Below are 72,089 nucleotides of genomic sequence, written 5' to 3'. Positions count from 1 at the left end.
TTCACGAGTTAATTCCATTTTATTGTTGTCGCGCAATCTCCAAGGCAACATAAACAACACAAATGAAGCTATTGACAAAACATTTGAAGTACGTTATGGTCAATAATGCCAGACGATTCCGTGCAAACGTCAAATCGCGCCTAACTTCAATCAGTGTTGCCAAGGTTCAAAATATAAATAGTGACCCTCGTAGATTCATCATCCTTTCATCCAAGACTCTGGGTGCGAGTCCATAACTGGACGTGTTCTTTCCTTCATAAAATTGGTGGGAGACGCTGAATTTGTTCGACAACCTAAGTGAAATCACAATATTTCAGTACTTAAGTAATTGCAATGTTATCGGTATGCAAATTAATTGAAATCCACAATACCCCAGTACAGTAATGGTGTCAGTGTATTAAAGTGTTGATTGAGCTGTGTAATGTAAAAGGTATTATCGGCTCGGTAACTTTGAAACCCCATATTTTTGTATAGTCAAAACCTTATTTGCCAAATTTTGTACTATTTTTGTACTGCTCAAAAATACTATAAAATAACAATTCTGGGGTTACAGAGTATATTTTTGTACTGCTCAAAAATAAAAATATATACTGTACTAGTAAAAATATCGCCAATTCCTTTGAAATTAAGGTTTCAGGGTAACCTCTGACCCTAGTCACTGGTATCAGCTAGGTTATTCACATCATATTAATGTACTATATCAGAATTTGACACGCACCTACCCTGGTCCTCTAAGGTATTGGAATGGTCACAACTAAGTTACGCAAATCGGACTTCTCAGTTAGCTAATAGGGTAAACAGATGACAGGCCCTGATGTTCACTGGTGTCGGATTTATAACTTTCTTTTAGTTAGAAATGAAAGGTTATGGATCTCTCTTCCAATAAAGTTTGATTTATTATCTTTTTATGCACAATATACAATAAAACTTATCCACTGGCAATCCTGGATGGAGTTGACAGATGCAGATCTGCGTACAAATCTGTAAAGGACAACCCTTCCAAGATTATTCACGGTTTGATGGTATCGCAAGAAGCCAGAGCATAGCAGCAGGTTATGAGAAACTCACATGGGGCACAGGCAGTTCTCCCTATGAGGCTTTGTGATACCAGCCTAACGGAAACCGGGTAAGAAGGCCGAAATATACAGAAATCTGGTTCTCTTTTATACTGAATGGTTGTTTACAAAATACCAAGGAAACTTAGTCGATATTTACACGTATCTATGGATTTCCATAATTACATCATGCGAAATAGACTTTTACAATATTTACATAAAGTTACACAACTTCCTAAAATATTTTCTCAATGCCTAAAAAGATCACATACGGTGAGTCACATAATTATTCGGACAGATAAGATTTCTGAATATTTACTGACGTAGTCGTGATATAATACGATGATAAATGTTTAATATTTATTTAACAAACAAAACACAATATTCTTGACATATAAAGAAGAAGACAGCCTTGACTTGCAGGCAGACGTAAATAGATTACTACAATGGAGCGAAAATAATAGACTTTCTTTTAATCTTGATAAATGTCAGTTATTGTTTATAACAAAGGCTTAAACAATAAGAAACTTCCAGTATCAGGTGGGAGGAAAACAAATACCTAGGGTCACTAATTTCACGGATCTTGATGTCACATATGACGCAAATCTATGTTTTAAAGAGCATATCCATCATATCGTTAACCAAGCGTATAAGAAATTAGGATTCATAAAAAGATGTAGGAAAAATCTGAAAAGTACATCAATATTAATAACTTTGTATGTCTCCCGAGTACGCTCACTCGTAGAATGTGCATCGGTAATATGGCAGCCTTTGGACAAAATACTTAAAGTATTTTGAACATTTCCGCTACAAGGAAGTTCTTTGGGATCAAGGGACAAGTATTCCTGATTTTATCAAAGCTGTCTTGCAATACTATTGAAAAAATGAGATAAGTTATCTCGGATATTGGTTTGTGTTTCATTCATCTTGTCGAAAGTTTTTGTCACTTTTCGATAAGGACCATAGGTCCAGACGCCAGAGCCTCGCTAGTCTGCAGAATGCAGTCCAGAGTGTACTATGTGGAGGTGAAGTTGATGTGTGGGTGTCTTGAGGAAGGGCCACTCTTACACCCCTGAAGTTGCCCCTGTATGCTCATTGTAGCACTCTCAACCTAGACATTAGGGGAGCATTGTCGATGTGCAAGAGCATCCTAAATATTTAGTGCATTTGCAACATGTTATGCTCAGTAATTCATTGGGAAATATAAGAGTTGCCGTGATCGGCATATATAATTTTTTATCTTAAAGTTTCCATATTGTGTAGTAGTTGTGGTGTGTTTGTGTTTATATTGTGTTATAGTTGTGATATGTTTGTGTGTGTCTTGTGTAGTAGTTGTGCTGTCTAATGTGTTTGTGTTCGTCTTGTGTAGTAATTGTGCTGTCTAATGTATTTGGGTTTGTCTTGTGTAGTAGTTCCTCCATTCATATTGGGGGTTAGGCGTAGAGCTGACAACTCTGCACTGTAAAAAAAAAAAAAATGTCAAGAAACAGCAATATAAGGCCATGGATGTTCCCAAGGTAAAATATTCCGGAGGTAAAATAGTCCCCCGTTCGGATCTCCGGGTGGGGACTACTTTGGGAGGTCCCTGGACTAAGGATAAGATCTACATTAGGAATAAGGATATTAAATTAGGCACGTGGAATGTTCTGAGCCTTTACCGGCCTGGGGCATTTCAGTGTACAGTTAATGAGATAGTTAAGTATAAATTAGATGTAGTAGCTGTCCAGGAAGTTAGGTGGCCAGGAGAAGGGAATTGTAAAACTAAAAATTATACTTTTTCTATGGTGGTACTGAAAATCATAATTTTGGAACAGGCTTTTTCATAAATAATATAATTATCTCGGCTCTTAAAACAGTAGAATTTATTAATGATAGGATATCATATGCAGTTTTACAGGGTAGGTGGTGTAAAATTATTTTAATAAACATACATGCACCAAAAAAAAAAGGTAAATTGTTCTTCTGTGCTTAGCACCACGCCATGAAAGCGCATAGGGGGTGTGAGGGTAACGCCCCACACTTTCTTGATCCGGTCGTGAGTGGGGTTGATGTGATTAGCACCACGCCCCTGACCGCATTTACCCCCAGGGTTTCCCCCGGGTACCCATGTTATTCGACGCTGGGTGGACGCCGGGGCCGCTTCCAACGTTAGAAAAGTTCCCGAATTTGAACCGGCCGGGGATCGAACCCGGGACCTTTAGCATGGTAGTTAGACGCGGCACCGACTCTTTTTTTATTTTTTAAAGGAATACCCCTACGCGGTGGTCTCATTCACACTTTTTCAACTTTTACACTTTTCAATTTTTACAGTATTCTCAGTTTTTCAGGTTTGGACAAACACAAATATCCATGCCTTACCCGGGACTCGAACCCGGAACCCCTGGCGTTGCAGTGCGCTGTGCTAATCACTCCGTCACGGAGGTCGACAAACGACTGAGCCACCGCGGCCACCCAACATACATGCACCAACGGAAGATAAAGATGATAATACTAAAGATGATTCTTATACAGAGTTAGAACAGGTCTTTGATAAATTTTCACAGTATGATATGAAAATTCTGTTAGGTGACTGTAATGCACACATTGGCAAAGAAGAGACATTTAAACCCACGATTGGTAAAGAAAGTCTTCATGAATTAAGTAATGATAATGGTATAAGATTGATTACTTTTGCAGCCTCAAAGAATTTAATTGTGAAAAGTACCACTTTTAAACATAGAGATATCCATAAATATACCTGGTCTTCTCCAGATGGTAAAACTCATAATCAATTAGATCATATTCTCATTAATAAGAGAAGGCATACTAGTATAATTGACGTTCGTACACATAGAGGTGCTGACTGTGCCAGTGACCATTATTTAGTAATTGCTAAATTAAGAGAAAGACTCTCAGTGATAAAGCATAAGCAACAAAATCTAAAAGTTCTAAAATTTGATACAGGAAAGTTTACTGATGAAAGAATTAAGAAAGATTACCAAATTAAACTGTGATATAGATTTGATGTTTTGCAGGATTTAAATGATGATGAAAATATAAATGAAACAGACGTAAATAAGAATTGGGAGCACATACGTAATGCAATAGAATCAGCAGCTAAAGAAAGTATAGGATACCATAAACCGAGAAAAAGTAAGCCATGGTTTGATAATGAATGTCATAATCTAATAGAAATAAGAAATCAGGCTAGACTTAGGTGGTTAAATAACTCTGATGATACAAATCTAAACAATTATAATATAATAAAGCGAGAAGTTAACCGCACGTTTAGAAGTAAAAAAAAGAGGTTACTTGAAAAGCAAAATTAACGAAATTGAAACAAACAGCAAAAATAAAAGTTATCAGAGATTTATATAAAGGTGTAAATGAGTTTAGAAAGGGGTGGCAACCTAAAGTAAGCTTGATAAAAGATAAAGACGGTGATTTTCTAGCTGACCCAAGCGATATTCTAAATAGATGGAAGAACTACTTTAATGACCTTTTAAATGTCCATGTAGGAGATAAATCAGAAGTAAATGAAGTACACACAGCAGAACCTTTAGTTCCAGAACCTAACTTGACTGAAGTTAAAGATGCTATTAAAAGGCTAAAGAATAACAAAGCACCTGGCATTGATTTAATACCAGCTGAGTTAATTAAATATGGTGGAAATTCATTAATATGTCAAATTCATAAATTAATTTGTTTAATATGGAATAAAGAAGAAATCGCTCAACAGTGGAAAGAATCCATAATTGTTCCTGTGTTTAAAAAAGGTGATAAAATGAACTGCAATAATTACCGTGGAATTTCTCTACTCTCAATAACATACAAAATATTATCTAACATTCTTTTAACAAGACTAACCCCATATGCTAATGAAATTATAGGTGATTATCAATGTGGATTTAAACGTAACAGATCAACTGCAGATCAAATTTTTCACATCAGACAGACACTTGAAAAAAAGTGGGAATATAATCAAAATGTCCATCAGCTATTCATTGATTTCAAAAAAGCATATGATTCGGTCAAAAGAGATAAATTATATAATATATTAGTAGAGTTTGGAATACCTAAGAAGCTTGTTAGTATGATAAAAATATGCACCAGTGAAACAGAAAGTAAAATTCGTGTGGATATTAATATGTCTGACAAATTTACAATTCATGATGGGTTAAAAGAAGGAGATGCATTATCTCCATTGCTCTTTAATTTTGCCTTAGAATATGCTGTTAGGAAGGTAAAAGAAACTAAAGAAGGACTAAAATTAAATGGTGTGACTCAGTTGTTAGCATATGCAGATGATGTAGACTTACTGGGGGATGATGCGAATACAATTAAGAATAATGCTAAAATATTTTTCAAAACTGCTCAAGAGATAGGTTTGGAAGTTAACAAAGAGAAAACTAAATATATGCTTACAGGCCGAAACCAAGTGTTACGTAATAATCCAAATCTAATTATTGATAACAACTCGTTTGAACCAGTTTCCAAATTCAAATACTTAGGAGTAATATTAACAAATGAAAATTATATTAAAGAGGAAATAAAAAGTAGGCTTAATTCAGGAAATGCATGTTACTTCTCTCTTCATAAACTTTTGTCTTCTCGTTTAATATCTAAGAAACTAAAAGTTAAAATATACAAAACAGTAATTTTGCCTGTAGTATGGATGTGAAACTTGGTCCCTTACATTGAAAGAGGAACATAAATTGAGAGTATTTGAAAATAAGATCCTTAGGAAAATCTTTGGACCTAAAAGGGATGAGGAGGCAGGTGAGTGGAGAAGGTTACATAATTTAGAACTACATAATTTGTATTCATGTCCAGATATTATCAGAATAATTAAATCAAGAAGACTTAGGTGGGCAGGCCATGTGGCACGAATGGGAGAGGAAAGAGGAATTTACAGGATTCTTGTTGGGAAACCTGATGGTAAGAGACCTGTAGGAAGACCAAGACGAAGATGGAGGGACAACGTTGAGATGGACCTAAGGGAAATCGGTAGGGATGGAAAAGAGTATATAGAACTTGCTCAAGATAGGGAAAGATGGAAGGCCTGTGTTGCTGCAGCCATGAACCTTCGGGTTTAAGAAGGCTAGGGAGTAAGTAAGTAAGTAACACAATATGAGCGCACTGTTAATTATCTTCAATTATGTTTAATATAATATATTAGTAAAATATTTTCATTAAACAAAACAAACAATTTTTGTGGGTTAAACAAAATTATTCGAACACATGGAAGGAGAAACAGGATTGATTGAATTGTTGTTTTAAGTCCACTTTATGCACAGAAAGGCTAATCGGGACTGGACCTACAGTTTAAAGTGGGATCCGAACCACTGTGCCATGTGCCTCCACCGGGTATCGAACCGGGGACCCCTTGGTTACAAGGCGACGACGCTACCACTGCGCCATCGGGGAGGCCCTGGAGGAGGAGAAACAGGAAAACACGCTTGAAAAGCAACGAACAGAAATGTAAGTATCTGGTAGGCTTCCCTTTCATTTTTAACACCTCGGATAAACGATTTGGCATACTTTCTAACTGGCGATATGTTGGCCCATTCATGTTGAAGTCTCTCCTTGAGGTCTGCCTTCGAGGTTATAGGTGTTTTCCTCACTTCTTTTTCCAACTTACGCCAGAGGTGCTCAATGACGTTCAAGTCTGGAGACTGCGGTGGAGGATGGAGTACTTTTGGGCAGTTGTACAATAACCATTCTTGTACTACGCGGGAAGTGTGCTTCGGGTCATTATCTTCATAAAACATAAAGTTACAAAGAATGCCCATCATTTCAGCACTAGTCTTTAGATTTGACTTCAGAATGTCAAGGTAACGGTACCTGCCCATTGTCTGTTCGATGAAAGCCAATTTACCAACGCCTTGGGCCGACATGCATCCCCTAACCATTACGTGACCACCCCCGTGCTTCACTGTTGCTTGCAAAGTTTTCCCTCGGAGCTCCTCATTTGGTTTACGCCACACTGTTACCCTCCCATCTGACTCACAAATATTGAATTTATTCTCGTCAGTGACTAACATATTTTTTCTGTGATTTACAGGACGTAAGTTACAGAAACTATTATTATTATTATTATTATTTGCAGTAGGGTTACATTTAAACTAAGTCTATTTTACACTGATTTTCTAACAATAAAAAACAGCTTCTTGTCCTACACGAATTAATATGTTACGCATACAGTTATGCAAATCGTATATAATATATACAGAATACAAATTGAAAATGTATTCTAAAATAACATAAGATGTAGTAGCAGCAGAAGTAGTAGTAGTAGTATCAATAATAATAATAATAATAATAATACTGTTTCAATGACTCTTCCCTCCCTGAGGAAAAGTCCTGCGATCTTCCTTGGTATATTTCTTTTTTAACACGGAATTAGCACTACCCTCAGACTATATGAGTGTTTCCAAAGATCTGCTGCTTATACCCTCTCCCTTGTAACAAACTTCAACTAAAATTTAAAACACAAATGTTTATCTTCTCTTAATCAATTTCTATTCTGTGTTTGTGTGTGTCTTGCGTAGTAGTTGGGCTGTCTAATGTGTTTGTGTTCGTCTTGTGTAGTAATTGTGCTGTCAATTGTGTTTGTGTTTGTCTTGTGTAGTAGTTCCTCCATTCATATTGGGGGTTAGGCGTAGAGCTGACAACTCTGCACTATAAAAAAAATGTCAAGAAACAGCAATATAAGGCCATGGATGTTCCCAAGGTAAAATATTCCGGAGGTAAAATAGTCCCCCGTTCGGATCTCCGGGTGGAGACAAGAAGCTGTTTTTTATTGTTAGAAAATCAGTGTAAAATAGACTTAGTTTAAATGTAAGTAGGAATAAGGATATTAAATTAGGCACGTGGAATGTTCTGAGCCTTTACCGGCCTGGGACATTTCAGTGTACAGTTAATGAGATAGTTAAGTATAAATTAGATGTAGTAGCTGTCCAGGAAGTTAGGTGACCAGGAGAAGGGAATTGTAAAACTAAAAATTATACTTTTTTCTACGGTGGTACTGAAAATCATAATTTTGGAACAGGCTTTTTCATAAATAATAGAATTATCTCGGCTCTTAAAACAGTAGAATTTATTAATGATAGGATATCATATGCAGTTTTACAGGGTAGGTGGTGTAAAATTATTTTAATAAACATACATGCACCAACGGAAGATAAAGATGATAATACTAAAGATGATTTTTATACAGAGTTAGAACAGGTCTTTGATAAATTTTCTCAGTATGATATGAAAATTCTGTTAGGTGACTGTAATGCACAGATTGGCAAAGAAGAGACATTTAAACCCACGATTGGTAAAGAAAGTCTTCATGAATTAAGTAATGATAATGGTATAAGATTGATTACTTTTGCAGCCTCAAAGAATTTAATTGTGAAAAGTACCACTTTTAAACATAGAGATATCCATAAATATACCTGGTCTTCTCCAGATGGTAAAACTCATAATCAATTAGATCATATTCTCATTAATAAGAGAAGGCATACTAGTATAATTGACGTTCGTACACATAGAGGTGCTGACTGTGCCAGTGACCATTATTTAGTAATTGCTAAATTAAGAGAAAGACTCTCAGTGATAAAGCATAAGCAACAAAATCTAAAAGTTCTAAAATTTGATACAGGAAAGTTTACTGATGAAAGAATTAAGAAAGATTACCAAATTAAACTGTGATATAGATTTGATGTTTTGCAGGATTTAAATGATGATGAAAATATAAATGAAACAGACGTAAATAAGAATTGGGAGCACATACGTAATGCAATAGAATCAGCAGCTAAAGAAAGTATAGGATACCATAAACCGAGAAAAAGTAAGCCATGGTTTGATAATGAATGTCATAATCTAATAGAAATAAGAAATCAGGCTAGACTTAGGTGGTTAAATAACTCTGATGATACAAATCTAAACAATTATAATATAATAAAGCGAGAAGTTAACCGCACGTTTAGAAGTAAAAAAAAGAGGTTACTTGAAAAGCAAAATTAACAAAATTGAAACAAACAGCAAAAATAAAAATTATCAGAGATTTATATAAAGGTGTAAATGAGTTTAGAAAGGGGTGGCAACCTAAAGTAAGCTTGATAAAAGATAAAGACGGTGATTTTCTAGCTGACCCAAGCGATATTCTAAATAGATGGAAGAACTACTTTAATGACCTTTTAAATGTCCATGTAGGAGATAAATCAGAAGTAAATGAAGTACACACAGCAGAACCTTTAGTTCCAGAACCTAACTTGACTGAAGTTAAAGATGCTATTAAAAGGCTAAAGAATAACAAAGCACCTGGCATTGATTTAATACCAGCTGAGTTAATTAAATATGGTGGAAATTCATTAATATGTCAAATTCATAAATTAATTTGTTTAATATGGAATAAAGAAGAAATCCCTCAACAGTGGAAAGAATCCATAATTGTTCCTGTGTTTAAAAAAGGTGATAAAATGAACTGCAATAATTACCGTGGAATTTCTCTACTCTCAATAACATACAAAATATTATCTAACATTCTTTTAACAAGACTAACCCCATATGCTAATGAAATTATAGGTGATTATCAATGTGGATTTAAACGTAACAGATCAACTACAGATCAAATTTTTCACATCAGACAGACACTTGAAAAAAAGTGGGAATATAATCAAAATGTCCATCAGCTATTCATTGATTTCAAAAAAGCATATGATTCGGTCAAAAGAGATAAATTATATAATATATTAGTAGAGTTTGGAATACCTAAGAAGCTTGTTAGTATGATAAAAATATGCACCAGTGAAACAGAAAGTAAAATTCGTGTGGATATTAATATGTCTGACAAATTTACAATTCATGATGGGTTAAAAGAAGGAGATGCATTATCTCCATTGCTCTTTAATTTTGCCTTAGAATATGCTGTTAGGAAGGTAAAAGAAACTAAAGAAGGACTAAAATTAAATGGTGTGACTCAGTTGTTAGCATATGCAGATGATGTAGACTTACTGGGGGATGATGCGAATACAATTAAGAATAATGCTAAAATATTTTTCAAAACTGCTCAAGAGATAGGTTTGGAAGTTAACAAAGAGAAAACTAAATATATGCTTACAGGCCGAAACCAAGTGTTGCGTAATAATCCAAATCTAATTATTGATAACAACTCGTTTGAACCAGTTTCCAAATTCAAATACTTAGGAGTAATATTAACAAATGAAAATTATATTAAAGAGGAAATAAAAAGTAGGCTTAATTCAGGAAATGCATGTTACTTCTCTCTTCATAAACTTTTGTCTTCTCGTTTAATATCTAAGAAACTAAAAGTTAAAATATACAAAACAGTAATTTTGCCTGTAGTATTATATGGATGTGAAACTTGGTCCCTTACATTGAAAGAGGAACATAAATTGAGAGTATTTGAAAATAAGATCCTTAGGAAAATCTTTGGACCTAAAAGGGATGAGGAGGCAGGTGAGTGGAGAAGGTTACATAATTTAGAACTACATAATTTGTATTCATGTCCAGATATTATCAGAATAATTAAATCAAGGAGACTTAGGTGGGCAGGCCATGTGGCACGAATGGGAGAGGAAAGAGGAATTTACAGGATTCTTGTTGGGAAACCTGATGGTAAGAGACCTGTAGGAAGGCCAAGACGAAGATGGAGGGACAACGTTGAGATGGACCTAAGGGAAATCGGTAGGGATGGAAAAGAGTATATAGAACTTGCTCAAGATAGGGAAAGATGGAAGGCCTGTGTTGCTGCAGCCATGAACCTTCGGGTTTAAGAAGGCTAGGGAGTTAGTTAGTTAGTTAGTTATTCTTGTCAGTGAAAATTACCCGATTCCACCATGTCTGATCCTTTCCTAAGTGTTCCTTTGCGAACACCAGTCTTTTTGTCCTGTTTGGCTTACTTACGAATGGCTTTCTCCTGGCTACACGGCCATGATAGTTTGCCCTTCTGAGCACTCTTCGTATAGTTTCAGGATGACTATGCTCTCCACACTCCTCAGCTACCTCAGCACACACCATCGGATGTAAAAGGTTCTTGCACACTAATAATGCTCTGCCATGCGTTCCTATGCCTCTGTAAAGTTCATATTGCCTTGTGATTAACCAATCCACATGCTATAGAGCCTAAGCTTTAAGCTTTAGTCAGTGCAATTTAGTCCTGACTGTAGTAAAAATAAGACTCGCATGATATAACACCCACAAATAATCCCTGGTATTACTAAACACTCAAAAAAGTCAATAGTTCTTGAAAAAAGGCCTATAAGGCTAAATAACAACATAGAAAACAATTATTTTTTCACAAATCTTTTATTATTTGCTCTAAAATACATTACATATTGGTAATTTTAGTATTGTACCAAGATACAAGTCTTTGTACATTTCTGAATGCACAACCTTGTTCTGATGGAGGCGAAGTATCAGAATGATACTTGCACAATCCTCCTTGAAACATATACAAATTTCTAAGCGAAGGACAGTTTGCACTTTGCAAATCTACAATATTATAAATATTGAACAAATCTTTGAGAAGTTTGGATTTTTCTTCTCCCTTGCAATAGAAAGTTGAACCTTGACAGTTCAAATTTCTAATTACACTACGAACATAGTACACTTCACATCCCAGAGGAGTATCGTACGATAAAGCATGAATATTTTCTTTCACCCATTGGGATTCATTATTGTCTTTGAAATATTCTGGCACTTTTACAAGAGCATAATACACAGTATCCAAATTTGTAGAACTAACACACATCTCACGCAATATAAATTTATTATTGTACATAAAACCTTGCGCATCAATAATATATTGCGCCATTTTCACTTTAGATATTAACAAATATTGTTTCTTAACCACGAGCAAGCTCCGCTTCTCGTATAGGCGCTATAAGAGTTTTTACTAGTTCGAAATCATTTGAAATTTCACACAACACACTGTAAAAGTCTCTGTATCCTGTCGATTCCTCCTGTGCCTTCAAACCATCACCTACATCTTCATGATTAGCAAGATAAAAATAAAAAATATGACTTGTATTGTCCGGATCCTGCAGATAACGCTGGATTCTCTCGCACATCCACTCTACACAATTCTGGCATTCATTCTCTCCGTATTCCTCTTGGAAAATTATAAAACAATCGGAGAGTTGAACTTCGTCTTTACCGCGCACATCCTCGCACTCGTAAAAATGTTTAATAACGCAATCGTGGGCTAGTTGGTTGCCTTCATTTGAATAACAGCCCCAGCATGTAATGTACTTGTAAGGGGTATACTTTTTCAAAGCCTCCAGCACACAATCCTTATCGATATAATCGAAGAAACATGGACATATAAGCACCAAATCACTCATGTTCCTGGGGTCCTGCTCAGCAACGTCAGTTTTCACTATTCGTTTCTTCCAATCGGGCTTTCAGTTCTTTGCAGAGTACTTCACATCTGCTTCTCAGAAAGAACCTGCAACAATAACAATTCACATTGTTAGTGATATTTTCTAATATTTTTGTATAATATTTTTTAAAAAACATCGCAGTGACAAAAGAATGGGTGGAATTCAGAAAGAGAGAAAGTGACAGAACCTGGAACAATAACAATACATATTGTTAGTGTTATTTTCGAGTATTCTTTGTATAATATTTTCAAAAATAATGCAAAACGCTTAAACTTTGTTTGCATGGCAGTTAAAAAGCAACTTGAAATAAAGAATAGTACACAAAAAAAGATACTTACCAAGTTAAAAAGCCTTTAGTTGCACTGCAACAACTCAGTCACGCTAAAAAATCAGTACGTCTTTCAAGCCAAACACTTGAGAACTCTCTTGGACCGCTTCGTCTTCCGCTCGATATTTATAGATTCTTAGACAAAAGGCCCGTCAATATGAATATTATTTTCATTGCTCTTCTCTGATTGGTTGAATCATTTATTAAAAACCTTCACTCATTGGTTAATATTTTCTAGCCTCTACCCAGGACCGTTCGAGCTCCTCAATTATACCAAATATGACTCACCACCGACGCCAAAATGGCCGGACGTGACGCCTTAGAATAGGCCGAAAGTGTCTTTTGTACCTTAATGGAAAAACCATTAATTCCAAACTCCAACGTGTGCATAAAGCACCCATGACTCATATCCGCCAGAAACGCACATATAAAATACAACAATAGGTTAGCTTAGGCCGAAAACGGAATACATAATAGTATCTTTTGTGCACTAATGGAAAACCATTAATTTCAAACTCACACGTGTGCATGAGTCATCGATGACTCATCTCCTCCTCCACCCATGACACGTGGCGCTAGATTAATTAACAATAGCGTCACCCCTCGAAAATGAATAAAAAAGCCATTAATGTCAATTAAAAATGACAGAATAACAATAGCCGAGCGTCGTTATGAATAAATTAATATCCGGAAAGTATAGTCGTATCTACTTGCGAGGAAGATTGAAGCTCTTGCCTGTACGAATAACAATGTTGCGAGAAACAGAGTGTTTTTCTCTTTTCACACAAATTATATGCTATGTTTATAGACTTTGAACATACATTTTTATTGACATTTGTTGGTGAAACCTTCGTTAACATTAATTTCCAGGTACATATGAAAATGATTATATTTACTAGTAGATATGACATTTTTTCCTCGGAAATTCTATGTGTACGAATAACAATGTTACATACTGTATGAACAGAGTATACATACATCAATCGATCCGTAAATCGAAATTGACACTGTATCGCAAACTTAAGTTAACATTTACTATGTGTCCGAATAATTTTGTGGCACATTTTTTGCAACGGTAGGGATTCATCCTTCGTTATATTGTTGCTGATGTTCGTTTTTTTTAACTTTCTATCGTCCAATTTTGTGCTAAACATGACATTTTTTAAAGAAAATAAACTTCAACGCTGTACACACATATCACTCCCTTCCCGCTCTTAAACGTTAGAAATTTTTTTTTTTTTTTTTATAAAATATTTATTGGTTGTGGACAAAATCCATGCACCAGTTAACAATTTATCAATTGGTATTATATACATGTATTCACATAATATTTACTCACAATTATTCCTTTCATAATAAATAGTTTCCAAATTTCATTACACTTTTACAGAATTATATTAGACTTATTAAGATATTTTGTAAGAATATAGATTACCGAGGATGAAGGTGAAGTCAGTAAACAAGGCAGTGTCAGTGGCGCTTGATGTCCACTCCTGTACAATTCCTGTAAAAATGGTTCTCTATAAGTTTCATAAAGTTTGCATTGAAATATAATGTGGTTTGGAGTTGCAGTATATTCATTGCACAAACAAACTGGTGAAGTCACTAAATTCTTCTTGTACAGATGAGCTGCGGCGATAGTGTGATTTAACCTGCAGCGCATTATAGTTGTGAGGGAACTCCGGGAGAGTTGAATCTGTTTAAACCAACATTCCTTTGGAATTCTTTCTTGTATAGAATAGTAGGCCTTACCGCATTGAGTGCCAGTATTTGTCCACAAGTTTTGCCAGTCAGTAAATAGTATTTTTCTAGTGTGTGATTCCAAAACTACGGACGGAATCTTTATTGAAAGCGGCCGTTGGATTGTTTGATTCGCTGCATATTTTGCCAAAGTATCTGCTATATTGTTCCCTTCTATTAAAGAATGTCCAGGTGTCCAAATAAAGTTGATATCATATCCCAATCTCGTTAATTTCTGTGTGAGTATTCTTATGTTAACAATGTACCATTCCGTATGACATGACCATGATGCAAACTGTAAAGAATTTAGCACAGAGGCTGAATCGGTTGCAATTAGAACTGAATTTAACTTCTTCTTTTGTACATAAAGCAATGCCTGTCGTATTGCAAAAGCTTCTGCAGTGTATATTGACAGATACGATGGCAAAGGAAAAATTTTGAATTCTGCAGAATTATCACAGTAAAATGCTGCTCCTGTTTTTCCAGACGTTGATTTTGAAGCATCTGTATATATGTGATATTCACATTGTAATTTTGAATGTATGTAGTCTTGATATATATTATTTGAAATTGTAGGGATTGTCTTCCTGAAGACTCTACTTGGGTAGGCAGGAAAATGAATCCTCATGGGAGATATCATATTAAAGTAGTCTGTCATGAAGCATGGTGCATTAGGTAAACGAATAATATTAGCTTGAAATTTATTAATGTCCTTATAAGCATAATATAGTATAGGTAATCTGGATTTATATTTTGCTGTACGTCTGTTGAGCATCAAAGAGTCTAACAATTGAAGTTTTGGTATGATCGGAGATGTCGTGTTCGCAATTTTCTTAAGTAAAAATTTGCTCGCAAGATATTTAACTCTAAGTTTGTATGGTGGATCTCCCACTTCTACGAAAGTTGCTTGTTTTGGAGTTCCTTTCCAAAGGCCATAAATCCTGGATAAACTGCTATATTGGATAGAAGATAGCGTGTTAAAAGCCCAACTTAAATTATCATTGTACATAAAGGAACCATACTCTAGTCTTGAGTTTAGCATCTGTTTATGGATCTGATGTAATAATTTAGGATCAGCACCCCACTTTTTCTTAACTGTCAACATTTTTATTATGTTAAACACTTGAGATCCCTTACATTGTGCCAGTTCTACTTGTGACTTCCATTTAAGTTTTTCATCTAATATAAGTCCCAAAAATTTATGACTTCTTTGTTGACTAATAGTTTTTCCTTTTATATTTATTGATATGCATGAATGAGATCTCTTCTTATTAAAAACTACCACCGAAGACTTATCTGGATTTACTTCAATTCCATTGATATCACACCATGATGATAATTCATCCAGAGATTTTTGAATTTTTTGAGCCCCTTCTTGAATATTTTTACTACTAGCGTATATAACAATATCATCTGCATATTGTAATAGACGAGTGTGTTGAAGAATTTTTGAGCCTAAATCTGCCGTGTACATATTAAATAGCATGGGACTCAGCACTGCGCCTTGTGGTAGACCTTTATGTGTATAACGTGCGGTGGATAACTGTCCTCCATATCGAATGTACAACTTACGTGCCAATAATAATCCAAGAATACTTTTTATAAAATTACGTGGAACGTTCATTTTCTCCAATTTTTGTAACAGTATATTTGGAAGGACAGAATCATAGGCGCTACTTAGATCGAGAAAAACTACGATACAAAATTCACGCCGTATGAAAGATAGCCATATATCTAAAATTAGTGTCGCTAATACATCTACTGTTCCAGTTCCTTTCCTAAATCCCATCTGATGTTTCGGTAATTTCTGATTATATTCGACCCACCATGTGAGTCTGTTCAGTATTAAATGTTCATATAATTTAGCAAGGCATGATGACATTGCAATAGGTCTATAGTTCGTATGTATTCCTGATTGTTTACCTGGTTTTAATATGGGTATTATCACCACTTCTTTCCACTGTGATGGAATTTCTCCACTATTCCATATTGAATTGTATGTATTTAGTAAAATTTCATATCCATTCAAAGGCCAGTGTTGAATACATTCGTATGTAATACCATCTAAACCCGGAGACGTTTTCTTTCGTTTATGAACAACATATTCTAATTCATCCATAGTGAATAGCGATTCTAACGTGGATGTTTCTGGATATTTCATAGAGTTTAACAATTGACAAAGATTAGTTTCAACCGTATCTGGTGTCAACTTGCGGTGAAATTCTTTTATCCAGGCTGAATTGATATCTCCTCCAAAATAATGACAAGTATTATTATTGGACATACTTCTTATTATTTTCCAAGTCACTGAAATAGAAGAATCTTTAGTTAATGTAGAGCAAAATGACTTCCAAAAGTATGATTTTGATTTCTTTAGGAACCTCTGAGTTTTTGCTGCAATTTCTTTATATCTAATAAAATGATTGATGGTAGGATTCTCCTTATAATTTATGTATGCTTTTTGTCGTTCGTTTACCCATTTCTGGCAATCCGTTGTCCACCACGGAGTCACTTTTCTTCTAGATCCAAAATTAGATACTGTTGCATTTATTTGTTCTTGTCGAATGAGAGACACCAATGTATCATACGATACTTCTTGTTTCAACAATTCATTCTTTATTGCATTGTTTACATTTCCGGAGAATTTCTGCCATTCAACCCTTCTTGATATATATTGACTATTGTTTTGTTCAGAGCGCATAGTAAACCACGTTATATTTTTATTATGTTGAAAGGTTATCATAATTGGCATGTGATTACTGTTGTAACACTTCTCTAATACACTCCAATGGATTTTTGAAGCTATATCATTTGAGGTAATAGTTATGTCTGGAGCACTCGGCTGTTCATTAGGTCTTGAGATTATTGTAGGTGTTCCGTCGTTGAGTAATACAGCTGAGGAATCTTGCAAGTAATTATACAAATCTTTACCTGATCGATCAGTTAGGGAACAGCCCCACATAGGGTGGTGTGCATTAATGTCCCCTGCCAGCACAAATGAAGTGTTTGGTGGAAGCTGCCCAACGATATTCTGCCACACTGTAACAGGGAGGTGCACTGTGGGAGGGCAGTAAATTGATACATAAGACGTATCAGCAATCCGAACACCTGTAATCTGAATTTGACTGTTTATATTTTGAAACAAAATAATGTCATACTGTATATTTCTTTTAACACCTATAGCTGAACCACCGTATCCATCTAAACGATCATCTCTTATCCAATTGTAACCTTTAAACTTCAATGTTGAGTCAGTTTTCAACCACGTTTCTTGTATAAGAAGGACATCTGCAGAAAAATAAGATAAAATATGTTGTAAATTATGTCTATTAGGAATTAAACTTCGTATATTCCATTGTAATATTTTCAAGACTTTGTCTGGCATGCTGGTTGTTGAAATAAGTATTGCAAAATACTTGTAGCAATGCAAGTCCAGTCCTGGTTAACGTTCAATGTCGAAGTCCCTGCTAGGCTACATAATTGTTCTATAAATAATGAAAAATTATTTAGGAATTTTGTAGAATTTTGTTCTTGTGCCCGATTTGGCTGGATAGCTTGAGCCGCCTCTGCAAGAACAAATAAATTATTTTGTTGGCATGTTGTCGACAAATCCGGAGCATTGTCTTTTCGAGATCCTGACAAAGAATAATCAGGGCTTGTCATTCTCTTTTTATATTCATTTTGTCCAAATGGTTTCAATGTTTGAGATTTCTGGCGTTTTCCTTGAGACGACTCAGTCTCTTCCAAATATTTTCCAGCTTTCTTTGAACTGTACAATGGCCTTTTATTAGATACACTGTATTGATCTTGTATTATATTATTATGATATGAGGTGCTACTCGAATTGTTAGATATCGAAGCATATGTAAATGGCATTACTGTCTTTTCTATTTCCTGAACATGGCCAGTAGATATCTGTTCATATCCATACATATAATTAATTTTTGGGACTTTCTTCATAGCTTCGTTAAACGTAACATTCTGAACTGTCATAATTTTGATTATTTCCTTTTGGCGTTGTTTTTCAGGACAGTTTTTGTCAATTGCAGTGTGCTCCTGATTACAATGGAAACACTTGATCTTATTTGTGCAAGAGGACGATTCGTGATTCTCACCACAGCGTTTGCATTTTAATTTACTTTTGCAATTAGCCCTGAAGTGCCCATAATAAAAACAATTAGTGCACTGTTTAATCAAGGGAATGTACCTATCAATATCAAACTTTTTGTAAAACAGTGTGACATATTGTGGTAAGGATTGCGAGTCGAATGTTACAATTACCGTTCGAGTTGGAACAGCAACGCGAGTACCCTCCTCGTACTTATACTTCACAATGCGTTTTACCTTGATTATTTTGGCTGTTGATGAATTTATATTTTGCAAAATTTCATCTTCACTTATTGACTGATGTACATCTTTCATAATTCCCATTCTTCGTACTCGGTGTGATGGAACAAAACCTTCCCAATTATTCTGTAACAGTAATGGATTCGAAAGGAAATCATTTGCATAATTAGATGTCGTAAATGTAAGTCTAGCTAGATTTTTCCCAAGGCTATCTATCTCTTTCAAACCTCTAATATTTTCTTTGCTGACTATTTGGCCTAATTTTAAAATGTGAAGTTGACCAATGTTTCCTTTGCCATTTCCACCTGAGGCATCCTGATGTTTAGATTTCACAAATATTTCATACGGACCTAAATGATTACTTCTGTACTTCAATACCTGTTGCTCATAAACTTTTCTGGAACTTGATTTAGTAATTTGTTGGGTGTAATCTATATTATTACACTGAGAATTCAACTTATTAACTTCTTCTACAGAAGTTATGATTTCCACGTTGCTGGAAAGTTCCATGGCACTAATGTCCGTGTCCATGTTGGATTCAGCTGGTTTTGTACCAGCAAATTTGGCTTTACGGCCTTTAGATTTTTTCATGAATTAATGTTCACATTGTCGCACATATATTTAGAACGACACTAATATTCAAACAGTAAACTATAAAGTCTCAAATTCTAACTTAGAACACAAAATTATCTTTGCAACAAATCACTTACACAATCACATCTGTAACCACAGACTCAATCCTCTTTAGAAATTTACTGTGTGTCCGAATAATTATGTGACTCACTGTAAGTAATTTTGTTTTCTTAGGAACTGCAGATTAATTCCAGAACTTTCGAATCTCGTGCAAGTCACAGATAATGTATATTCTAGCACGTGCAGATGTTGAGCTCCTGCTTTACAAATAGAAGCATGACCAGATTCGACTGGGGCGACACGAACTACTAAAAGTGTTTTTTTTTTAAATACATAACTCAATTTACCATAGAAAAAGAAAAAAGAAAAAGATTTGATCAAGTCCCTTACTGATATTTGTGCCAATACGTAAAATCTCGAAAATATTTCTTGAAAACCTTAATACATAAAAAACAGGCAGCAATTAATACAAAAATATAGACAAAATATTATCAAATGCCTACGGTGTATGTGTGGAAAATTTTCTTAATAAAACTTTCTCCATGAGCATGTTCCATTAAGCCTGAATATACATACCTTAATTAAAAATAAAAATCGGCGATATTTTGAATATTACAATATATTTTGTATATTTGAGTAGTACAAAAAATACACACTATGTTGAGAAAAAAACTTGAGATGGTTCAAAAAAATGGGGTTCCAAGGTACAACTGTTCCCGCCTTCTTTCTTATGTTCTGATGTGTTCAAAAGTTTTAAATAGTAGTACAAAATGGTACAACACTAGTACAATATTTTGATGTGGATATTAGTAGTGGTATCAGGCCGCTCGGTGGTTTTTAATGTTCAGTCACCAAGCCCGTGGTAGCCATTCTAGCATCTTAGAAAGCTAGTTGAGTCGATATTTCACTGGAAATAATGTGTTTTCAATTGTTGGGGGGAAAGCAAGCTTCCAGTTTGTATGAAAAAGCTATTTCGTCCACTCCTGTTGGCCCACCCAGCAAAAAGTTGAAAATAAAAAAAAAAAACTTCCTTGAAGAGTAAAAATAAAAAAAACAATTTTTCTTGTCACATTGCTACCAAGCGTACGTACATGAAGAATATGCATGAGTTGATTTATTTATTTCTTCTTCTCTCTTTCTGAAGGCATACGCGCTTCTTATTCAAGAACCGGAATGATTGTGCCTTTCGAATCGAATTTAAGGAGGGGTAGAGAGAGGGAGTACCATGACAAATATCTACTGAAGTTTTAAGATGAGCCCCGCAGAGTTTTGTATGTCCTCTCCTAAGTTAGTGTCTCGTACTTGTGTTTTTCGGTTTCCAATATGGGCAGGTTAGAAACGAGTGTAGTAAATAAAATAGTGAAATAAGAATCCCTTGGGGGATTCTTAATATATATATATATATATATATATATATATATATATATATATATATATATATAATATTGTTATTATTATCCTGCTGAAAATGATGTTATGATGATAGCCTAGGTGTTCTTCGTCGCAAATGTTTAACTCTATTAATAACATTAATTGTTGAATTTTATTTTAGGCTAGAGAGAACTGTTCTGCATATTCAACAAATTCATTTGATTAAAATGCAACAATTTTTTTTACATTTCAACGTTTTCGTAGTCGTCTAAACGTTTGGGAAAACCTTTTTTGGTTAGAGATGATAGAAGGAGAAGAGAGAGAGTGATTGAATAATTTCGAGGAGAACATCTTAATAGGGGACAGTGTAACCACTATGTTATCGATGGGAACGAGGCAAGAACAACATTACCACTATGCTATCGGGGTGAACGGCATTTTTCCATTATCATTTGTGTCCACACACAAAAACTTCGTGTCTGTCTGCATCCATACCTAGATCGAGAAATTCGAACCATACCTCAGGCCCTTGTGACTTATTTAATTCTTTACACTCATCAAAATATGTGCTTAATAAAATGCCTCAATCGCACGAGCTATGGCATCCTTGGGTACCTTGTCATCCTCTGTAAGCATCCAAGCAACCACATGTATAAATTATAGTCTCCCACACATAATGCTCTTTCATGTCCAAATATATTCGCTTCCTCCTCCATCAGGAGGATGGGCAGTGGGAGCTCGTATACCATGTGGGGTTGAATGGACCTAAAAGCAAAATCGGTTGGGATGGAAAAAGAGTGAGTAGACACAGATCAGGATGGGTTTGTATTTGTCCTCTTCGGGATTAAGAAGCTTAGAGAGTTAGTTACTTGGTTGTTTCTCACTGCACTATTTGAATTTTGAATAATCACATGTTAGTTATGAACGCATCGTTGACATCCTGTCTGATCATATATGTGTTTGGGTTGAGGCTCCGTATCTGCCTGCAATATTTCCTTTTCTTCTTTTTCTTGTCATCTGATTTCTATATTGAACATTAGAAACGACACATTTCCATTAACAGTATTTCATGTTATGCAAACATTTAAGTCTATACACCATCGGCGGTGGGATTGCAACAACGTCATCCGACAAAGGTCTAGATCAGTATTGTTACATTTTATTGCTCGGGGTCATTTTTGTTTTCTATATGTACAGCTATAGGTAAACGTTGTAACTTAAGCCCTCAGAATCGTAGACCGACAAAAGTACACCTGTGTTAACCGCCTCGTGTGGGGAGGGGGGACAATTGTAGTTGTTGGTGTAATGAACTTCGAAGCAGACGTGCCTCACTTCCTCAATTTCATCAAAATAGCCATTATTCATCCTCATTGTTGGCATTAACCAAAATAGCTTCGTTTCTTCGTTTTTTTATCTCCATTTGCTTGACAACAGAAGTTAACTATATTTTGCATACATACAGGTACGACTCGAGGTGTGCTCTTGGAAGACTATACGGCGCCTCATTCTTTTCAATAATAAAAATATTGAACAAGTGAGCAGTGGAGTAAAATTCTTTCTTTTATTTTGATGTGAACAAAAGTTTTAGTCCATTCATTGATCTGAACCCCCTTGTCCAAAAAAAAAAAAAAAAAAAAAAGCTCCGGTCCCATCTGGAGACTGCAACACTGATATGTATGTCTATTCAGAAAAACCCAAAAATTTTAACATCCATGGACAATACCGTTGCGCCCTCCATGTGTAATGTTTTATTTCCCTTGTTGGCTGAACGCGAAGATGCTGGAGACTGCTTTCGAAATTGTTTTCAGCCTCGCATCACGAAACAGCCGTATGCATGTAAAAACTAGTTTATCACACACAGGCAGAGGGGTAAAAAAGGTAATATTTCTCTCCTTCCCTCGCTTTTAGTCATCTTACAGTGTCCTTCTAGATAGCGTGACTAGCAAAAGTATTGAAATCGAAATAAGAATTATCCGTTATGGTCTCCCTCCCTTCTTTGCATGCACGCTCGCTATGCTTTAATAAAATGAAACATCCATTCATTGCCAGATTGTACAACTGTATAGGTCGAGGTTTATAATCCTCGTGCATCTCATGCCAGGCGCTGCATATCTTGTGTACAGTTTATAGTGGCATCATATTCCTTCACCAGATATCAAACTCTAGAGACTTGCAAGACAGCTCAGGTTATAACTTATTACTAGGTCTGTTTTTTTTTGTTTTTTTTAAAAAAAATAATCATCAGTCCATATGACAATGCTTGCTGTCAGTGATGAAATTTTTATGCTGTTTAACCTAACAGTATTCGAATCTCTGAGGGGCCGGGGACTGAACTTTTTTGCATTCCACATTTTACCTTTTTCTATTATTAATGTTTTAAGTTATGCAATAATTTTGACATTATATTCATGTCCATTTCCAAGACTAGATTTATATACACAACCAACTCGCTCTTGCAATATTTTATCTGATGCAACATTAAAAACAGTTGTGAAAGGTTTTCGTATGCTCGCGAAACAGGAAATACACGTCATAGCTTCCGTGAATCGATTGCAAGGTTACTAGGGCGCGTAAGCCAAGAATTAAATATTCCAGGCATCATCATTTTTCTTTCTTCACAAATAGAATAATCGGGCTGAATTTACAGTCTGAAACCACCATGTTCTGGCACCAAGTATCAAAAACCTGTGGTTATTTTATTATATGTTAGGCGATATTGATAGGAGGTGAGTGAAATAGTTATTGCGAGTTACCTTTTAAACCCAGTACATGTGTAGGAAAAACTGCGTATAAGCTGTCTCACTCTCTCTCTCTCTGTCTGTGTGTCTTATTTTCGTCAGGTGGTCGTGTCGATCGCTAGTTGTATGTCACAGCTTAACCCGTACTAGGTAATATTTTTTACATGAGGTAAGTTAGCATACTCTGCTAGGGTGTTTTGTGAGTATATGTTTCAAGCTTCTAGCTGTAGAGCATTTGCTTTAGCCTATTTGCAAAGTGTAAGTTTGGTAACACTACTCGTCGAAAGCAGTTCAAACAGTGTTGCTAGCTGTAGGTTAATTATCCCCGTTATACAATTGCAAGAGATGAGTTGCTTATAGCCTATCTGGAAGGCTTGGTGTGTGTGTGTGTTCATGGCTTATGTCGTAGGTTAATTTAGTTTGCTATAGATCTTGTGTGTTGGTAACCGTCAGCTCTTACAAGTGAAATAGCAGCCTTACTCAGTAAGGCATAGTGTATGTGTGGGTGAGCGAGTGAGGTTAGTTTAGTTCACGATAGATACGTGCATGGACTTGTCACGCTATGCACTACTTTCTGCCTTTGAGTCACCAGTTAGGCTATATGTGGGTGGGTGAGTGAGGTTAGTTTAGTTCACGATAGATCACATTTTTTATTTAGACAGTAAAATTAATCAGAAATGTTAACTGTACTTCAAAAAGTAAAATTGTGTGGATCTCATGTCGAACTAGAAATAAAAAAGTCAAACATTAAGCATGCATGCAGATTAATTAAGCCGTAAGGTCAAAATTGGCCCCTTTCTTCCCCCAAATCGCATTACATACATACGTACATGTGGAGGACCCGTGGCGTTACAAGAGCCCCTGCCTTCCAATATTGCTTAAGAGGTTTGGTTAGCATGCAATAGATCAGTATGCTAGAAAAGATAGAGGAGAAGAAGAAGGGGGGGTGTAGAAGAAGAAGAGCAAGCATTAACACTGCACCACCACCACTATTGCCAGTTAGCGTCATTAATTCTTCTTCTTCATTTTACTGCATACTTATCATCTTAGAAGGCTACGCTGTCAACTCCTATTTGTAGGTTAGCCTCGCCTCTGAAATATCATATGGCAAAATGTTTAAAAAACAAAAGGTTTGTGAAGCAACTAGTCAGTGTTGCCAACTCCTATTTGTAGGTTAGCTTCGCCTGTAAAATATCATATGGTGAAATTTTCTTGGGGTGGGTTGGCAACACTGCGGCTCACTTAATGTTTGTCAAGCGGCCTGATACCACTACTGATATTGTAGCCGAAATCGATGATGAGGTTCAGACATTACTCTCTAACCAATTTTTTAAAATTTTCGACAGTAAATTAACTGGTACAGAATTTGGGGTTACAAAGTTACAAAGCCGACCATACGTAACATTATTTAATTCACAGTCCCCATTTGTTTATACAGTGCGTTCAGTTTGGCTCGGGTCTACAGAATTTCCTTTGTCATTTGGTTGTCCTAAGCTTTACATTGGAGCGCGATGGGATGGCTATTCAAACGTTGTTTTCACCGAAGATAAGAATTTCTCGTGTAAGTCGATAATAAAAATGGGTATAATAAAGCTTTAAGATTATGTAGCAAGTCATAAGTTTCCGAAAATTACATTCTCCTGAACTTAAGCGCAACGGCAGGGTAACTAAAACGGACTAAATAGAGTATGTTTATGTACAAAGAGCACAAAAATTGACGTCATTTGGGTCGTCCCTACACTGGTCCCTAGCTGCCATGGGCCAATTAATATAAAAATGTAGCTTTTTACACTTTTTTTTCTTGTTGAGAGTATGTGTAATTCAAGGGAGGGAATAGAATCGGAGAAATTCCCAAAATTATACAGATAAAATGTATTAAGTGCGGAAGCTCATAATATTTATTATTATATACACTATGACGCTATGTCCTATTTGATAACTTAATATTAACGCAGGTTTTCATTGTATTAGGTAAACATTTTCCCCTCGTATTTTCGTCCTCTTTTCTCGGTAACAACAATTCAAAAATAATAATTCCTGTAAATAAGGAAGTCCTAGAGGTTGCGAGACATGAAACAGAAGATAAACTATTTTTTGTAATAACTATTCTTCTCGATAAATGTGTAGGGGAAGGAAGGGTAAAGTGGCCACTGTAAGGTTTGGTGAATTATTATCATACCTTTTTAATCAGCAAAGTTATAGAAACATAGACCAATAGTAAGTATAATAACTTTACTTCAAATTTCTATTTTTTTTTTAATTCTTGTTCTTTAGAAATTTACACTTTACTTTTTTTTTTAAAAAAAAAGAAGTACGAACTGGCCACTTTGCCTGCCTAGGTTGGGTAAAGTGGCCAGCCCCTTCCCATTTTACCTCCATAGGTAAATGTACAAATCACATTGATTCAGAGTGTGTATTTAATCAACACAAGCTGAAGTAGTACACATTAAGAATAAGTATTATGTTTTTTAAGTATTATCTTAAGTATGAAATCTTTATAAGATAAAGTAAATAGTAATTCGTAATCAATAGTCTATCAATAAAGGATTAGGCGTAGGTCTATTTGCAAAATTCGCACTCAAACTCATCATCTTCTTCGTCACAACCGGCGCACTCTTCATGTGCCCACTTATTACATTTTAAATACCTAAACCATCCTTCATTGACTTTCGAGTCTGTTTGTTTCGTGGCCACTTTGCCCGGAATGACGCCATTACAAAAACTGTGGTCTAACATACGAGTATAATCTACATGACTTAGCGTTTTCAAACACACATCATCTAAAAGGTTATTTCACGTTGATCAAACAGCACAAGAGCATACACTTAATATTATTTAGCTATAATCAACAATTTGTACCACTTAGCTAAAATCAGACTTGCGAAAAAACAATAAAATGAGTTCACATCTACAAAAGTGCAGCCTTCCGCTTCAAAGTCACAGACAACACTGACAGCATCCATGGCGACTGTTTCACCGGGCTCCCGAGTGGCGAAAGCACTATACAGCGAAGAAAACTTACATGGCCACTTTGACCGCACTGGCCACTTTACCCTTCCTTCCCCTATATATAATACAAAGGACAATATTTACTAGCCATGCGGAAAAGTATGATGTCACGTAAAAAAGAGAGTCAGTTATTAATAATAACTATAAAAATAAAAGTACAGTCGCGCGGAATTATTATGCATTATTCCTTACCTGATTCACAACAGTAAAGCACTTAAATTGTGAAAATTGCAAGTGAGGTAAACAAATGCTGTACAAATTTCAGGCTTTTTTGAGGTTCCGATATCTTTTTGGTTGTTGACGATCGTATTTTCAAAAATACAGCACTGACAGTGTTTACAGCACTGATTATTCAACTATCATGTTGAGACATAATTTCTGAGGTTAAGAAGAAGAAATTAAACTTGAAATTTAATGCAATAGCAGCACGTTCAGCATCAAATTTCCCATGTATTTCAATGGAAGAAAAATTACCCATCAAAAGGTTGGGGGACACAACATGTACTTCTTTGTTGCTCCAGTCCTTCCTATTCCGTTTCTTCTTTATTACACAGTGCATTTATGAGGAATTTTGTGCTGAAAGGAAGGCGTGAGCGTGATTTATTTCTATTGACTACATTTCTCTCTCTCTCTCTCTTAATATATTTCCGTAGAGAACATCAGTATCTGAACATGTTACCACGTACATAGGCGGGGACAATATTATACTCTTAAGGAAAAATTAAGTATTTTCAAGTCAATGAAAGTTTCAAGCATATGAGAAGGGGGGGGGGGCTGGCATTATTTCCTATGTAATTGGACAATCCCACTTTGATCTCTACAACAAAACTTTGAACCTTAATCTATCCAATGATATGAGGATTATGTTTCTGTCGTGTATTGTTTGTTGGAAATAACATTTTGAAATCTGCTGCTTCTTTTTTAATAACCCTGTATTATAATGTGTCCACTGAAGGACAGATGTTAAACCATCAATAGTTCTAGATCTAGTGCATAATAATTCTGTTCTTTGGAATGAATAATATAATTTTCGGACGGATGAACGGAGGGAATGGATTTTTAATAGAAAAGATGTCAGGAATTTGTAAAGTGGAAATATGAAAATAGAGAACTGTTATAGCTTCGTTTTGGTAACAGTCAACCCTCATATTTTTTTCTTCAGCTGATGTTCTTGTTATAAAAAGGAAAAAAAGGCTTACACAGGCTTACATCCACCCTATTACCTTCTGTAGGAACTAATTTAGTCTAACATAAAGAAGCTACATGGAAAAACAAATTCCATGTAACATTCACGAGTAATTAAGTTTAGTACAGTATAAGTATAACTTTCATATTGTGACCGTAATAAATTTCGACAATACAATACTTTTCCTAGATTCCCCTCAAAATTAAAAAAAAAAGGTCCGTTCTGCCAAGGACTCGAACTTGCGATCTTTAGATAATAGAGCCAGCTTCTTCCCGTCTCCTCAGTCTGTTAAAAATGACGTAGTCAACATCGACTAAACGCACGACCATGAAATTAGGCAGGTGGTAGAAATTGGCGCTGTTTCCACGTCGGAGCACAACCCCATGTGTTCGAAGGTTTAAGAGAATGAAAGATCTCGTTGTAGAGTTGGTCTTTGTAATCCATGTGATACAAACTGACAGTATTTGCTGGAAAGGCCAGGGACGACACAAAAGTGCCCCGGAGAGAGGTCGGTTTGACGCTCCAATTAGGCAACGCAGCCCGATTGACGTTGCCACACAGTGCGCGGGAACCATTGACTATTGTCCCACTCTCGCTTTGCTTTTCCCATATGTGGCAACAGCGCAATTTTGCCCAGACGCCTATTTTCATATCCGTGCGTTTAGGTGTACATATCACATGATATTTACTCTTATTGAAATACTGATTTCGGAAAGTTAACTGTTTTGGCATTGAAATAGATAAGATACATAATCAGATCTATGGCGTAAAACTACCGGTTTTTCATGGAATACTTTGTGTGAAATAATTCCACGGCAATGCTACGGTACGGTTACTTTCAAACACTCCATTACATCAAAAGAGATGATTTTGTATTGAGTTTTGAAAATCACATTAAGAGTGCACTTTCTTAATTGAAATTTTGTCTTAAGAGTCGTTAGGAATCTTACAAACTTTATTAATTATTCGCGAGTTTATTTTACAAGCTAAACTTGAGGTCTGAAACACGGAACTAGATTTTACTCGTATACTCTATCTATACTCTGTTTCGGTTATCTCTGGAGCAAGGGCGCACATAGCCCCAAAGAACCGGGGAGGAAATCGAGTGGCCAGAGCAAAGCAGTACGTGTTGCTGTGAAGGCTAGTAACGGCAGTCGCTTTTCCTCCTCCAGGCATCCCGTTCCCTCTCACGTGTTTGTTGGAGGAGCCGTCTCGCGTTACTTCTTGGGCAGAAACTTATTTTCGTTCGCTTGCTCAAGAGATAACCGAGACAGAGTATAATGTGGCAAATATAATAACATGTTCCAAACAATTTCTCAAAGCTATTTACATTCTGGTCATACAGTATTGTACATTCATTTTCGCGAAATGCCATTCGCATTATGCAGCTCATCTTGGGCAAGCATCTAATGTGAAAATGAGAAAACCGGAATTTCAATCTTGTAACAGACATTTGGAGTTTGGTGGGGAAAATTCCTTTGATTTGAAACTTCGAGAGCGGCATAGTTTTGAAGTCTTATGTTAGGAATTTTAAAAAATCTACTTACTATACCTACATATTGCAATACGATATTCCGCACCAAGGTCAGTGGTATCATGTGAAAATATTGAGCGGAAGTTTCTACCTTTTATCTCATTCTGTAATCCAACTAACTAGTGGATTGCGTGTACATTAATGGTTGAGGGGGGCGGGGCATGCGCCTTGTGAGTGACATTGTTTTGCACATTCTACAGCGACAATTCCTCTTGGAGCAGACATCAATATCACGTACTGGCAACCTGCATACTGTAGAATGTTGTGTGAATGATAAAAATTCAGACAGGTAAGTTTGATGACAATTGCTTAGAAGTAGCAGAGAGAGAGAGAGAGAGAGAGAGAGAGAGAGAGAGAGAGAGAGAAAGTTTCTTGCACTTCTTAAAACCAATAGAAAAAGCTTGTGAAAAAGATTACAAACTCTACGTATTTTATCATCCCACTGCTTAATGTCGTAACAATGACCTTACATAAGTGTAAAGTTAAGGAAATGCTCTAAACCAAGATGGCCAAATCCAGATTAAATTTTATCTGGATATCAGATATTTTTTATTCAGATTTCAAATATCCGGATTATCCAAAATGCCAGAATATCCAAATGTGCACATTATTCGGCGAGTTTTATCCTTTATCCAATTTTCGGGGATATCCATTTTATTCGTCATTACTGTACGGGTATTCTACAAATCCTAAATCGAAATGTTCTTTCTGCAAATTCGGATTATCCGTTGTTTCCGAAACGAACATAGGGAAATTTGAAATCCGGATTTTGTTGCTATCCCTAGTCTAAATCATTACAATTCAAGGAATTTAGTAGCAAAAGTGTTCAACGTTGAGCTCCCAAGTAGCCGAGTGGATAGCTCTCTAGCCTTATGGTGCGAGTGGTCTGGTGTTCGATCACCTTGGGAGCTGTGGAATTTTAATGTTGACTCAGCTCCACGACAAAAGTTGAGGAGAAATAGCAGCTGATTCTAGTCTCAAAACTAGGAAATAGCTGCGATGGGACTTGATGGGTAATACCAAGATGACTTATTAGGGTAATATAGAATAGAGTATTTGCAAATTTCAATAAGCAAGTTTTTCCCTAGATGTTTTACCCAAATATTGGTATTGATGAACACTCTTATCGAAATTGTCTTCTCTTTAAATTTTTCGTTACAACAATCAACATTTCACAAGGTGTCACTCTATTTCTGGGAGTGAAATGAGAAGGGAAACAAAGGAACAAAGTTTATTCGTCTGCTCTTTTCAGTAAATAGGTGGTCAATGAGTCAGCTTTTGTAGAATGCACATTAAGCGGACGTTAGAAATGGAGAACCAGAAGCATCATATATAATGTTCAGCATTTAAATAAAAAGTTATTTAGTGTGAGAAACAATGAAGCTGGTCGACGATTTGCTGCAAGTGAAGTGTCCATTCGTCGTTGGCGAGGTCAACGATAGCAGATATTTACTACGGTATTGTTCTATAAAGTAGCTACCTGTATTACAGTTATATAAATAAATTGGAAATATATTTATAGCATGAATTTATGTACACACACACACACACACGCACACACACACATATACTATGTGTGTTGATTTGTAGCAATTTGATATAGTATTGCTACAAGTCGCTTGCAATATTGATGTTAAATCACGGAGGATATTCGAATGCGTCCTATCTTTCCCTGTGGTTCTATTCAATCTGCCACAGATCGCTTCATCCATAACCTACCAGCTACCTGGACAAATTACCAAAAATTTCAAATTCACGCCCGTCTCCATAAACGCCTACAGACTCTACCGCCTCTATTAGACACTACACATTCTCTACCTTAACAATACACACTGTGGTAACGTCGACGAATTGTAATCAAGGGATCACGGGTTCGAGACACGATGAAGGCACATAGTGGTTTGGATCCCAGTTTTAACTGAAGGCCCAGCCCCGATCAGCGTATTGGAGGCACATAGTGGTTCGGATCCCACTTTAAACTGTAGGTCCAGTCCCGATTAGCCTTACTGTGCATAAAGTGGACTTAAAACACCAACTCAATCAATCAAACTGATCATCGTGTCTGTGCATAAAACAAAACTCAAATTCAAAATAATAATAATAATACACAATATACAACCGTCCCAATACTCACTGTAAGCCTTTCATAGGACTTCCCAACAATAATATTCTTTGTGTGGCCCTTCTCCTCTTTCCTCTCTACCACCTTCTCCCCTCTCTCTTTGGCCTGCGCATGGCAAGGGCTTTCGATTTCAACAAACTTCTAAAATCCCGTGGCCACCTCGCCTCCTACATTATCATCCTTCTCCTAGCAGTACTCATTGCCACCCTATGCTTAGCATACGCTTAGTATAAATTATTCACATGCTGTGCATCGGATGCTCTTGCATCAAATTCGCATTCTCCACCTCACCTCCACCCATCATCATGCTTCCCAAATGCAACCATCCACGAGACCCCCTTACACACCCATCTGAGTCGACCCGCAGCTCCAGCCAGTGGCGAATTAAAGACGTTCTCTCGGAGGAGGCGGACACTCATTACGCCCCCCCCCCTCTCACTTCAAATTTTCGGCACCCAGCACACTTCCCTCACAAACTACGGTCCTGCTATGTCATAATATCACTGTCGTAACTAAAACGTTGGAGGCCCAGCCGTGTGTCATGTTTGCCCCCCCCCCCCCCATTCAGCCATACAATTTCTTGCACTATGTGACGGTTACAATTATGAATTGCATGCTTATAATATTTATAAGTCAGAAAATCGTCATCGTGTTGCTGTTTCATGTTTATTGATAGAAGTTAGCATTTTACAGAAAAACAAGTAATGAATGTGCAGTTATTACATATCGAACAATCAAAATACAAGAAATAAGTAACGATATTAAATTCAGCTTAAAATAATTATTTCAAAAGCTAAAATATTCTGGCTTGCGTGCTTTGGCATGAGCAAAGTGTTTCACAGCGTGTTCAACGTCTAGCAGTTCCATTTGCCTGTGCTCGTTGCTCTAAACGGATATGTTTGTTTATCTTTGCCGAGAAGCACTATTCCGCAGACAATATTTTATTGGCTGAATTTTCGAAAGTGTGCGTTCTACAGAGGCCACAGTTACGGGTAAAGTGAGGAAAATCAAATACGCAGTAAATAAACCCGGAAAAGAAGTGTAACAGTCGTGTTCCAGGATGAATGTGGTAACGACTCCAATGAACTATAGTTTTCTGATAACGTGTCCAAGGTGGGTTGATCATTCGTCGCCTTCTAGCTTTCGTCGTCTCCATCTTTCGTCACCCTATCATTCGTCGCCCCTATTTCAGTCACTCGCCATTAAACTTCCTGCTGCTCCATATTTGCTTTATTGCATTTCAACCGTGCATATTATTTGAGGATTTGTCGCCCTTCGGGTAGTAAAGCGCCCTCTACGCCCCCCTTTATTCCACTTTTGTATGTTTCTTAATTGATACTATGTGTGTTATATTTAATTTCAACTGTGTAAATTATTTATCAATGTATGAAAAAATAAAACAGGCCCTCGGTGGAAGTCGCCCACGACGCCCTTGGCTCCAGAACTTCCTCGGAACGTCTTGTACTGTTGTATTGCAGTATTTAAACGGTTTGCATCGTTGAACGTTTTACTGTGGATAAGAGTCCCATCAGCGCACTGTGCTTGAAGTCTTCTGGGAATTTCACTCGGTTCTATGCCTTCCTTCGCAAGAAATTTCGCGGCAGCATGGTCTCCAATGTAATCACCCACAAACTTATTCACCACTTTGTTTAACAAGTGACTCACGTTACCCAAGACGTTAGCGCTCCATGCGGATAATAGTAGAAATACTTGTTTCTCGTAAGAAAAAAATTGTACGTACAGTGTGTCTGGGTGTGTTCCGTTCTTCAGGAGAGTCGGAACTACCGGTTCGACTTGAACGACCTCGTGCATAAATGCACATACATATACCAACGCCACTAATGGTACGATACCAAGAGTTTGAGGTGTCCCTGTAATTTGAAACTTCCCCCTCCCTGTAGAAGTCCGAATTAGCCTAAATGTACATAAAAGAAAACTCAAAACAAGAAAACCTCCAAAAAGGAATAATGATGTTATAGTCAAGGGGACCGTTTTATATTGCGTATTGTTATGATATGAAGTTTGTAACGGCTTGTGTGTTTTGTGGTATTATCATCATCACCACTGGTTTACACATCATGTCGAATTAACTTTACACGATTTGATTGATTGATTTAGTTTATTTCACTTCGCTTTTCTGCCACTTCTGCCTAACCTCCAAGATGAAGATGAGTGTGATGAAAATGATAGAGGACACCCACAAAAAACGCCCATGCCACAATTTGAACCCGGAACCCCTGGCGTCGTTGTGCGTTGTTCTAACCACTCCGCCACGGAAGTCGAGGAATTAACTTCTAAAGAATAGTAATAATAATATTAAAAATAATACACTTTCTCTCTTCATTGTAATCGAGGTGGTATTTGCGGAACAGGACATAAGGGTCCACATCTAGTTAATATCGATTATTCTGCTGTTTTCAGATGCCGTAAAGTCATCGTATTTCAAGACGCTGTTGAACAACATCAAGAACAGGAATATGGTTTTGAATGCTGAACTGATTCCACTAGATTCCGCAAGTGACTGCATGGAGAGCTTCTGATTTCAAGATACAGAATGATTTTGCTATCAGGTAGGATAACAATTACGGCGTTTGTTTTGGGCATATATGTCAGAAGATAATGAATGCAAAATGTACAACACAAACAAAACTCAAAGCTTGCTATTACACCTCTCCCCCACCCCCACAAAATGTGAAAAAAAAAATAGATTCTAGATTCCATACTTACATGAGAAATGTGAGTGACTACAGCCAATGGCGTCAGCAGTAAAGTTTGAGGAGAGTGGGCAGATATATGTATATTTACTAATGAAGTTACTCTATAACTTTTCATCTCTATTTCACCCTTCTTCTGTGTGTTTAATTGATCTTGATATTTGACGTTCTCTGTCACTTTCCTCCCGTAGTGTGGGCTCTGAGCGGTCTCTCGTATTGCCTTTCGTTGCACGTTCACTCTTACATTCTGTATCTTTGTCACATGTCTTGTTCTCTTCTCTAAACATCTATTTTGTCTTGCTTCCACGATTCTATTCATTTCTTCTATCTGACTTCCTCTCTCTGTCTTTGCATTGCTTTCAGCCACACACTTTCCTTGTACCCTCTTGCTCTCCAACACGAGAAAATTAGGTTTTGCTACAATTTGCTAAACTTTCCCAAAAAATGACAGAAAATTCGGAGGAAATCAGTTAATTTTCAATAATGCCAGTTGGTATCCATCAACTTTTAGTAAATTGAGAAAAAATGGCACAAGTAGTCTATTCGAATATTATTCAAGATAATATTTGTAGTGAGGAGTATAAAGGAGAATTTGAGGGTAAATATTGCATTCTTTAGTAGCCGTTTGATAGAGTCATGTAATAATAAGGATCCAAAACCAACTTTTTGACTTACATTTTTAGATAATGGAAATGAATTTTGTAAAAAGAAAAGAAACAGAAAGTTCTAATCTTATATTTTATACGCACTATCTTTAAATGAAGGATAAAATTTATACAAGTTTACTTACATGATCTACTGTTGCCCCCCTCGGTGGCTCTGCATTAGAGTTTTTCTTAAAAATAACATTTGAGGGGTCTCACCCCCTAGATTTGTTCCTTTTTAGTAAAAAGAAAGTATGTAAAGTTTCAGAAAAATAATATTTACTGATAGCTCAGTGGGCCTAAAATTTACCTGTAATGAATATGCAATAACTTATAACTAACTTATAATTAACTTATATGTCAGTAGTTAGTATACGGTTTAAATCTTAATTATTTTACGTTATTAATAAAGTTACAACGTAAACACTGAGAAAGACATTGCACATTGCAAACAAGAAACTTCATGATTGTTGCAGCAAGAACTGGAACTGAGTCTCGTTTCTTGTGAGATACCCGCTTTATTGTTAAATTAGAGCCACACCTCGTTCAGCATGATCATTGATAACATTAATAGCACGAACTAGAAGTCTTCTTGATCCTTCCATATTTCTGGATCTAATTAACTAACTCTCTAGCCTTCTTAAAATTAAAGGTTTATGGCTGCAGCAACACAAGCCTCCTGTCCCTATTCTGGGAAACATAAGTCCAATCTTTTCAATCCTTACCGATTTCCTTTAGGTCCATCTCAATGTCATCCCTCCATTTTCGTCTTGGCCTTGCTACAGGTCTCTTACCATCAGATAAGCTTCTGCATCAGTTAGAAGGAAGCCTTGTCGAAGTTTCAGCTGCTTGGAAAATGTTATGGAGTTTATTGTAACGAAATTATCTAACTTCTTCTTACGGCTCTGTAACAAATATGACGTTGAATGATTGTAGAGTTATTATATTATGTAATTGTTGTTCCGCGAATCAGCTCTCAATGGTAAGGAAGTAACTAACCTGAATGTAATTAACTTATGTCTACAATTTATAAATTAAAATTTCTTTTTGGTAAAACAAGCTAAAAGAAAGAAATGTATAATATCTCAACTTTTAAAATTTGTAACGTTCAATGAATATATGTATAAATAATTTCAACTAATGTAAACTATGATGCCAAAATTATGTTATGAAAGGGGGTTGGAGTGTAACACCTGAGGTATAAACCCTTTAGTAGCAATTTGAAGCATATTACCAAAGATTACCTATTACAGGATGGGACACTGAGCATATTCTCTATTGACTTTGTGCGAACACTTTTCTAAGGCCTTATAAACCACAGACTGTACATACCCAGTACAAGCAGAAGCATCTGGCGGGGGAAGACAACGAACTCAAACAGTGAAAAACTATCGATTAATCGCATATCGATGTTTGAGCTCGATACTTGGAAAGCAAATCGACTTTTTTAATTGGAATGTAATAATTAAGGAAAAGGAATAAATATTTTTTTTTCCATCTTGTCTTGGATTGTGTAAAGGAAATACCTGGAAAATATTCTAATTTATTATATATTTACTAAATATACATGATACTGGGTCATTTTGTGGTTTTCGTAAAATTCAAGACAAGAAACATTTCAATTCCAACACTCTTACTTAATACTTCATTATTGTAATTGCTTCTGGATCTGTTATTTACATTATGGTTTATTAATTGCAAACCACGTGATATGCAATGAGATTAATAATAATATCTTCCCCTTGCACTGAAGTAACAAACTATCCGTTATCACAGAAGAAATATTGTACTGTAAAGTTACAATGAAAATTCATCGTATGCAAATACAGAGGAAGAACATACCCATAAAATATTGAACTAAGGATTTTTAACGTTGACTATACACGTGTTTTTTATTTGATTCATCATAAGTTTACCTTGTCTATCTGACACTAAAAATCCTTTACTGTTCAAAAATGTTGTAAATATGTCTAGGTTTTCCTTAAAAATAATTAATATTCACGTATGCAGCCAGAACTCATTTGTAGGATACAAGAAAGATTTATTTTCCAACTAAACTTGAATTTCATTCTACACGAATTTAAATTACACACACATAAAAAATGTAGAGTTTCTACCTTTGCTTAGAGCGATATCAAACTCAACCTGTGTGCTTTGAGACTTCTTAGAGAATGGTATTTAATCAATATAGAAGGTAAAATAGTACACGATACTCAGTCAACGACGCATGTAAAGGTTTTGTAATGAGATGTCTACGTGAAACATGAATACCCAATTCCTAGCCTATTCTATACTATGCTTGACATAAACAAATCTTTCACAGCACAAGGCTTAATCACAAAACAAATCACCACTGAATTCCTTAACATTCCAGGAATAGCATAAAGGAAATCACAGAAGCTTTAAAATTCTCCACAAGAACCTACATTTTGGTTCAGTCTCCCTGGCTGGACTAGGAAACGCATTCCTTGGGTGGACTAGGAAGGAGACTGTCTGGGTGGACCAGACTTACTCAAAATTTGCCAATATTTCCATTCAGTAAAAGCCAAATAATTTCATCGAAGAACCTGAGTTTTACTCCCCCATTTACACCAAAGTGACTGTATGATTGTTACCAAAATAAACTGTTAAACGATAAATTCAGTGTTCGTGATTCATGATCCTGAGATGGCTTGAGTGTAGGCCTTGAAATTGTCAATGCTATCGGCAAAAAGAGGAAAGGGTTAACAAACTGTACAGGGGGAATGTAGCATTCTTTTCGTAGAATAACTCAGGTCAACGGTTGCTCGCTTTGGAGGAGACTTGCCTTGTCTTGTTTCTGTAGTTGCTTTCACTTGGTCGAGAAACTTGGTGGTTACAAAACGCGAAAGCAATCAAACATTCAGACGCATTTAGAAAATTGTTCGGAAGTTTCTTTAGAGATTCACGTGTGTATTTAAGAGAAGTCGGGGAGAATCTTCAGAAGTTGTACTAGCAAATTGTTGTAAGATTCGCTTGCAGCTAGAGCGCCTGTTATCCATGCTTTCAGATGCACTCTAATTAGAAAACATAAAGTGTACGCAGTGCTTTTTCATCCTTTCGGGAGAGAGTAAACTGTCCACGAAACATTCAGACTTTCAAGGTTTAGATCACTTTAGGTGCCATTCAAGTGCTTGTAAGTAATTTGAGGATATCCTACCTGACATCTGATAAGGAGATTGCAACATCTGCACGATATATTCCGGTCTCAAACTCCTCCTTGTTAATGGAATATCGGTGTGATTGAAAACATTTGAAGAGGAGAACTTCTGGAGCTGACGATGATCCCACGGATCCCATGTAAACTCCGAAGGTAGCCGCAATGATGAGTACAATTATGATGCCAACATGCAACAGAAAGCAATGTTTGAATTAATAGCGTCGAAGCTTATCGCATGCACTTTGTCCTCAAGGCACCAGTCTTTCAAAGCTTCATACACTTCCCTTATATATATATATACACACACACACACACATACACACATACACACATACATATATACAGGGTGTCTCAAAAGTAATAGCCGGACCATGTGGCCGAGTGGTTAGCAGATCGCGCTGTGACGCCAAAGGTCCCGGGTTCGAATCCCGCTTGGTTGTTTGTGAATGTCAATTCATCAATTTCATCATTTCATCACTCATCCCCATCTTCGCAAATTAGCCAAGAGGCACAAAACGCGAAGTAAAATAAACTAAATCAATCAATCAATCAATCAAAAGTAATAGCGCAAACTGACACAGGTGAAAGTACACGATAACAGAAGCAAAAAAGTCTCAGTAAACATGGGTCTGCAAACGAGCCGTTTTCTAAATAATCGGGAATGTGTGATTGCAAGCCGCCACTGACTTCATTGTTTGTAAACGTCGTTCTAGTTGGTAAAATGCTAATAATGCGTGCGAATGTTCTGTTTGATTGCAACGACACCTCTCGGAAATGTTCTGTTTGATTACAACGTGTAACGACCCTGCGCGGTCGCAATATTATATTTTGTTAAGAAGGTTTGGATAAAGAGTGCATGCTAAAAGTCCCTGCGAAGCGTACACTTTTAGTTTAAATGTGTTAACGGATCCACCTCTACGTTTATTACCTCCGACCCTGCGTGGTCGCTCTATTCTGAAAACGTTAACGGATCCACCTCTACGTTTATTAGCTTCGACCCTGCGTGGTCACTGTATTCAGTGAATGTTATCATTTATTGTCATTTATACCGTATCGTACCATTACCTTCTCTATCTAAAAGCCTCATGGCTTGCTCCGGGCACGTGCCTAAGCGTCATCAACTGGAGGCGAGATAGCCGCCATGTTTCATTTGCTTCTTCGGAATCAATGTTGGACCTTTTTAGTGAATATGGAATTGTAATGCAAATTTGAGAACTGTAATCGAGTTTACATGACGTGTAAATATGCTTAAATATGCAAGAGGTATGGTGTATAAGTGTTGTGTGCTCAATTGCCGAGGCAATTACGATGAAAAAAGGTAAGAGTAACGTTCAAATTTCTTCAAGATGTTGCTGAAAATGAAAAATGTTTAGTGCAATTCCATGTGATTCCGTCCCTACGAAAAGATACAAGTTACGTAACAAAGGTTTTATCCTCATAAATAAATAAGAGTAAATAGTTCATGTGTCCGGAATAGACATCTAATATACTCCTAAATGTGGTCATGTTTTATCTCTTGTCAACATTTTTTTTAGAAATATCAAATAATTTACCCCGAATTACAAACGTTGGTTAACGTTAAGATTATTGCTTATGATTGCAAATTAATTTGTTTCAAGATTTAATCAACATTACATTACACCAAAGCAGTTTCTTAGTGTAAATTTTATGCAAGCATTCGATAAAATATTCATATTATTTACACAAATTTTCAGTTTCAATATATGCTTAATGAAAGAAAGCTGTACAACAGGACAAAGTTGATACATGTGTACATTTACATTCTTATTTTACCCCGCTTTATGCTTCTTTATGCTAATCGGAGGCTAATGGAAGACATGTTGTGCATTCAAATACAAGGGTGCGATGTGTATCCAAGAATATATTACTTATGTTTCAAATTCAAATGTTTTCACACAGAAAACTGTTTCATATGAACTGCTTTTTATTGTTTGTCTTTGTGAAGCTTCGATGTTCTTAACTTTGATTATTAAATCAGTGATAGTGTTTATTGTTTCATAATTTATTAACATTCTTCATGTATTTTTATTAACAGTGTAAAAACAGCGTAAGGAAATATTCCAAATGTTTATTTCCCAAGTGAACGCTAAGATCGACAAATTAATCTGCTTTTTCTTTTCAATGAAAATGTTGAAACTCTTTAAGTTATTTTCACAGGTCTTATTAACGACAATGAAAAGATTCAATTTGTTTATTATCTTTCGTTCAATAAAGTCAATAAGGTCGAAATTACAACGTGACAAATGATTTAGGTTTAGTCTTTATTCACAGAAATGTAACATAGCCCTTGTACCAATTTCTTTCGCTTTTGATGCAAGGATATAGAAATTAAGTTTCTGTATTGAGATTGTATAGCTACACAGAATATCTGCATTATCTGGTTGATTAATTTTGGATAAAGTTAAAGACAATTTAATTGATTAGGTAACCTAACATGGTGTTTTTGATTTAATCAACAAAAGTTCATACAAAAGCGGTTACGAGTTTTACTGGAGCTGACAAATATTACCGATAATATTTTTCAAAGATATACAATGTTTAAATTTTTCCGCCAGAAAGTTTCTAACGGTTTTCAACTCTTTCTTTGTGCTATGGTAGGAATTTTTGTGGTGGCCATAGTGACTTCCTGAATGAAACTTTTTGTGTAAATATTTAATATTATACTTTTTTCTTCTAACTATATTCGTCGGGAGGGAAAATGTAAAAAATTAACTTCATAAACGAGATAAATATACATTAATTCTCTACGGTAAAATTACGACAAGGGGTTTACAGCGTTAAGACGATCGCCTCCAGATGATGACGTCTTGACTGAGCGCTGTGGCCTGAACCTCAAGATGGTCTTGATCGTACCCAAGGTATTGGGTAAGAAGTATAAAGTCTTAGCATAGCAGGTAACAGAGATAGGAATGCTGAATAAGTAATCAGGCAAAGGTCGGGTGATTGACTTGGAAGGCGTATGTGGATGAGTGTTGGAATTGTCAGGAGGTGTGATGAGTTTATTTATTTATTGAAATTTATTGAAATTTCCAGTACAGCAGAAGCCATTTTAAACCAGAAAGAAACAACAATAAAACAATAGACTAAGATTAAAAACAAAAGAACGGATAACATAAAATAAACAAAAATAAAACAAGCCAAAAAAAGGACCAAGGTAAAAAGATCAGTTTCACAAAAGCATTACTTATGTACAATTTTTTCTATGTTGCTGATAAAAAATGAATATGAAGTGAATATATCTATTTGGTTTGAGATTATATTGAAATGATTCGGTAGCCTATGGAATAGTGATCGTTGTATGAGTGAGAGCCTGGGAGTTGTAGTGTGAAAAGTTTCCTTGCTCCGTGTTTTATGTGTAGGCACTCTGAGGGAGAGTTCGTGGAGTGGGATGCTGCATCTTAAGTCTCCATTTATAATCTTATATAGCAATTTCATATCTGCAATGTATCTACGAGTTTCTGGAGTATTAATATGCAGTTTTACAAGAAGATCTCTCTTAGGCAGGTGTCTCAGGGCAGGCACTCTATATCGAACGATGGAGAGGAAAAAGCCGAGAACACTGTCGATCTTGGAGGTATGAGAATGGGCAGCCATATTCCAGATTGGTGAACAATATTCTAGAATGGGGGACACAAATATCTTGAAGTAAATGGAAAGTGCTTTCGGGTTATTGATTTCGGTGAATCTGTAAAGTAGGCCTAGCATACGCATTGCCTTTTTTGTGATGGTTGATATGTGATTATCGAACTTTAGTTTTGAATCTATGAGGATACCTAGATCTCGGTGTTGCGCTTCTTTTGCTAGAGGGAGGTCGGTGAGTGTATAATTGCCTTCAAGAATGTTTTGTTTCAATGAAATTGTTATGTATGAGCATTTAGAAGGGTTTGTGGACAGTTTCCATTGCTTACACCATTCAGAGAATCTGTTAATGTCATTTTGGAGAATTTGCATGTCTGATGGCTGTTTTATTTCTCTCATAATCTTGCAATCATCGGCAAACATTAGAATTGTGCTTGAGATTTGATGGGGGAATTAAAGAGGTCTGTGAGATCATCCAGATATAATACAAATAACAGAGGGCCAAGAACGCTTCCTTGCGGCACACCAGATATAACAGGAAGCCAGTTAGAATGAGTTCCAGAAAGTATAACGCGTTGTTGTCTATTTCTTAGATAGTCTTTCACTAATTTTAACGTGTTTCCAGTGATGTTAAATCTGTTAGATAATTTATGCAGTAAATAGTGGTGATCCACTGAATCAAAAGCTTTGGACAGATCAAAGTAAACAACATCTAACTGATTACGATTAGTAATTGCGTTTATGGCACAGGATTGCATACAAGACAGATTGGTAAGGCATGAAGAATTTGGAAGAAAGCCGTGTTGTGCAGGGTTAATGTAAGGGGATGTGAATTTCAGAAGTCTTTTTTTTAGAATTTTTTCACAGACAATAGCAAGTGTGGAAAGGAGAGAAATGGGCCTATAACATGTAGTATCGTTAGCATTTCCAGATTTAAAAATAGGAATGATATTTGCTTTCTTCCATTGAGTGGGAAAGCAGCCTTCAGAGAAGCACCTATTGTATAACATTGCAAGAGGAGTAGCTAGTGAGTGAGCTGTTTTTTGTAGGAACATAGTAGGAATATTGTCTGGTCCAGATGCTCGGTGAGAAGAAAAGGAGGTAAGGAAGTGCAAGACTTCTCCTGGTTCTGCAAAGACGGTAGAAAGAGAGTGAGAGCAGATAGATTTGATAGGCGGGTGATCTAAAACATCATTTGAAACAAAATTATTTTGAAATGTTAGATTGAAAAGTTCAGCTCTATCATTACCAACAGCTGAAATGTCATTGTGTGTTACTTCTAAAGGGATGCGCTTGGCTTGTCTTCGTGAATTTATTAATGTCCAGAATCTCTTTGAATTAGTAAGGAGTTCGTTTGTGACTGTGTTGACATATTCGGTGTATTTCTGTTTCATAAGGTCTTTACTATGCTTTCGAAGTGCTTTGAAAGTGTTGTGTGTGTGGGGATTGGGGAAACGTTTCCACAGTTGCCATGCTCTCTTTTTGTTAAGTAACAGATGCTGCAACTCTTTATCAAACCAAGGGGGGAACTTTTTACTTTTGATTGTTTTATGTGGCACATAGTCCTGAATTAGGGCATGAATCACGTCCGTAAACAGTTCAACAGCCTCGGTCACGGTCCCTTCGGAGAGCAGGTTCCAATTGAAAAGGTCAATGGCTCGACAGACGGTGTCCCATGGCGTTTTCTTCCACAAAGGTGTCTTATGCCTGGGGGGTGCAGAAGGGGAGCTTCGCGCTTTCACTGGAATTTCGAAAATAGCACAAAGCGACTCGTGGTCTGACTGAACGAGATTCAACGAGGGTGTGACCTCACAGTTTTCAAAAGAGGAGAGAATGTAATCAAGGTTTTTGTCCTTTCTGGTGTTGTGCATATTGTGCTGAAGAAGACCTAGTCCATGAATAAAATTGTCTATGAACCAGTCTTCGTCTCCAGTGGTTGGTATGCCATTTACAGGATTATTCCACTTTATATGCATATTAAAATCCCCACACAAAATAACTTCGTGGGTGGATAGAGCTGCCAGAGTAGATTCATAGCAACACTCTAAGAGTTCTTTGGGACTCCGCCTATGAGGCCGATAGAAACAACCTACAAGCATTTTTCTATGGTGGTTTGTACTTACTTCTACCCAGAGTAATTCGCAGTCTCGTTGTAAATCCAGTCGTATCTTGCTGGGCCACTTCTTGTTCACACACACCATAACACCACCACCCCCACGCATTTCACGATCTTTGCGATAAACATTGAACTGCTCATATAGCGGAATTTCAGCACACGAGATATCAGAATTGAGCCATGACTCACTAAAGCACACACAGTCGTATTCCGAGAACTCAGCCGTCATTAGTTCACAGTCCAAAAACTTATTTTTTAGGCACTGCACGTTTTGATAGTAAAGGTGAAATGCACTATCACTTGATGTTGTTATCCCTGTAGACGTCCCTGGTCCAGGTTGAAGTTCGACGTCTCCATGGAGCAATAGCAAGAGGAAGAGGTGCTGGAGCACGCACTTCCTGGCGGAGGTCCCGGGCGAGGTTTTCCTCGAAGCGCCCTTGCACGCGCTTGCCCCTCGAACAGCACAAAGCGTTGGGAAAGCACTCAGAGTTTTCAAATAACTGTCATAGAACAGATCTTCACATATGTTCTCATCGTTAACTGCAATTTCACAAGGCGGAAAACACTTTTTCACTACGCAGATTCGTACTAGCACAAGCGTAAAACAGATAAAGAGCAGAGCTACAAATTTCGCACGGCCTGCACTCGGCGCCATCTTGAAGCATGAGAATAGGAGAGAGAGTGAGGTCTGTGGAAAAGCAAGGTGGAGAACGATTATTGGACGATGGTGTGTGATAGATTCGATGTCTGACAGGGAGATCAGACAAGTGATAGTTGAGAGGACAAGTGTAGGAACAATCTTCATATATTTGTAAGGCAAGTAATATCCTTTTCTTAACCAATCCATATCGGTTCAATCATGGAGAGTATAAAACCCATATATAACCTAAGTTAATTTCTATCGCCATTCCTTTAAAAAGTAACCTCTTGCATTTATCACATTTAGGCCAAGCGAGTGATAACCTTCTGAGAGATGAATGAGAAATAACTACATCAGCCAATTCAATCTAGAGGTTCTTGGTTCGATCCCAAACGCAGCATGGGAGTTGCGTTACGTGGTGGACGTGCTTTGGGCTTGTCATCCATTTTTTTGCAAATGCGATGAGAAAACGCTGCAGTACGTGATATACTGCGATTTTCATCTATTTCATCCCGAAATATGATGAAAATAATAGAGCCTTCTATGGATGAAATTGGTGAACAGGCACAGGTTTTCGCGACGGAAGAGTCAGGGAACGTCAGTGACGCACGGCCGGACCCTAGTCGGTTTGATGTGAATCCGAATTTAGAACCCCAGCAAAGGAGCAACTTTTGGCTGTTTTAATGAAATATCCACATGTTTTTGCGTGGTCAAAGGATGATATAGGTAGAGCCACGAATTATAAACATAGAATTCAGCTAAAAGATGACACAGAATTTCACTTAAAATCCTATCCAATTCCAGTTCACCTTCGTGATGAAATTAAAGATCAGATTGAGACTTTATTAAAGCAAGGTGTTATTTCTCCTACACAATCACCCTTTAACTGTCCAGTTATCCTTGTAAAGAAGGCAAAGGGGGGTTATAGATTATGCCAGGATTATCGCAGATTGAATGTTTCGTCTGTATTTGACGCTCTGGGTGTGAATAACATCAATGAAATATTATACAATATGGGGGGCAAGAAATACTACTGTACGGCAGACTTGAAGAGCGGATTCTTTAATATTCCTCTCACCGAGGACAGTAAGAAATATACAGCATTTACAATACCATGAATGTCACAGTATCAAATGAACGTCGTGCCACAGGGCCACGTCAGTTCATCAAGTGCGATGACTCGTTGCAATCACATAGCGTGCTCAAATTTGGATCCCAATCACTTTGCCCATTATGTGGATGATTTATTTTGCTTTGGAAATACCTTTGAAGAAATGCTCGTAACTCTGGAGAAAATGTTACAATGTTTACAGACCGCGGGATTGAAACTTGCAATAGAAAAATGTCACTTCGGCTACACTGAGATTATTGCTTTAGGACATAAAATTTCAAAATTTGGCTATCGGATCAACGACAAAATCATTGATTCTATCAAGAAATATAAGACACCGACAACTGTGAAACAAGTTCGCACATTTCTCGGATTAAAATCCTATGTCAGGAAGTTTTTAAAATCATATTCTGAGATGGCACTTCCCTTGCAAAAATTGATAGGGAAAAAGAAGAAATTTCTCTGGGGGGAAGAACAGCAAACGGCGTTTGAGAGGTTGAAAGAAGCTTTACTTACAGCTCCTGTATTGATGGCATATGATCCATCCAAAGAAGTAAGGGTATATACGGATGCAAGCAATAAGACTATTGGTGCGGTGATTTTACAACCGAATGCGAACGGTGATTTTCAGCCTATTTCCTATTGCAGTAGAGTGTTAAAAGACCATGAAACTCGACTTTCTACCATCGAGCAAGAATTGTTGGCAATCATATATGCATTTAAGTCATTCAGATTCTTTTTACTTGGGAAACATTTCGAATTATTTACAGACAACCAAGCAATCACATTCATTCGCTCCTCAACGCAACTTTCAAACAAATTATTTAGATGGTACACGTTGATGGCCGAGTTCGATTTTACGCCAATTCACTGTAAAACTACACAAAATATGGCGGATGCTATAAGCAGAGAGACGGAACATGATCCACAGGATGAAGACGAGGAGCTTCCAGAGCCATGTACATTGTTATTGTTAGATGAGACAATTGATGTTGCTATACACCAACAAGAGGATTCTTTTTTTGGAAATATCATGAATATTTTGGAAGGAAAAGAAGACGAGGGGGCCAACAACCCACACAACCCCTCTATGCAGAGGCAAGCTTGCTATTATGTTATCGAAAATGGACTTCTTTATAGACAACATAAACTGGGAGCTACGACTAAAAATTATTATGCATACCGAAGTCACTTCGCAACACTGTTATTGAGACATTACATAGTTTACCAGCTGGAGGAGCGCATTACGGCTTCACTAAAACATACAAAAATGCACTGGATAGGATTTACTTTCCATTTATGAAGAACCATATTCAGAAAATGGTCAAGGAGTGTGTAAATTGTCAGCAGAATAAGCGCATAAAAGGAGCGCCATATGGAGAACTTTTAACGTTCAACTCACAGAAACCATTCGTTAGAATCGCTTTAGATTTTAGCGGACCGTATCCACCAAGTGGTTTGCTCCGCCATAAATATATACTAAGTGCAATCGATCATGGTACTCGACTTTTAATTGCTCAATCAGTAGCAGATACTTCAAGTGAGACAGCAGCTAACTTCCTTTTTGAAAATGTAATTTTACGCTACGGATGTCCTTCTCATATAGATACGGACAGAGGTACTTCATTCACAGCTAGTTTATTTAAAGAACTATCGGAGAAATGTGGAATCCATCTGAAATTCGCTCCAGCAGCTAATCACAATTTAATTGGATTATTGGAACGATCACATGCTATTTTACAGGGACTTATGAAAAACTTTGTGAACTCAAAACACACAGATTGGCTTTTATACTTGCAATCGTCCGTGTGGTCGTACAATGTTAATTACCAGGAGAATTTGAAGGACAGTCCATTTTTTCTTCTTCCTGAATTTACGCCTAGATTAGTCTGGGAGAGCGGACTACATTTAACGCCCAGTGTGAATGTAAACAACGAGATGAGATTCAAGATTCCCGAAAAAGCACGAGCAGCAGCTTATGAGTCTCTACAGAAACGCCACCGACAAGCAAAAAAGTACTACGATAAACGTCACCAGTCCATTGAATTTACGCCAGGAGAATTGGTTCTAGTATACGATGGCAGTCATCGTGTACACACCGCTAAATGCTTTTCAGGAGTATATAAAGAACCTTGTAAAATTATAGCAAAAGAAAATCCCAATGTTTACAAAGTGGAATATAAGACAAAACGGGGACAGACAGTCGTAGACTCAATTTCGGTTCAGAGATTGAAGAAATACTATGCTTCGGAACACGGTAGCGGCGATGAGAATGTAAATGGTGATGATGAGACTGAAGAACAGGAACAGTCAGGAGTGAATGAGTGAGAACATACCTTTTACCCTGTATATAACCTCATTTTCACTACTCTAATGCATTAAATAAATGCTATATCTTGCAAATATTATTTTTAAATGAACAAACACTAAAATTATGTGAAATATTATTGTTTAGCCCTTAATAATTGCACAGCAGTGTAAAACTAGTTATTACCACACTAAAATCATTAGTTATAACTCGTAGTCATCGAGGTTTCATAATAATGAACAACAAGTACAGGAGCGCGCGAAAATAATCATAATAATTAATATTATTGTATTCACGAATAGTGAACAAAGGGAATGGTGATGAATGTAAACGGCGCGCAAGGAATTTTCCTCAGGTTTCTGTAGGCATGCAGAGAACTGATGGAAAAAATCTTTTGTGAAGTACAAAAGATAAATAGTGTAAGTCAATAATAGACTTTAGTATTTTTTATGAATAAAATGTGTTAAACACATTCAGTAAGGGAAAATGAGAATTAAAATTCTCTATGATTTAGCGTGGTTAGTCAAAATAGGGTTTAAACAAGTACACATTTTAATATTTCAATTGTGAATGTGAATTGTGAATGTGAATTTAAAATTTTGGGTGAGTCAGCACTAAGGCTATTTTGCACCCGTCACACTATACGGGGTCCAGCCCCTTATCTTTACACATAACAACTCTAACGTTGCTTAATTAAAATCATAAAATATTAAAATGTTCTGACTTTAGTTAAAAGCTGAGTCTGCAAAGAACACTCAGCACAAATAAGGACAAAACACAGGACAACACAAACTAAATTATACTGACCATGGGGCCAGTCGCCAGAGCCTCGTTAGTCTTTAGTCCAGGGTGTACTAACGTGGAAGTGAGGTTGACAGTTGGGTGTACTACGTGGAATATCACCCCTTACACCCCAATATTTCAATTGTTAAATTTAAGTAATAATTACATTTATAATTTTAGTAACTTAATAAATGACAGAAATATGAGATTATCAGTTTTATAAGATTTAAATAACGTTAAAATTAAGAGAACAGTTATAATAAGAGCTGAATATGCATACAGCCAGTAAATTAGTCAATTAAACGAGCTACAGATCAATAATAACTAAATAAGAATTGCGATAATAAGAATTATAATATATATTACATATAATATACGAAGAGATAGTGAATATTTTGGTTCTTGGATAATTTTAAAGCTCAAATAAAATGTGTCACATGGAAATAATTTAAATATTAAGATTACCTTTATAATTATACGCATTTTACATTGAGATTTAATTATTTTGTATATTTTTCTTACATAACTTTACATAAAAGCTGGATTTGAAATCTAATACGAAGATTAATCAGTCAATTAAGAGCATAGGAGAAGTTACAGCTACGATCGTGAGTTATCAGCAGCCACTTGTCACATTTTATTAACAATTTAAGGACACAGTCATGAGATGAATTACGACAGTTTTGAAGAAGTAAAGTATCTTTCAATAAACATGTAAGTTACATTGATCCATCTAATTTGGGATACTTCATTCCAAATACGACTCAATTAGTTTATTGAATGTTATAATCAAGTTACTTAGAGTACTTCCTAATTTTTTTTCTTCCACATGGTAGAAATTTCCCATCTTGTAAAATTCCCACTTAAAATTTCCCTCACATGTATTTCACACTTCTCGAAGCGATATCCAAAGTCAACTTCAAATGCCTTCATGGTAAAATGTCTTTCGTCAGCAAAAGGATAAAGTTCAACTCGAATGCAACGGAAATCATTCCTTTTTAAGCAATGGGGAAACTTGAGTTACATTCAGAAAGACAGAACAACTGAAGAAATATGCAAGTTAGACATTCTATTCGTTTCTTGCGGCAACGATATCTACCTACATCGGCAGGAACAAAATTCTCTCTTAACATGAAGTAACCAACACGTTGCAAATTAAACGGCAGATATCTCACATTCCACATTAGCCGGGGAACTGAATAAACTGCCGGCAGAGCATTATTTCAACTCAGGCTATCGACTTCAAGGATACAAAAGAACATGCAACCTTATGTCCGTTCATAACGATATTTCTTCATCTGGCAACATTTGGAATATAAATTGCAATTAAGTTTTCATTTGTATGTAATTTAATTTTAGGTGATTATATATATAGTTAAACACTACCAATTGTCAACTTTCATTTTTTCTCTCCATATTTTTTTGTATACACAATTGTATATTATTTTCCTTAAATATTCTTAGGGTGATTACAATATCATTAGGGAGGAAAGAGTCTATAATGGACAACGAGATTTCGGGTTTCAATGTATTTCAATTTATGTGGACAATATTAGCAAGTTGTGTATTTTACAATTAATCTTTATTAATGACGTTATATTTAACAATTATACTAACAGAAGGACGATCGTTCGACACAGTATTTTTAGTAATATTTAAAGTATTTCATTCAATTCAATTGTTATTTATAAATATTTTCAGTCAATTTCAGCATTCATATATTATCAGAAACCAATTATAATTTAAATTTTGCAGTAGTATACAGTATACACTCATAAAATCTTCAAGAGTATTTACAGCATTACATTCCATACATATGTAAAGTTCAATTTGCTTTTAGTAATTATTAGTAGTTATATTTATTTATTTTCTCTTCTCAAGATTGTAATTATATTTGGTGTGTAAAGGAAGGCATTAATTAGAATTTGGGTAATTTATAGTAAGAGTAAATGTTATGACTGAATCGGTACTCCTTTTCAAATTCCATTTCCTAAAATGTAACAACCCTCAACTACAAGATTTTTCATACTTGTAATACTTACAAGTACTACTTTCTTAAAATAAGGGTGACTTAGAGGCGCCCTTGTCTCAACAAAACCTCTACACATACCGACATATTAAGTTCTCTCACAAACAACATTACACTAACGATCAGGAGGAAATGTCTGTTTGGTATATGATGCAAATTTCCCTCCCAAAACCTACCTGAATTGCCTCACAGATAATTCAAATTTTAACGGTGAAATGAACATTTTAACAATATTATGAAACCATGTTAACAGTCCTCAGTTCAGCTTTTTCACAGATGTCAACGTCTAGAGATGGTCACCAGCTAAAACCTTGGAGAAATAAGAAATCAACACGAATTACACCTGAAGGACGCAGAGGAATTATTTGTCCTACGATTTTTTTTTTGATAATTTCTCAAGATTTTTATTTCTGAGATTTTTCTTTTATTTTTTTCGACACGTGGAAACAGGAATTACAATTAGACCTTTCATCAATTTTAATTACGAAGTTCAGCGAAATCAGTTGATAAGCACCAAATCGTTTAACACGGATCTCCTTCAGTCTATTCTAATTAACTCCTACTGAAGTCAAGTAGTAGTGAGACCTAATCTTCAACGCTGATAATACATACATCGATTTGAAGGAATATTTACATACAACTAAATACTTCACATTCACAATTCGACGATATGCAGTTCTCTACTGTACGTTTTTCATCAATGACAATATTTGTAGCTGCAAAGTTAATGCATCAAAGTGAAAAACATTTTTCACGGCCACAAGGAACTACTATATACATATATACATGGTTTGGTTCAAGAAGAAACTTCATTGCTATACACAGAGACTATTAAGGGATGTTAACAAGAGTAAAATTATGGTATTTTACTTGAACTCTTTGTGAGAATGAGAATCACTCAAGCATTAATTTTATGGACAAATGTTAGTGCTGTGATTTTATCTATCGAACACTATTATATTCTTATTTTAAAATACATAAATTCATGTACATATATTATTATTCAAGGACAGTTATTGATACAGTGTATATATTTTGATTAACTTCAGGTTTTCTAATTAAATATTTACTTTGATAATTGACATATATTATAAATAAAAACGACAGCGATAATTACATGATACACTAAAGTAAGAGACGGTGAAATTTACATCGATAATATGACATATGTGTGCAAGTGTAACTCGGATGAGTATCACACGTTGCTGATTTTGTATATATTAACTTCAAAATATTTAATAATGTTGTGCAGTGTCAGTGTTTACAGGATTGATTACATACTACCTCGTTAGTGTGTTACTGTGCCATAAACCTTTTAAATCGGTCAATACTGATAGAACAATAACCTTATAATTATGTCACGTGGTGTGTGTTTACATATTTTAGGCATGGACAATCATAATGTCAACGTGTGTAACGTAAGACTCACAATCATTGCATGCATGAGTCAGTATAACAAACTCACATGTCAGTGTTTACCTTTCATACGCTGACAAGTATTGTTTATTAATTTTGTTTATTTATTGGTTATTTTTCTCCATTCCTTTTTCTGTTTCAAGAACTATATTAATCAAATTACATATTTTTGGTTATGGTATGTTAATTCAATAATTTTGGGACTATATTTTATAATAAAAAAAAATCTCTTCATAGAAAGGATCGATATGGAATGCAACTTTAAATCTTTCATATTTAAGTGAAAATCAAAAGATTTTCTTTAGGGGGTAGAGGAGCGTATCGTACCCAAGGTATTGGGTAAGAAGTATAAAGTCTTAGCATAGCAGGTAACAGAGATAGGAATGCTGAATAAGTAATCAGGCAAAGGTCGGGTGATTGACTTGGAAGGCGTATGTGGATGAGTGTTGGAATTGTCAGGAGGTGTGATGAGTTGGCGAGAATAGGAGAGAGAGTGAGGTCTGTGGAAAAGCAAGGTGGAGAACGATTATTGGACGATGGTGTGTGATAGATTCGATGTCTGACAGGGAGATCAGACAAGTGATAGTTGAGAGGACAAGTGTAGGAACAATCTTCATATATTTGTAAGGCAAGTAATATCCTTTTCTTAACCAATCCATATCGGTTCAGTCATGAAGAGTATAAAACCCATATCTAACCTAAGTTAATTTCTATCGCCATTCCTTTAAAAAGTAACCTCTTGCATTTATCACATTTAGGCCAAGCAAGTGATAACCATCTGAGAGATGAATGAGAAATAACTACATCACCCAATTTAATCTAGAGGTTCTTGGTTCGATCCCAAACGCAGCATGGGAATTGCGTTACGATACTGTTCAAATTCGTTGAAGAGTCCTGCGAGGCTCAATATCAATTGTATTGGTCTGAATGCACACAGTTTTAGTTTATATTGACACGTGCAACTAGTGATTTTCCCACTAGTGTTTTCTTAATGTTACTTCTTGGATGTTTCTCAGTACGAAGGTTGCAATATGTAAAAAAATGAGTTAGCAACGCGTACTTGTAGTTAAAATTTTCACCACCCATGCGCAACCGCGAGTTGAAAGCCAGCGCAGCGAGGCCCGGAGTTCAGTTGGCTTTCAGGTCGGCTCACGATAAGATCTCTCTTACCAACTGACCCGGAAGAAAAGAGCACTCCGCTCGAGTGATGCCAAAAGCAGGGAAATTTCCCTCGGCACAGGGAAATTTGAGGGTGAAAAGGGAAAAGGGAAATTTAATGAAAAATAGCTAAAAAACCAGGGAAATTTAAAGTCACATTTTAGTTCTTTTAAAAATTTCGAAAATATTTTTTCACAGCGTGTACTTTTCCAAATGAATAGTTAGCAACAATGACACTTTTCAGTAAACTTTCTTTCTCCCTGTTATAGATGACCTTGACCGGTCAGTCTTACATTTGTCACGTTTCCTAGAAAGGCCTCAAGGCACGAGCCGCGCTGCACCTGGATAGAATTTGGGACGCGATTTTAGTGGCCTGGTGTGTGACTTTGTGTGTCCTGTGTCGTTGCAAGGAGAATGGAAGAGGTGACTGATAGGAAGCTACCTGCAACTCCCAAAAAGGTTAGAAAACGTCGTGGGCATTTATCTGCGGATGAAAAGATATCTGGGAAACATGTGGAAAAAATTCGTATTGAGTGGCAGGAAGACCCGCAGTTCAAAGGCTGGCTACAACCAGTTAAAGGTAACGAGTGTAAGTGTAGGTGCATAGCTTTATGATTTTCATAAATATTTAATAATAATAATAATAGTAAAGTTTGTTCCTCAGGCATAACAGGCGTCAAAAGAAAAATATTAACAGCAGGCCCCTAGCTAAGCTTTGACAATGGATGGGTTTCAAAGTCCGACAATCATTGCTCCGCAGACGAAATTTTTTTTGGTTTGGGGATTTTTTCAATACATTAGTGTTTTATTTTAAAATTGAAATGTTTGTTTTAGGATAATTATATTATGGAACTATGATCAGTTTCTAGTATTTTATTCAATGCGGGGTTTGAACCCACTAAATCCCCTTATATACGGTCCTGATTAACAGTTATTCGCGATTAAAATTATCCTATCTGGTGAGATTTTGAGGAACCATTCAACGTAGGACACCTCGCTGCGCTTCGCCGTGTTGAAGCCATTCCAAGCATGGGGAACATGCGAAAAAGTAGCGTATACTGTTCAGTTTTTTGCTCTAAATCGTTTTGTGGTTCAGGACAAGTGAAAAGCTTACATGTGTTTTCCACCCCGTGGAATCAACAAAATGAAATGTTTAAATATATCAGGGGAAACAGAACTGATTGACAAGATTGGCATAACTGAAATGCGGAAAGAAATTACGAAGAATGTGCGAGTCTGTTTACTCTATTTTCCGAAATAATCTTTCGGAAAGATGATTTTATTGCCATGAAAGTAAGTTTTAAATTGTATGTAATTTGGAACAAGTGCAAAGATGAAAATAGTTTGAGAATTAATTAATGTCCGTAACCATAAAGGTAAGTCAGAAAAACAAAATTGACATTCTAATGTTGTTGTTTCATTCAGTATGTCAATTTTCAGTGAAGACTGAAAATAGGCTCAATGAAATTATTGTTATTGTTATTACTATTATCATTATCCGGTGTTGTTATTAAACCAGCCTGCCTCTTTGGGAAAAAAAACCTGCAACAGCATGTTTTCATTTATTTCCTCCCAAGCTTTGCAATAGAGGTGAATTGCTTTATTTTCAAATCATTTCTGAGATCCCCAGTTAGGCAGTTACAACCGAGGTGCAGTGCAGATGAAACAGCACCGCTTTGAAAAACCAGTGCGTATACATTAGTTTCGTGTGCGTTTCCCGTGTTATTTTTATTATCATAATTAAATGCTTCGCTCTCAGCACAGCTTCACCTTCGTTATAGTTCCTGGAATTCACATCGCATTCACAATATTTAAAAATATCGCTAAATTTAAACGTTTCTTCCATACCAGCCATGACAACACGCTGCTATTACGTACTACTACTGAATGTAAACAAAGATCTATCCTACGTAGAGCGGCCATATTGGAAGCGACACTAGCGCTCAGGTGGTAATTTTAATCGCTAATAGCAATACAAAGATACAGCTTCAGATGTGTTTTGAAAATCGAGGGAAATTTAGGTCGAAAAAGGGAAATTTTACACTGGTAAAAGGGAAATCCTGCATTCGGAGATTGGCAACACTGCCGCTCTGTGCACTCCGCTCTAGCGAGAGACCAAGCTCCCTAGAGAAGTCGCACTCCGCTTTCCAGCGAGAGGTTGAACTCTGCCTTTGGCAAGAGAACCCACTCCGCTTATTGGCGAGAGAGAACAACTCCACTTTAGAGTGAAAGGACCCGCTCCGCTTGCTGCGAGACGTTTCCTTCCCCTATCAACCTGCGGCACCCCGCCAGGGTAGTGTGGCGTTGGGTTTCCAGACAACCTACTATCTCGTCTACTCCCGTGACGACTGCGGCGAACAGGCCCTAAATAAAATTTAGGTCCCCATTAGCGCCTCACTGAGAGGAATGAATTGGATGTTCCCTGTTCCCCCCTTTTTCTTCGAGTCTAAAGGTGGTACAGGTAAAAGCACGTAAAGGAATACAGGTAAAGACACGTGTGTAAGTGTGCTAACGGACATCCTTGTGATTGGATTATAATAAACTGTTACATCTATATATAAACCTGGTTTAGTCTTTCTTTACCCCCAGCAAGCCCTGATATATTTCTGAGTCTTTGTACTACGACTGAATCAGTTAGCACATATGGGTAAACTTTTGCCGACCACCCAACTGCAGTGTTTAGCGTGTTGAACGCAGCCAGTACCAGTACTCCTGCACCGTGGTGCTGAGCACTGCGTGGGTGGACGTTGCAAACGCAACCTCTCGGAAATGTTCTGTTTTCTAAACAAAGAGCAAACCTCGGACGTTTGCAGACCTTTGTTTACTGAGACTTTTTTGCTTCTGTTATCGTGTACTTTCACCTGTGTAGTTTGCGCTATTATTTATGAGACACCCTGTATATATATATACATATGTACATACATACGTACATATACAGGGAGAGTCACCTAAAATTACCACCGGAAATATTTCGTGAACAACAATAAATATTGAAAAACTACTTTTGCAGATATAAAGGTGTGAGAGGGGATCATGAAATTAGTGGACACAATACATTCAACCACGTAAGGAAATATGGTTTTCAACACAAACTTAGTTTTTTTAAATGGAAATAGCATTTTATTTTTAGCTCATTTTAAAGGTCGGAAAAAATCAATAAGAATGGCGTTTGTTATATTGTAATACGTCAAATAGTTCTCAAGTAATTGTAACGTGAAGTTGACGCTTGACTCCAACATCTCAGAAATTGATTCGTGGTGTCGTAACATACATATCCCCCTTTGATGCCATTCGGATATCGTAACAAACATGATACTCTTCTGCATACTATGCGTTGTGCTTAGGAAAGTTGTTATGTTCCAACAACTGCAGGTTACAATAAAACGTGTAGTTTCTACATGAGTAAGCTTTGACAAATTATCTAAAAGGTTCTGATGCATCTTTCTAAGTTAACAAATATTTGTTAATTAATAATTAAAAAGTATAAATTTTAAACATTTCACCATCAATTACATACATAAATGTTAGTACATTAACGTGTTTCTAATTCTTAATTGACATTCATTCATAATTTTTAGTGCATCGGAACAATCAACTTTTCTCGTTTGGTCATGACAAATCTTTACGTTTTCAACTATTAAACTTTGCACCTTATACATTTTTTCTTTCTTTCTTTCAAATTGATTTACCAAATTTATCAAATAAAGCAAGGGCTTAACAAAGTACGCTGATTGACCAGACGTTTGTGATATTGTACTTACGTCGGAACTGTTGCTGAAAAACAGTATTTTCAAAGTCTGAAAAGGGATGATACTTATCTGTAGAAAAAATGCAGCACAAGCGTGCAGACTGTATGCACGACGGCATTTGATCTCGGCTTTGCCGACAGGCATAGTAGGGATGCGCCTTCGCGCTCAACTTCACATTACAATTACTTGAGAACTATTTGACGTATTACAATGTAACAAAGGTTATTCTTAATGAATTTTTCCATACTTTCAAATGAGCTGAAAATAAAATGGGATTTCCATAAAAAAAACGTAAGTTTGTATTGAAAATCGTACTTCCTTACGTAGTTGAATGTATTGTGTCCACTAATTTCATGAGCACATCTCACACCTATATATCTGCGAGAGCAGTTGTTTTTCAATATTTATTGTTGTTCACGAAATATTTCCGGTGGTAATTTTAGGTGACTCACCCGGTATACACACACATATTATATATATATATATATATATATATATATATATATATATATATATATATATATATATATATATGTTTTCTTACTCAGTGTTTGTGGGCCTCCCTGATGGCGCACTAGTAGCGTCGTCGCCTTGTAATCAAGGGGTCTCAGGTTCGATATCCGCTGGAGGCACATAGTTCGGATCCCACTTTAAACTGTAGGTCCAGTCCCGATTAGCCTTACTGTGCATAAAGTGGACTTAAAACACCAACTCAACAACAACTCAGTGTTTGCGTTGTAACTTCATTAACAACTTAAAGTAAGTAGATTTATACCAGTTACTAACTACTGACATATACAAATATACATTAGTATTGTATTATTGTATTTCTATTATAGGTAAATTATGGGTCCACTAAGCTACCAATAAATATTATTTTTTTCCCCTGAAACATTATACACTTTGTATTTGATTAAATAGGAACAATTTAAGGGGGTGAGTTCGATACCCGGTGGAGGCACATAGTGGTTCGGATCCCACTTTAAACTGTAGGCCCAGTCCCGATTAGCCTTACTGTGCATAAAGTGGACTTAAAACACCAAATCAATCAATCAATCAATTTAAGGGGTGAGACCAAAATAATGAAAAAGTTGTTTTTATGAACTACCCCTCTGTGCATGTTAAGTAATTCACTCAAGATGACCCCAACGGAGGTTCTATGTTCAAGTCATGAGTTATGGTCTAAGCATGGGTTTTCTTTTGTGTCCATTCATGAATGGAATCGAACTTGGAATCCCTCTTATTTACAAAGCGAAAACTAGTCGCTTAAACATCAAGAACACCAATGCTATTTTCACAAATTTATTTAATTTTTTGTTCTTTTAATTACGTTACGTGTAACGAAGACAAGGCATAACATTCTGATGAAATAGTCGATTGAACCGACGGATTTCTACCCCGTAACTTCTCGTCTGTAGTAAGGCACTTGCTTCTAGACCATGCAAGTTTGCATACAAACGAATTTGGAAATAACACGACATGTTCTTGGTAAAAAAAAAAAATGTACACAAATATTCACAAAATGTTCACAATCTATTGAAACATAATGCAACACCCAGATTACACGATAAAATTGCTTTAAATTTTGTGTTCTCATTTTGAATCATATGAATTTATATTACTGTTTGAGCCTGTTTGTATTAGTACTTTAGGTCTCTTACGTAGATCTTCTAAATGCATGTTAATTGTAACCTTTAAGATGAATCATGAATAAAGGGTACAGACAACGTGAAATGCCCATGCCTTACATAGGATTGGAATCTTGGATCCTTTCCTTCCTTGTGCACTTCTCCAAACAGTCAACCATGGAAAGTGGCTGCTAGTGACTGTTGCTCAATACATTTCACGTTACTGTGTCCTTCCTTATTAATTTCTCCAAACCTTATTATTATTATTATTATTACTTTTAGGGTCACCGGAAGAAGAAACAAGATATACATTGGAAATCAAAACATGTTCCAAAGGAACCTTTTAAAAGCTGCATCTTCACACATTTGGATTTCGTTCAAGATATGAAGTAATGGAAGGAAATAAGAGTGAAGATCAGACATGGCTGGAAGGCAGGAGACCGGGAGTCGTGAAGGATCTTGGACTTCCCAGAACACAAAAGAGTGGAGGATATCAACTGAAGATAGCTGCATTGTTTGTGGTTTCAGCCTGGAAGCTAGGGAACGTTCACTACAATCTTTCAATTGAAGATAAATCTGCAAGGAAGTTTGATGACGTATTCTTCAAAGTTTTCTTTCAGGCACAAAGCGTACGGTGGCGCCTTCAAGCTAAGCAGAAGGATGAGGGAACAAAAATCACTTTGAAGGATCTCCTCTTAGACCAGAATGGAGACTTCTACCTGAGAAAGTATTTCCAATCCTTCCTAGAGATTCGAGAAAGCCAAAGTTCTATAGGAGCGGACGCAGAGAAGTATATCATATACACACCAGCAGTGCTTGACTTCGACACCAATCAGACAGACGAAGATGTTTGGAAGATATCATCTGAGAATGAGTCTCTGATATTCAAGAAGGTAACAGAAGACGACCATCTCCTTGACGGGGGTGAACACACTTTCTTTGAGTTGCAACCAGTAGACTTTATCGCAGAAATGCTAGGGAACTCAACTGAAGTAAATGACTTTTTGAAGCATTTGAGGTTTGCCGTAGGAAAACCAACTGAACGTCAGTTGGATGACATTTTGGAGGAGAAGTTGAAGGAAGCAAATACAGGAATCGAACCAAAAATGTTAAAGGACAATCTCTGTAAAGGCCTGGATAAATGGTTCATGGAGGATAAGGAAGCTAACTATTTTACAGGAATTGATGTTGCTAAGATCATGTTGCAAATGCTTTCGGACACTTCCAAGGAAAACCTAATGTTGAATAATGTTACATTTTCAGAGTACGATGATCTAGATAGACAATTTGGTAGCAGTGAAAATGCTTTTTACATGGTTCCTTCTTCCCTAAAACTTTGCTGTACCAAATTCCTCACATATCCAAAGACGTCCACAGACTTGTTTTTCTTGCAGCTCAAAGACTTGGTAAAGGTGAAGAATATTGTTATCCCTTCCCTTCCTTTCAATGTACCTACAATAATAATTGTTGTAGTTGAACAAGGGCACAACGTAGTAGAGGAAAAACAAGCCTTGGAGTCATTTTTAGAAAGAATTCAAACTCAGGATGATATTACAAGAGAAAAGTTGTCCTTACAACAGAATGAATGTTGCGTGAAGTTAGTTCTTGTCTTAGGTGATGAGAACATGAAAACCTTTATGGAAAGTAAGAAAGTGATTTCCTTGGAAAATGAAACATACTCTTTTTCAACTCTATCTGATGCCACTCAGAATTTCATTATGGAAAAGAGTGTGACATTCCAAGGACATTCTGTATTGTTGAAGGAAATATGTAAGAATGCATTTCCCCTCTTTCCGCTTACTTCACATGACATTGAGCTGTTGGTATCAGAATCTAAGATTCTTATAGGCAAACCTGTACCGAGCAAGGAGGGTATTGCGACTTCGTTTATTTCACGACAATTCTATCGTGAATGTTTCTTACTTGATGAATGTTTACACAATGTAGGAGACGATGAATATATTGTGATTACATCTAAAGACCAATCCTTATTTCATAGATATCAAGCAACAAATAATTTCTTCCCTGTGAATAACGAAAGAGCATACGAAACATTCGACTTTGTGTGTAACTCAAATTCAGAGAAAAATGTCCACTTCATAGAGATTTCGCTGAAAGGTTCTAATAAGCACTTACAATGGCTTGGTTCTAAAAGTTCGCTGCGTACATTGAGAGCGTACATAGACAAAAGTGAGAAATTGCGCAAGACTGAAATTGATCAGAGTCCCGTTGCTGTAATAGCAGCTGAGCGTGGAATGGGGAAGACCACTCAGCTCTATCGCATAGCCGAAGAAGAAAAGAAGCAGAATAAAGATAAATGGGTTGTCAACCTACGTTTGAAAGATGTTGCAAGGAGACTTCTCAAATTGAATGCAGGTAATAATATCTTCACCATCGCTAAGAGCTTGAGCGACATTTTCTTGGGTGGCGAGTCTTCACTATCAAAGGCGTTATTTCAATACAGCATTGTTGAAACAGGAAAGTTTCTTCTGCTCTTGGATGGATATGACGAAATTGGGTCGAAAGAGGAAAGGGAGAAAGTGCTTCTACTCCTACGGAAACTAAAAGAGAACTCACGTGGAAAAACAATAATAACCACAAGACTTCATTTCCAGGAGGAGTTAGAAGAGGCAACGTCATCCTTCGCTTACCGTTTGGAGCCACTGAACGCAACAGAGCAGGAGCAGCTCCTTGCTGAGAACTGGATTAAGACCCTGGGCTTTTCTTCCAACGAAGAAAAATCCGAACGCGTGTATGTTTACGCGCGAGAGCTCGTAAAGAATTTCTCTGAAACATTTGGTAAGAAAATTGGGAGCTTGATAGGAATTCCTCTACAAGTAACTCTGCTGGGGGAAGTGTATCAAAATGAGTGTATAACCCATTGCAGTAAGGTTGGAACGATGGACGAATCTACAAGAGATAGTATTGCAAACCTATTCGTTCTTTATAGAACATTTGAAGAAAACAAGTGCAAGACGTTTGTGCAGGAAGGGATGGCGCTCAAAACAAAATGCATTAAACAGAAAATGGAAAAGATGGTTTTTCAAGATCACAGAAGGAAGTGTACGGAATTAGCATTTGACGAGTTGTTCCCAAACATCAAAAACCAATGTATTTGCTTCACGAGAAGTATGTCAGAGGAACATAAACTGCTCGAAGAAGAGGAAATGCTTAGCATTGGAATTCTACAGAAATATGAGGACAAAATTTGTTTTAGTCACAAAACATTTGCTGAGTACTTCGTCGCATTGCACATTGTAAATCTGTTGACCAAGAAAACTCTTTGCAACAAATGCCTAGAAATAATCAAGAATGCATTTTATGAATCTAGATTTTCACTCATTCGGATATTTGTGGATAACGCATCAGCCACATCTATAATTCACACGGCTGCACTTTCAAATGATGTAGAGACGATTGAGAAAGCGCTAGCAGAGAAAACTTCAATTAACAGACGCGATGTCCTGGGAAGAACTCCGTGTCATCTAGCAGCGGCCTGTGGGCAAGCGGAGGTAGCAGAATTTCTCCTGAGCAGAGGCTGTGACATACAGATGAAAGACGATCTCCATAAACTGACACCAGCGGAAGTAGCAGCAAAGTTGGCGAACTGGGAAATATGTTCCCTGTTCTTAACCAAGCGAGGGAAAATACATTTAAATAAAGAGCAGAAGTGTACATTATTTGGATATCTCTGTGAGACAGGAAAGTTGGATTCACTGCAGAAAATGTTGAATGGGATTCGTTTAGTCCGGGGTAACATGCATCTGTTTAGAGAATTATTTTACTCTACTGTCAGATTTGGACTTACAGTGTTGCAAGTGGCGGTACTAAATAATCACAATCATATAGCTCGAACACTACTTCAGGAGTGTAAATTTTATTGTGTGAGAATTACAGGGACGGAAATATTAGAGCTTCTTAGATTACTATATCACAATTATTCTGTCCCCAAAAAACGTAATTCCTGTTTCCAGTTAATCATGAATTATGCAGTAGAGAACGGCTACTTGCAAAACATAGTTGAAGAAATTCGAACATATCATGTGCATTTTAATCTACATCCGAAAAGACAGATACCTGCTTCTGTTATTTTGAAATGTTCCTTGCGACCAGACATTAAGCTTCATGATGTGGTTTTATTTGCTATACTGCATGGTGATGCTTCAGAAATGAACACTGTATTCTTGAAGATAGCCAAGGTACATGATAACCTTGCTTCATGTATTCTACAACGCTTTGAGACACACAAGACAATGCTACACTATAGTGCTGTATATGGAGCAGAGGACGTAGTTAGATTTCTACTGGAGAAGCTGGAAGAGGAGGAAGAGGATATTCTTACCCATATTTTCCCTCAGATTACAGAAGAGCTTTCACTGTTACACTACGCAGTGCAGAGAGACCACATTGAATTGTATCGCCTTTACACTGGACGAATGAAAGAAAGAGGAAGAAGTCTAAGAGAGTATTTATTCCAGAAGGATTCTTTTGGCAGGACACCCCTTCATTGGGCTGTTATGCACGAAAACGGTGAAATGGTAAACTTACTTCTTATGGATGTGACGTCCGAGGAACTCACAGGTGAACTTGCATTGGAGATGGATAGTGAGACAGGGAACATAAATTATTTGTTTGAATCCATATTTCAGAAAATCATGGCTCACAAATACAATGTGCTGGCTTACATAATGCAGACTGATAATTCTCAAAGGAATTGTCTTCATTATTTAGAAGACCTTTATTTAGAGGAAATATATGCATGGCAAGAATATTGTGAGAAAATGGAATGGCATGAAATTCCTTTACCGAAACTAAACTTGGAGGAAAAATGTAAGATGGAAAAGCTTTTCAAGACGAGAGACTTGACAAAAGGTTCAAACACAGATAGAACTCGTAGAAGTTTCTGTATGACATTGCTTAAGAAACATATGAATGAAGAAATAACAGTAATATGTGGAGATGAAAGCTTCATTTGCTTTCTCTTTCATAAAACATGGATGATAAATAATGGGAGGATTATCTATAGTGTAGCTTCGAAACAGTTGAGAGCAAGAAGCGATCTAGAACTCGCTATTTCCAAGAATTGCTTAGAAGAGTTCAGAAATTTGGTGAAACAGATTGAACAAGATGGAGGAGATCCTTTGTTTTTCTTAGGAAGAATTAAATGTTCAAATGAACTCTCGCTGATGGAGTTCTCTGTTCTGAAGGGGAGAATTCGGATTCTTGAATTCATTCTACAGAAAATCAGAGAGAGAGGAGAAGATGTATCACAGTACATTAGAAACTGCGGAAAATTCAACAAATTTATTTTTCAAGCATTTACAGACTGTTTGTTGAATGAGGAATATTTTCTCACCCAGCTGGAGAAGGACGTTATATCAGTGATTGAGTTTAATCCAAATGTTGAGTTTTTTCTCCATGGTCTTGCAGCATTCTGTGACATAATTCTGGTGAGAACTTACATTCAGGTAATACATCGAAGTGGAGGAAGCGTCGAGTATTACATTGCTCGACGGAATCAAGACGGAAAAAACATTGTCCACTGTGCAGCTGAAAGAGGCAGAAAGGAAGTCGTGGAGTTTCTACTCGACGAAGTGGAGAAGGAGTGTGGAAACTATCTTCACTTGTTCTATCCTGAAAAGAAAGGTTGGACGCTCTTGCATTCAGCTGCTGTTGGTGGGAATATGCCTCTAGTCGAATTTCTCCTCAAAAAGATAAGGACATTAGGAATGAATACTTTGCACTACGTACTAGAACAGACATCTGGTGGACAGAGTGCTATTCACCTTGCTTCGTTTCGTGGCCATGCAGAAGTTGTAAAGCTGCTACTGACTATTCTTGAAAGAAGAGGACCAACATATCTACAAGCCATTCTCTGCCACCAAATGTACAGAGACATTCTGATTTTGAATGCAGCAACTCATTATCATGCAGAGCTCTGTAATTTCCTGCTGGAAGAGCATACAAAAATACACAGAACAATGAATAGGAAGTCACATTGGATTTTGCATTGTATTTTGCCAAAATCCAGAGAGACTCCACTCCATTCTGCTATAATAAGTGACCAAGTTGACGCCTTGAAATATCTATTTTCTCTAGTCTTGAATGTAGGAGGAACCGTTTCAAGCTGTTTGGGTGTAACCGACCACGAAAGGCGATCACTTTTCCATTACGCCGCAAAACATGGATCAGAGAAGTGTCTTGCATTCTTGATCCGCGAGGCGAAAGAAAATGGGGAAACATTATTGTATTATATGTTCTACAGTGATGGTAACGGAGAAACCCCCCTGCATTATTTCATTTCATGTGGAAACGTGAATGTTACAAGACAGTTGCTGAAAGTGGTATGTGAAGAGGACGAGGAAGACATCCTGGAGTGGCGTTTATGGAGTGTCATTGACTTAGAGGAATTCCTGAAAATTATTTTGAAGCAAAGCACCGTTCAATTGTTTGAATTACTCCTTGCTAGAATTCTCAAGGACTATGGCAATATTTTATCTTTCTTTTCCAAGAGACACACCCAGCTGACGACATTTCCGTATGTATTGGCCAAGTATGGGGACCTAAATTTCTTAAAAGGGTTTCGTAAAGAAATAGAGAACGAAGCGGTAAACTTTCGCCGTTTCCTTTCGCTCTTTCATACAGGCCTGAAGGAATTATTAGATGAAGCTTCACTGCATGGTAACATTGAAGCGTATCAGTACTTGAGGCACTGGGCAGAGCCAGACAGAATCAAATATGAAATATTCTTATCTGAATAACAAACCAACCTCCCAAGCGATTTCTTTCTTCGGTAGAGTGAGACGTCGAAAGAAGAATATCGCTTTTTGAACTTAATACTAATAACTATTGTTTGTGATCCAACATAAATTAAAATTGAATATTTTTCAAATCTTAATCTTGAAGATTAATCTCGAAATCGAGCAGTTGCTTAATCGAGTGTGACAATGAATGTATGCACACACATATGTAGCGTACCCTTTAATGGAATCTCTTTTCTTATCCGTACTTTGGAATTGGAGAGAGTAAAGTTGAATATTTTTTAAAACTATCACAAAGAGGGAGAAGACATATCAGTCTCAGAAAAAAAACAAGGATATGAACAAATCTCATTCACAATTTCACTTGGAATGAAAGCGAACATGTTACAGATGGGCAATTCCATTGTAACAGGTGTGACATTAATTTTTTAAATTATTTTCTCGGCACCTTCAAATATGTAACTCTATCAATTCATGTATTTTAATTTATTTTGATGAAAGTTATTTAATTTCAGAATATTTCGCCTCCATCTCAATTTTCAGCTACAGAAGAAAACATTTTTTGTAATTGTGACGGGTGTGACACATCTGAGACTTGATTTTAGGACCTTCCTCAGTCTTTCAGAAATGTATGGGTTTACTGAAACAATTTTATTTTAATTTCACAAAGAAAAATCTACTCGACATTTATATGCTTTTAGTTTCTAAAAATATTATTACATACTTTTTCCATAAACATTTTTTTCTTGTGACAGGAGTGACAAATTTTGTGACGGGTGTGACACCATGCACATTATTTACCTTGTAGGATTATTGAACAATACGAAGGTATGAAAATTATCATCAATACATTCTTCAAACTAAGGTTTGTTTCAGAAATGAAGTATGATACTTCATAATCTAAGATATAGAAACAATCAATGACACAATTAGTACGAAATTAGAATTAATTTAGTTTTCTTATGGTAATGAAACCAAATTAAGTGGAGGCAACACACATAAAATCCCACTTTTATTATAAAAAGTAATAGGTTTGAAACAATATGATATTTAAAAACCATGAAACTAGTGTTTGTATTAATAATTCCAAATTCTGCATAGTTTTCCCTTTTAATTTCATGTACATGTATAATAAGTGATAATTTGAATGAAAATAAAATTAACTATGTTTGTCCACTTTCACATGGAATGAGTCAGGTATACCAAACATATCTGTCTCTCTAGCTGTATTCAAAGCAATGTGAAATTGTGTAATTATAAAATTCACTGCTGTGAACAACTCTACTCTACTCTTGTTATGTTGTGGAGAGGAAAACACAGGATTTGTTTCTTTCCATCATGTATAATTAAGTGGAAGTATAAAATGCTACATTCATTTTCAGAATAATGGTTTCCTTGTTGAAGATGTAACTTTGTTCACAATCATATTTATATAAAAAGTGTCAAATGTAGTAAATAGCTTAGTTTGATAGTGTAAAACCTTTTTATATTCTGTCATTAAAAAAAACTTTTATCTCAGAACATAAATGTTATTGTTGTCACTTCAGTAATTGCTAGTAAAATCTTATCTTTCGTAGTTTCTCTCATTGTGTCACAAGTTCACCTACACATTGTGAAGAAGTTAGAATGTTAAAAATGTCAAATACATTAAGTTCTCTTACTTTATATTTAAGGTATAAATAAAATGAACAAATAGGGAAATGATATTGTGAAATTACAATGTATGATGTAAAATGCAAAGGAATAAATCCAACATCATATTTGTGTATCATATATACGGCATATTATATTACAAACCCTCTTCCTCAATCATTCACCTTGTTGCAAAGATTTTTAAATAAAATTTTGGATAATTGTTAAATGTTAAAATTGAATGTTTTTCTTGTTCTCTGTTAAGTTAATTTAGATGTAATCTAGGCAAGGACTAGAACCAGAATTTGAAGCGCTCGCTCCATACTAAAAGTCTATTTTCGTCAGCCATCTTGAAACATTTCGACAGACTTGCCTCAAATACAATACAAGTCCAGTCCGAATAGGTACATAGGACCTGTGAAATATCCAATTGAAATGTTCAAAACTTAAATTAATTCTGTTCACAAAATTATCAGCTTGCCGATTTCAACTGCCCTCCTTTCGAAAGCAAGGTAATAATAATAATAATAAATTTTCTTTATTCAGTGGGCGATGTTCAGCCAAGGGCTGCTCTGCCACCTAACCCTTGTCAATATGAGAATACATATGAGATGATTATAAACTTCTGGAGCAGTAAGCTAAACGTAAAATAATAATAATAATAATAAAAATAAAAAATAAAAATGAAGAAAGAAAAAATACATAGGAATTAGTTGCATACAAAAAAAGTGTAACTAGAAATACAAAAGACAATAGTAATAATAATACAATAATACAATTCCTTATATTGAGTGACTTGATACCTTCAGTATGTGCCCCGACTCTGCCATTGTTCCATTAACAGCAGATCTTTTATTTTACCTTTGAAATATAATGGGTTGTTTACACTAGCGATATTTGCAGGCAATGCATTCCATGCTTTGGGAGCCGAAAAGTTGAAAGAGGATTTGTAGGCCGTGGTAGAGTGATGGGGTAAATCGAAGTTGTTCCGCTACGGGAATGCATCTTCTCAAACAGGTACTGCGGTTTACCTTCTGTCAGTATGCGGCGTATAAAACAGAGATAGTGCAACTTCCTTCTGTTTGCCATGGTAAGAACCTGATTATTATTTAAGAATGGAAGAATATGATCGGATCTTTTTGCTTGAAAAATGTATCGGAAGCAGGCATTTTGCACCATTTGTATTTTTTTACTGAGCTTTTGCGAGAGTTGAGGGCCGTAAACATTATCACAATAGTCGAACAATGGGTAGATTAACGCTTGGATGAGTCTTAGCTTGCATTCCGCAGGGAGGAAGTCACGGAAACGATTCAGATTCCTAAGTGTTCCATAACCTTTCCTACATTGCGTCTTTACATGTTCTGTCCAATCAAAAATTTCGTCAAAAATCAGACCAAGATTTTTAGCAGTGTTATTCCTGACAATGGGCAAATTGTTTATTTTGAGCTCGATCTTAATATTTTTAATTAACGACCTTGAATAATTAGAACCAATGATTATGAAAGTGGATTTTTATGGATTTATTTTAAGACCGTTAGATACACACCAGTTACTGACGATGTTCAAGTCAGAATTTAGTGACTGAAGCTTATGTTCCAACGAAGCGTAATGATCTGAGAAATATAACTGGGTATCGTCTGCGTAAAAATGTGGAGTGAAGAATTTGATGACTTGCTGCAAATCTGCAGTGTAAAGGGTGAAGAGGAGGGGGACTAATATCGATCCTTGCGGCACCCTGCTTTCAGCGTTATAGGTTGAGACACATGAGATGGTGAATTATGTAATACGACCCTTTGACGTCTGTTAAATATATATGTTTGAAACCAGTTTAATGTTGAAGGAGAAAACTTGTAATATTTAAGTTTGGCTAATAATAAATCATGCTGCACCGTGTCAAAAGCCTTACTGAGATCCAGAAGTACTAAAATAGTGACTTGCTGTTTATCAATGGCATAGAGAATATCATCCACAACTTTAGCAAGAGCAGTGGCTGTGCTGTGTTTCTCACGAAATCCGGATTGCAGCGGGGGCAGTAAATTATTCGTGTTAACGTAGTTTAACGTCTGCGAATGCACTATTTTCTCGAGTACTTTAGATAGCATAGGCAAAAGACTGATAGGCCTAAAGTCATTGTAAGAAGTGGCGATCTGCTTTTTCTGAAGTGGCAGGATTCGTGCTTCTTTCCACATTTCAGGAAAGACGCCACTGGAAAGAGAGGAGTTAATGACGTGCGTTAGCGGAGATAAAACATAAGGCAAAGAAAGTTTGAGCATTTTAGTGCTGATACCATCTACTCCAAAACTATTTGAGCGTATGCTATAAATAGTTCTATGTACATATTTTTCAGTTACCTCGGTAAAGTTAAAATACTGTTCAGCGGTGGAACAGGTTTTGTTCTCGAAATGCTTTATTTGCTGAGCCTTAAGTGGAGGAGGAATTTCAGATTCATTGCAAATTTTACCAAAATGGTCATTAACAGCATCTAAATCTTCAGTGGTACTTATGAGAGAGAATGTATTATCGTGAGACTTTTTATTGTTAACAATACCCAATTGTTTCAACCCATTCCATGTTTCTCTCCGGTTTAAATTTTTCCCGCCAAACTTGAAGGTAAGATAACATTTCTTTTCTTGGCTTATGACAGTTGTTGTAAAGTTCCGGAGTTCTTTATATTGTTGCCAGTCGCTTGGATTGTTCGAACGTTTGAACTTTCGTAGCGCGTTATCTCTGATTCTCATCAACAATTTAACATTACTGGTGATCCACGGTGCATTTTTCTTATTGTGCTTTACGATTTTTAGAGGTGCGTGCGTGTCAAAAACATTTTGTATATTTGAGGTCAAAAACTCCACTTTATTATTAACATCATCAAGTGAGTAAAGCTTTGACCAATCTACATCAGTTATATCTTTTGCAAAAATTTCTTCGTTGAAGGTATTAAAATTTCTACAATAAACGTAACTCGCTTGAGGTTCCGGTTTCTGCAAAAAGAAATCAGCGTACGCAACGCAGTGGTCTGATTTACCGATTGGGACAGTGACATCAGTTTTAAACAGTAATTCTGTATTGTCAACGGCTATGATGTCAAGCAGCGTTTTACTTTTTTCGGTGATACGGGTTGGTTTATTAACTATTTGCGTTAGACCAAATGCATCAAAAATCGATCTTAAAAACCGTGTTTCTGGTTTATTCGGGGTAAGATAATCGCAGTTTACATCTCCTAACAGGAAGAGATTATCAACTAGTGGATAGATTTCGGACATTAATTCTTCGAACAATGTAAGTTTTGTGTATGGGACATTGGGTGGTCTGTATATGGAACATACACCAAACTGTTTATTCATGTACTTCAGAATCAAAGTTAATGTTTCGATGCCTTCAGTATTTACTTTCGTCTCTATTGTTCGAAGAGTTAAGTTAGATTTATGAAAAACTACAATTCCGCCACAGTTTTTCTTGGTTCTATTTTTTGTTAGCGTTTCATAACCCTGTATACTAATTAGAGATAGTGGTGTTCCGTCCTTTATCCAGCTTTCTGTAATGACAATCAAATCGAAGTCTCCCTCTTTTACAACAAGCCGCAGTTCGTCCATTTTCGGAACTAGCGATCTGACATTCGCGAGAGCGACACGGAAAAATGAGTCATTGCTTGGCCCTCACCGTCCTCACATTTGAGCCCTTGCAACAGGGAGTCGTTACGTAACGAAATGAAGCGGTATTTTCAATTACGGTTTCCGTTACGTTACAACCTGAAACAGAGTAACTCTTTTCGTGAACAGAAACGTTACCTCAGGTATATGAACATTACGTCACAGGTGTGCATAACGGTACCGAACCATAACTGATCTGTAAAGCAGTAGGTCGTTAGGTGACGCTTTAACGTTACATCCATTGCCGGCAACCAGTAACGTTACAGGGTAAGAAAGAGGTTCGTCACGTATTGACTAGTAACTTTAGTGTATGTGGAAAGTGATAGTAACGTTACAATTAACCAGTAACTTAATTGAGGTCACGACTGTAAAAACGTTACACTCCTTTTTTCAAAGCAACAACGTTATTTATAGCCGGTATCATACAGACGTTCCGATGTGCAATACCGTGTCCGATGCCGTGTTCCGGATAGAATAACATAGGTGTCTCGTATAATTGTGCTCGTTACTTTTGTAACGTTACAGTTCTTTTCCTCCACAAAAGTCTGTTTCGAAAAAGTGATACACATATCCGTTACGAATAGTAAATACCGTTATCGAAGGCGTTTTCGAAGAAACCTCATAATTATGATCGGCAGCATACTAACATTACAGTATTTTGACCCCTTGAAAGTCACTAAGTTATAATACGTATTTTCGTTTTGGATGTCAGTGAAAAAATTAAATTGTAAAACAAAACGTTTCAAAACATCCGTAAACAAGATTCGGTGTGACAAAAGTTCTGGTTATTGGAACTTACTGATTAACTATGTATTTATCGCAAATATATTTCTTTTCTGTATACTTAATCGCTTTATGTGAATTTGTTCTAATTTGATTATTTATGCAAGATGAATTTTAACATGTGCTTTCACTTTATACGATAGCAAAACAATCGTTTGTTGAGGGAAAACGTTTATATCTATCTATGTATCTATCTATTTATCTATCTATCTCTCTCTCTGTTTACATGTGTTACATCATTTTTTTTTAAAAAAAAATACAGTTGTTTGGCGATGAGAATGATTCGTGCTTAGATTAAGTTGCTGAAGGACGAAACATAAAGGACCAACCATGGTCGAGCCAAAAAATCATCCGTGCAACGCGTTCGTCCACCTAAGCGAGGGACAAGCTTTCTCCTATCGGAAGACGAAAAATAATTGCTTGCTGCGCGACCTTGAGAAGGCGAACAGAACTGATAGCAGCAGCACCACGCAAAATCGGAAAATCTGAATCCTGAAACTTTGTACACGTGACCTTCGATCACGAAGCATCCATCAAGAAGGCAAGAATTGTATGGAAAGTGATTCTCAAAACTAAGCTAATAAAAGGACAGTATATTTTATCATTTACAAGGGCCCTCATCCGCTTACAATTTTGAAAATTACTTTCAGTAATTCTTGTCTTCTTGGACAGGAGGTGCATTAAACTTTTTGGTGTAGAAACAGACAGAACTCCCGCCTACCTACCACGTTTGAAAGAAGGGCATAGACAG

At 36.4% G+C, this 72,089-nt stretch overlaps 1 long non-coding RNA gene across 1 annotated transcript; it reads left to right on the top strand.

Annotated features, from left to right (window-relative positions):
- The first annotated feature begins 29,520 nt into the window (after positions 1 to 29,520).
- LOC146001309 (uncharacterized) lies at positions 29,521 to 58,854 on the top strand. Its single transcript, XR_014443563.1, has 3 exons — positions 29,521 to 29,605; positions 33,860 to 34,008; positions 58,795 to 58,854. It is a non-coding gene; the product is annotated as an uncharacterized LOC146001309 (long non-coding RNA).
- Positions 58,855 to 72,089: the final 13,235 nt, after the last annotated feature.

Source organism: Lepisma saccharinum, chromosome 17, assembly GCF_977018435.1.
Source record: "Lepisma saccharinum chromosome 17, izLepSacc3.1, whole genome shotgun sequence".
Lineage (NCBI taxonomy): Eukaryota > Metazoa > Arthropoda > Insecta > Zygentoma > Lepismatidae > Lepisma > Lepisma saccharinum.
This window is presented reverse-complemented; position numbering and strand designations above follow the sequence as displayed.